Genomic DNA, 70,457 nt, shown 5'->3' on the forward strand with positions numbered 1-70,457 from the left:
GTGAAATGAAACAAAAAATGTGTAAATCACACATAAAACTAGTAAATTGATGGAAAAATGAGTAAATTAATGTTGGAGTTGTAAAATGCAAGAAGAATTTGTAAACAAAACAAAAACTTAGAAAAATGACATACAACTAGTAAATTGACATTAATTGTGAAATGAAACAAAAAATGTGTAAATCACACATAAAACTAGTAAATTAATGGAAAAATTGGTAAATTAATGTTAGAGTTGTAAATTGTAAGAAGAACTTGTAAACAAAACAAAAACTTATAAAAATGACATACAACTAGTAAATTGACATTAATTGTGAAATGAAACAAAAAATGTGTAAATCACACATAAAATTAGTAAATTGATGGAAAAATGAATAAATTAATATTGGAGTTGTAAATTGTAAGAAGAACTTGTAAACAAAACCAAAATTTAGAAAAATTACATAGAACTTGTAAATTGACATTAAGTGTTAAATAAAACAAAAAATTTGTAAACCACACATACAACTAGTAAATTAATGGAAAAATAGGTAAATTAATGTTAGAGTTGTAAATTGTAAGAAGAATTTGTAAACAGAACAAAAACTTGTAAATGTTACATATAACTTGTAAATCAACATTAACTTGTAAAAGTTTCATAAAACTTGTAAATCACACATAAAATTAGTAAATGTAACCTGAAACTTGAACAAAAAAGAGTAATTACCTGCTATTTAGGTAACAGGTTACTTATTTATTTAGAATTAATGGTAGAGATTTTTTATTCAAATCTAACGGTCCACGTCCATTACGACATCAATGCCGTAAATTTAGCTACGGCATTATAGAATGACCCTTATTTTTAATTACCATTTCGATTATGAAAATAAACAAACAATTAATGGATGGTGCAGTATCTTAATTGAAATGCCTTGAAGGTTTCTTGTTGTCCTTTTTTTTTTTGGTTTTTCTCACTCTAAATTGGTAATTACAAGAAGATTGTGAAACCAACACAGCAATTAAACGCTAAATTCTTGATCAACCTCTTCATCCCTAAAAGTGTAATTGATCAGTTTTCGTTTTTCTGGATTCTTTCATAAATCTCTATAACCTTACAGATTCGGTAGAATGCTCCATATGTTATGGGATACCAGATAATAGAAGCCAAATTCATCAATTCATCTAGTTCTATTGCATCCACTCAAATCAATCTGTTGAATATATATATATATATAATGTTAGAGGCTGCACTAAACAAATTTGATTGTTTAGCCTCTGGCCTCTACTACAACTGTGATAATTTTTGTTTGTTAGTTATTTTCATGATGGGGGCCAAATAATAAAGAAGCTGTTCAATAGTTTCTTATTATGATTGATGTCGGGAAATAATGACATTCTAATGAGAATCGGTCAGCAGTAGTGAACACACACAGATGAGTAAGAAGTTTAGCAGATGTACATAATACATACACACACACAATAGCACTGGTGGAATTGCAAAGCCCTCCTCCATTCATGCTAATTAATGAGCTACCTTCAAAAAATTAAAAGGGCTTCGAACGCGGGTCATAACCTCCTTGGTCATTTTGTTGCTCGGCTGGTGAGCTGGGAGACTGCGGAGAGATGGTGAATTCAGCACACACACCATGCATAGCAGATTCTTCTGCTTAATTTCTGGCTTTGCAAAAGACCAACCCTGTATGTTGTTCAGGCACCACGCACAACTTTCAAGTGATATATTGTTGGAGTCATCATGTTCTCTCGCTCCCTGGATTTTTACCATATGAACTGTAGACTTTAGGATCCCCTAAAGGGGATTCCAGAATAGGTATGCACATTTTCTCTTCTTAGTCAAAATTTAAACATACTTGTTTATAATAAAAAATTTATCATCGTTTAATTTATTTCTTCATTGTCTTACAATTATTTTGAATTTTATAAAACAAAAATAATTGTGCCGTAAATTAAGGTTTAAAGAGGGAAGGTTCATAATTAGAAGGAGTGAAGAATTTAATTTAGTTAAATTAGTAATTGCCTTTGAATGTCATTTAATAGCATTGAAACTATAATTAAAAAAATGGTGTTTCTATATAGATTTTATAACGGGTGTGAAAAGCATTACCCAAACTATGGTAAGTTCAAGTTTTTCGAAATAAGGAAACGGATTGAATGCGTGAAGGAGGATTGGACAGGGGCAATTCTAAAAACGAATCCGGGGTACGAAGAAATAAGGGGCAGGTTGAATCGGCAATGGCGCTGCTCTCTGATGGGCTCATAGAAAAGCCCACCATCGATGGCCATTATTGACTTGACAACGGAGGCATAAACGCCTCCACAAGACCACAGCCTAAAAAGCACTAGCAAAAAACCAACGAGGTGTAGGTTCAGCTGGCGCCGGCTGAACCGTTTAAGTGGTTTGATTGAGTTTGTTTCTCAGTTCGAGTTCTTTGAGAGTCGCTCTCGTTGGGAGGGTTTTATTGGCACCCAACCCAAATCTAGAGCAGTCGGAACTCAATGTGATCGCCGGATACTGAATGGTTAAGACAAAAAAAAAAAGCACTAGCAAAAAGATCTTACGCTTATCCTAACACAATTCTCATTTCATTTCAGCCAAGTGCCGTGTGCCCACCTAACAGAGCATGTGCAGTCTCAAATCGGAAACTTTCTTGATGTTTGAATGATGCGGTCCGCTATAAACCCAATCATAAAACGACAAATGGTCATCAGTCATCATAAATATATTTGATGTAACTTAACTAGTTTGAAACTTTGCAGTAGATTTAATGCCACAGCATTGGGCTTCTATGTGGTCCTAAAATTTGTCACCTTGCGCATCAGATAAGCTTGTTATTTTTGCAAAAGAAGATACTTGTAACTTTTTGTTTTTTGTTTTCGGTAAAATTCTCATTTAATCTATTTATTTTTAGGTTAATTAATCTTTAAAAAAAATACTCCGAGACATACCTTTAATAATTATGTTATATTTTTATCTCTATTTTTTATTTTTCTAATAATATTGGGGACATAATAAAAAAATAAAATGTTAATCAAATATTAATAATAAAAAATTACATACATTGTTATTTTACTTTTAGAATTAATTTAGTAAATTAAATTTTTTTATTAATATTTTTAAGGTTATAACAAGGATATTATTGTAAAATTAAATAAAAAATACGACAAAACTATAACATAATTAATAACAAAGATATTTTAAAATATAATTTAAAATATAAAAATTAAATAAAAATTTAAAAAAATATAAAAAGTAAACTAACAACTTTCCTTGGTTTGTGTGTTTGCATGCGCAATTGGGCCAGTCTTGGAACATTAATGCCTTCTGGAAATTTTCTTTTGTCCGTAGCAAAAAGTCACATTGAAGAATTGACATATCATAGTTATGGCGTTATGGTAACGATTAAAATAAAATTGATGTCGGTCAACCAAGGGTTGTTGATAATTGATAATCCATATCAATCGAATGTCCATTTATACGCCTACTAATTAACCAACTAATTGATCTATATTTGGACAATACCGTATCATGCATGCAAGGCTGCACTTTAAATCATTATATTCCTTTGGTTGTGCTTTCAGATTTGGAGCATTGCTTTGGGCTTCATTGGAATTAAGAAACAAATTTTACCAAATATGCTAAATCAAATATCAGTTAATTGTTTAAAAATGGTTTATCTTTTTTTTTTTTTTTTGGTATATGAGAACATATAGTTGATGATGAAAAAGCTTAAAGGTTCAAACTTTTTCAAGTAATCTAATTATGTCGATAAAAAATTTGAATTATTGAACAAAATTTATCCAACAAAATATCTAGCCATTTTGTATTCTTATAGAACATTTGTGTCGTGTCTTCCTTTAATAGAACATTCTGCATCGATGGCCTTTGCTTGTAAAGAATCTAATTTGGGACAATCGAGATAATGCAATTGGACGTCCAATCCCCGGGCACCACATTCTTATACAACTTTAATTTTACTTTATGCAATTTAGTTGGTCCAGATGCCAACTCCATATACTTTCAAAAGGCAAAATATTTGGTTCCTTTCTCATCTTATTGGGTGGGGGTAATACTACACTTATTGCCATTTTTTTTTACATTAATTTATATTTTATCAAAATAAATTAATCAATAATTATTTATGAATAAATTAACCAATAATTATCTTTCTAAAAGAACTAATATTTATTGTGTCTTTGCAATAATCTTGCTAAGTATTATTTTATAAATTAATTAACACCCGCTAGCTTTAAACAATATTTAATACCCTCACAACAATCTTATTAGTATTATTTATAAGCAAATTAATTTATAAAATTAATCCTAAACTTAAAATAATAACAAAAAAATTTGCACTATTTTTTATTTTACTTTTAAGACCGATTTGATAAATCAATTTTTTTTCATTAATATCCTAGAATATTATTGTAAGAGTTTTATTCTAAAAATAAAGAAAAAAACAAGGGAGCAAATGTAACATATTTAAAAGTAATAGCGTTTAAATGTATTTTTAAAAATATACAGATTAAGTGGGTACTTAAGTCAAAATATAAAGACTAATGAGTATTTACTTTATTGGATGCATGTTCATTTTACGATTGTCACATTGTAGCTCAAAAAAATGAAAAATCACATACATATATGAAACAAGAGAAAAAGAACACTAATGGCTCATTCAGTATTCTTTTCAATTTGTATTTTCATAATACAAAAATGAGAATGAGAATAGTATTTTACAGTCGTTATGTTCTGAAGTTGAATACGCATGTGATATTATTTTTTATATCCTCTATTTAAAAAATAAAAATAATTGGTACTATTTTCTATATCCTAGACTTGATAAAAAAAAAAAAAAGTAATACACGTTCAGTAGTCAGTTGAAAATGATAAGCACAGTGAGTTTATGTTTGGTAGTTTTATTTTCAAAATCATTTTTTTACTAAACATAAAAGTTATAACTGTAATTAAAATGGCTATATAAGAAAAAATATAACATAATATTGTTTTGTTTAATCTCTCTAAATAATAAATAAATTTTTAGATAAAAATATATTTACCATAAATAAATTAGCATGAAATTTTAAAATAGGTGGTATATCTTCAATAAATTAGCATTAATAAAAATGTCATAATTTGATTAAAGTTGCCCTATATTAAATATTTTTCAGATTCATTCAAATAACTTAGTATTTGTAGTTGCCTAAATTAATGTTTGCAAGTCATCATTTTCAACTATTCCTGCTGTTTGTAACACAATATGGCTGACATACTTTCAATCACGAATATCCCAAAACCCAAAGCACTCCCTCACGTGCTCTTAAAAAAATAAAACACAAATATTCAAATAATATGCTGGACTCGAGATATAAATCTAATTTTCCCACTTAGGAGAAATTTCAAGAGAATAAAAAATAAAAAATCAATATTTTAGTGTTTATCTATAAATACTAGTTCAAATCTACATGAACAATGATTTCATAATATTTTTTAATAAGAAAAGAAAATACAAATGGTGGGCTGGTCAGAAAAAATAATAAAAAATGAAAAATAGGAAAAAATAAGAAGAAAAAATTATTTGGAAAATGGTGGAATGGAGTGATTTTCTAGATAAGGAAGAATGAAGATAAAAGATAAGAGGCGGGGAAGGATGTCTGCGAGTGAGAGAACCAACTGATAAATGAAGAAGAAAAAGTTGGTGAGAGAAGGAAGAAAGTAGAAACTACAATTGTTAATTGGAAAATATATTTTATAATTTATTTCATAAAATATTTAAAATATGTTTAACTTATTTTTTTAATTAAAAAAATTATCATTGCACCAGCTTTATTTTATCTTATGTTCATTCAACCACTACAAAATTTTAACATGTACTTTACACTATTTTTTTTTCACATTTGTATCAACTAGCCACTTTTCCATTAACACTATTAAATAATTTTAATAAAATGATAATTTTATCCCCAAATAATTTAAAAGACTATTTTATCTTATAAAAATTTTTAAAATTAAAAATTATAATCATAAAAATATCCCTAAATTTAATAAAAAATAAATCCCAAATAGAGGTGCTCAACTGATTTTTACTAAATTTAGATTTTACAAAATTTTAATAATTATTTTTATTAAAAATTATAATTTTATAAAATTTTAATATAAATAAATGAATTTATTTATTAAAAAGTGATAAGTTTGTAAAATTTAATGAAAATAACTGAATTTATTTCTTAAAGGAATAAATCCTAAAATTTTAATAATTTAGGGGATTTTTATTAAATCCCAAAATTTTACAATTATTTTTATAATTATAATTTTATATTAAAATAATTTTTATTAAAAATAAAAATTATAATTTTGGGATTTATTTTTATTAAATTTAGGGATATTTTTATCATTATATTTTATTATTTTTTAAAGTTTTTATAAATAAAATGGTCTTTTAATTTATTTGGGGGTAAAATTATCATTTTATTAAAATTATTTAATATTGTTAATGCAAAAGTGGCTAGTTGATACAAATATGAAAAAAAAAATGTGGTGCAAAGTAAATGTTAAAATTTTATAGTATTTGGATGAACATAAGACAAAATAAATGTGGTGCAATGATAATTTTCCTTTTAATTATAACCGTTAGGTGGGCAATAAAAGCCTTTGGCGGAGAATATTTTTTCATATCTATAAAAGTAATTATGAGGTTTAATTTTATTTTTTAATTTTAAAATAATTGAGTGGAGGTAGTATTTTTTTTTTTACTTCCTTGGATTAGGGATGGCAATGGGCACCGCCCGCAGCGGGTTTGCCATTACCAAACCCAAACCCGCACAAAATTTAAATTACCAAACCCACCCGCAACCCGCAGCGGGTTTTAATTTTTTTAAAAAAACCCACCCGCAGCGGGTTTTAACAATTACCAAACCCGCAATGGTATCCGGCGGATTTTTTGCGGGTTTCCATATTTAAAATCACAAATATTTAATATATAAATTTATAATAATAACCTCAAGTTCCATATAACATATTCAATTTTATATTTAAACAATGTAAATGAAAAATTAAAATTTCCACATTAATTCAACACAAATTCTCAAATTTAAGTATAAATTATACAAATCTATTTAAAAAACACAAACTAATATCTAAAAATAATAATTACATTTCATATTATCATTTAAAACAAGATCAAAGAGAATATATTTATTTTATTCACCACCATAAGCACCCATCTAACACAATGCCTAAAATAATAATTAAGATTAATATTTTCAAATACTAATTCGAAGGGAAATGCCTTTAGTTTTCTTTAGGTTATGACTTTAGAATAAGAGATGAGCCATATACACACATACACAACTTTGAGCCTTTTACTATTTGGTAATTTGATTAATTACATTATTTTCTTTATATATTTTTATATTTAAATTAAATTAAAAATATTTGAAAAAAATTATTACGGGTTTGGTGGATATCCATGCGGGTATCCACCGGATATAAGGTTAATACCAAACCCACCCGCATCCATATGCAGGTTTTAATTTATAATACTAAACCCGCCCGCAACGGATAAAATTACCCGCAACGGGCGGGTTTTGGCGGGTGGGTTTGGGCGGATTTGCGGGTTTGCGGGTACAATTGCCATCCCTACCTTAGATATTAGAGTGCCATATATCCCTCAAATATTAGAGTGTTATACAAGATTTAGTAGATTTAACGTGAATGATTAGTTTTAATAATTATTTGATTGTAAATATCAGTAGTAACATCGTATAATTCAAAAAAAAAAAATAGTTGGACTCTATTTTATATGTTTTACCATGCATATTTTAGAAACTGTCCACCGAACATATATCACATTAGAATTTTGAAAATAAAAATGAAAATAGGTGTTATGAAATAATATCAAACGGGCCTTAAAACTCTAAATTTTACCTACTAATACTCAATGAAATAGAGATATAAATATCATTTTGGTATTATTATCATTACTATTTTTGTTTATTTAGCAGCATTGAATATATCAATGAATCATATTTTTTAGGATATACGCAATGATAAAATAATTTTGAAGAAGTGAATGATTGAAGGTGTTTTATTTATTCATTTCTGTTTGTACTGGTATTACAATCAATTATAGAAAAAACTAAATTTGTATGCCCACTCAAACGTTGCGTTCTACCTGGTGCATCATGTATCATGTTCTATTACTTGTTAATAAAGAAATACGAACTACTTTAAAATTTACTTCACAAAATCAGTTTATTTCATCCCTCACCCCCCCCCCCAACCCAATATTGAGTCAAAAAGATTTATTTTTTCTGTTGGGTGGCTGTAATGCAATCGATTAAATCCAGGGTAGTTTTGATGTTAACGTTCGCAGCTCGGAGGTTTGAAGACTATTCGCAATTGGATATTCGATGAGAGATCTGGAAATGCCATTGGCGTTTCATGTTATATGATGCGCAAGTGAACTTAACATCATTATGTGCACTCGAGAGAATATAATATTAGAAAAATGATTCGAAATGGCAAATGAAGTTAAAAAAATTGGCAGTGTTTGTGGAATGGCCTTTTCGTGGAGAAATTGGAAGGGAATCGAACAATGAACATGGCACAAAGAGACAAAACTTTCAACTCGTTCACTGTGCACAAATAGTCTTTTGTCAATTCAGCATCACATGATGCTCCTTTGCCTTTAAGACCTAGCAAACTTTTTCATGCCAACCCTAACTGTATCTGACTGCTCTAGTGCTGCCCAATTAATTTTTAAGAAATATTTTTTTAAATAATGTTAGAAATTTTAATTTGTATGTTAATTAGAGTATGTAACATTCATTTGTAAAATGATGTAATAGTAATTTTATTGATTAAGAATTTTATCATTCAAAAAATGAATGATACACATAAATGTTGAAATTATTAACATTATTATTATTTTTTTGGTTGTGAATATATTAATGGTGAAAGGAATCTAGAATAATCTCCCACGCAAAAATAAGATTAGATTTATTCAAGAATGTAAAACTAATTATATCTATTAACAATTTCATGGAACATATAATTCTTCTTTTCTAAAAACAAATTTGTATTCTTGTTTTTTTTTTTTTAATTTCAAAAACATTGACGAAAATAAAGTTTTAACAAGAATATAATTAACAAGGCTCCTGCTCAGTGATAACTAGTGGTGCTGATTCGAGTCCTTCATGTGGGAAACTCAACATATTTTTCCTGTCACCCGTTGTGGTTAAAAGTAGATATCTCACTAAATACGCGAGTAGATATCTTGCAAATAGTTTATGTTGATTTTCGATTATGACCTTGGTAAACTTCTACCATAAGCGTATCAATACAAATTTCTAGTGGATCCCAAGTTGTAATATATATCTAGCTTTATAACAATTTAAAAAGAAAAACAAGAACATTGAGAAATGATTAAACGTTGCCCATGCTAAAATAATAAATCATTATGCCACGAATATTTACCCTTTAGGTTAGGTTAGATTAGATTATACTAGATATATAATCTTATATTTTGTTTCATATAGTATCGGATATGACTATGTTAAATTTACTCTAACAAAACTAAAATAACTATTTAAATAATATTATTTTTTAGAATTGCTGAATTTTAATATTCAATATTCGATATGATTGTAAATAAATAATTGAATAATTCCTATGTTTAATATTGCATACTAGTTAAAATAAATTTTTGCATTAAAATTTTGACGTTTAATCTTAAATTTAAAACAAGTTAAAAATAAATTATTGAATAAAATTTTGATAGTAGTAGTAAATTTAGATTAAAATAATTTGTCTTACCTAAAACCGGTGCAAAAATGAGAATTAATAATCCTGTAAACATTGGACCAAAATTTGGACTAATTTATTAGTCTTGACAACCAAATATAACTCTAGATCGGATTAATTTTTTTATCCTTTTAAATTAGTCTAATCCCACCTTTTATCTAACATCCAAACATACCCTAAATTAGTATTTTGGCCACACAAATTTTAATGTCTATTATCATGTTGTTTGGACTGTGTTATACTAGAATCATGAAAGAGAATTCTAATTGCTATCTGATTGTAAATATCAGTAAAATTATAAGTGTAATATATCAATATTTCAAAAAAATAAAAAATAAATACAAGATAAATTCCACATCTACTTGTAAATTTAATAGATTTTTGAGTTGATATTGGATAAACGTTTAGTGAACTATAGACAATGCTATAAATGTACGAATGTATGCTCTTCAACTCCCAATTGTTATGTGATTGTAAAATTTTAAAAATAAAAAAAATTAATTTGTTATTATTGTTTTTAAAGCTACATCTGCACAACGTATCTTTTATATTTGCATTGAATTCGGGGCCACGATAAGATGAAGGGGAGAAGTGTAGAATCAAGAAAAATTTTGGCCACCTAATCTTAAAGATTAGGTTCGAATTTGTTCCCTCAGATGCTATTCATAAAAATATGAATTTCTGCAGTAAATGACAAAGCAATTTTTCTTTTAGGGTCGGTGGACGAGTGATGGAGATTTAATCATAAAAAAATGTGGCGATGAATTGATCTTTTCCTACGTGGCCCAATGAAAATAAACTTTCCATCGTTATCGTGGACGCGACACTTGGACCAGTCGACACCGTTTAGGTATCTCTAATTAAATTATCATTTTTTTTAAATAGAAAAGAAAATTGAAAATCCAAACTTAAAGCGGCCCATATGAAGTGATGTGAGAGAGCAAGCATTGCACTATCTGCTATCTGCAACTCTGACATGCACGGCGCATACATGAAAGCAGTTACAACATTTCTTTTTTTTTTTTTTAATAATATTAAAAAAGTAAGATTACTTGCAGGACATTTATGTCATTACACTCCAATAGTTATCTTCCAATTTAAAAAATTTCAAGAATGTGATATGTTTATGTGACAGTCATCCGAACATCACCGCCACTTCACATAAATTGACTTTCTATGGAAAATACTCTCACTATTCAGCATTGACTAAAAAAGGATTAAAAAAGGGAAAAAGGGAAAACAAGGCCACTAACATGACTTAGTGCTTATCACTGAAATCTGAACAAAGATTGGACTGTAACAAGAAGAAGGATACCCACCCGGTGACGATTACAAAATAAATTAAAAGAAAATAATGAAAATGGAGAGGATAAGTCATAAGTAAAATGTTTTATTGGGCAGTGGACCCACAAGAAACACGCTTAGAGGTTAAGGACAATTTAAAAATAAAATTTGTCGGTGGATTTATGGATTTTTGATAGACAGCCAGTGCCAAAGCCAACCCAAAGACCAAGCTAAGGCTGTAGTCTACGCAAAATCTGCAGCAGGTGCTAGAAGGCTTATCTTTTTTTATCTTACTTGCTCTTGAGGGTTGTCCGCTGTGTGCTCGGTTTACGTATTGGAGATTTCAGAGAGAGCGAGAGGGAGAGAGAGAGAGATTTGTGCGTGTCTCTGTCTGATCAAAATGAACGGTGTTGATGCGTATGGTGTGATGGAGGCGCAGTACATACGGAGGCATCATAGGCACGAGCCCAGAGAGAATCAGTGTACCTCTGCCCTGGTCAAGCACATCAGAGCTCCTGTTCATCTCGTAAATAAACTTTCTGTTTACCTTCCGATCAATTCTTTCAGTTTCTTTTACTGGCTTAACTGACACCGTTTGATTTGGTTGACTTTGTTGCATGGCCTCTTTATTCTGAATTAGAGACAGATCTGAATAATAATTGGAAATTGAATTGTGATTTGGTTCAGTTTACTACATCCGACAAGTCTGCTTCGCTTTTTCTCAATTATGGAATTTCAAATGGTGTATTTGCAGGCTTCTCAAAAAAAAAAAAAAACGGTGTATTGTCAGGGATTTTTTAAATTTTATTTTGAACTTGATAAACTTTCTTCTGATGAAGTTTACTGAAAATTTCACGTATCTTTTTTCCGCTTGGTTACCAAGAAAATGCATGACCGAAAAGCCTTTTTTTTTACTAAAAAATTTTCATCATTTACCAGCATGTTACGAATTAAAAGAATAAACAAAAGTTAAGTCACTTTTTTCTAAGATCGCCTTCTATTTTAAACCTTTGATATTTTGTTCGGTTTTTTTGTTTTTTTATTTTGTTTTTGTGGACTAATAGTGTGGTTAATTGATCAGGTATGGTCTTTGGTAAGGCGATTTGATCAGCCACAGAAGTACAAGCCATTCGTTAGCAGGTGTGTGGTTAATGGGGACCTTGGAATTGGTAGTGTTAGAGAAGTGAATGTCAAATCTGGGCTTCCTGCGACCACCAGCACTGAAAGGCTGGAACTTCTTGACGATGAAGAGCACATCCTCGGAATCAAAATTGTTGGCGGTGATCACAGGCTTAGGGTATAATACTTTTACTCCCAGCTCTTCTCATTTTCTATAGGTTCCGTTGTATCTACTACTTATTTGTGCAAGTGTCTTTGTTAGTTCAATTAAGGCTCAAATAGTCAAATTTAGTGTAGCCGAAGCCTGAATTGTCGTTAAAGGAAAATATTTCTTGTAATTTTGGCTTGGCGGGTTATGAGTATGTACTACTATGTAGACTCTTATGAATTGTGATTATTGTTTATAGAGTAGAAATAACAATAAATTTCCGCTTCTAAGGTTGTTGGAGGGAACTATTTTGTAAAACACACCCTTTAATTGTTGGCAGGTCATGATTTTTTAAAATGTTTCCCTTACTAACGAGCTTTCTTATCGTTTGTTAAATTTACAGAACTACTCTTCGATCATGACTGTCCATCCGGAGATCATCGACGGGAGACCTGGGACGCTGGTAATTGAGTCATTTGTAGTAGATGTTCCAGAAGGAAACACAAAGGATGAGACATGCTACTTTGTTCAGGCCTTGATCAGGTGCAATCTCAAATCTCTGGCTGATGTCTCTGAGAGGATGGCGGTGCAGGACCGAACTGAACCAATCAACCAATTCTGATGGGAGAACTACGGTGTGCATGACATGATGGTTCTAGATTCCCAGAATCTTTTTAGGGATTTTCTTGGCAGAAGTTTTGAACACCATGCTAGCTTGTGCCTTTCCATCTTGTGGGAGACCCTTTACACTTTCTGCCTGCTTTTGCTTCCGTTTGTTTTCTGTTTCAACACTGCCCTTTCCATCCATTTAGTACCAAAATATAGGTTCTTTCGGTAAAGTTTCCATGAATTCCAAGGATCCCAGTGTTTTTGCTTTTACAGTTTTTTTCCCTCTCTTTTCCCCTTTCGGTGCGTGGTGTTATGTTATATATTATACATGTATCTGTAAATATTTTATGTTTATTTAACAAGTAGTTGGTGCCTTGCACCAGTGGCTTGCTTCTTGTAGTTCCAGCTTCTAGGTACAGGAAGGATTCAGCAGAGACCCCAAGGTGGCAGTAGAGCTTTGTTGCTTGTTTTGTACATATTCTTGTCTTTCTCAGTGAATTACTGCTTGCCTTTTGTTTTTCCGTGTGTTCTGCTGCTCTTTCAATTACTTACTTAAACAGCGGTGTTATTTTATCTTTGTATGGAAAATATCGCAGGTTTTTTCGGTGTACCTTTGGTTGACTTTGACTCGTGTGTAATTAATTTAAGGACTATCAGACGGTTGCAATTGTTGCTGATGCAAGATTGTTAAAATTAGCAATTGTTGCAATTTTAGTATGCGACCGTACGATAAATTTGTAAATTAACGGACCCTTGATGGCTCAATGAATAGATTCATCGTAGATTGTGATGAGTAATAAAGCAACGTTATTGATGAGGATATGATGAATTACCCTTTTCCAAAGTGCGGAAGCGGAAGGTTTGTTGGTCATTGTTGGCGTGTGACCCAAGAAGTGGGAGAAAAGGACAAAGAGGTCTGTGACATCGGGTAAAAAGAGAAGACTGAAAATTGAAAATCCTCATTAGGAAGGCCTAGGAAACTGCCCTCCAAGAGGCTGGAGTTGCATGCCGAAGTATTGTCGTTAGATGGTAAATGGAATGATTGAGAGAATACGATGGCGCAATAACTCCTGGGCATTTTATAGAAGCTAACCAAAAGTAGTAACTTGAGAACACGCTATAAAGCAGGGATGGAGTATGAACTTACATCAATACATCACTTCTATTCCAGCCAATACAGTTTGTGGCACATAAATTAGAAGTCAGTGAGTTTTTCGGATCTGATCGGTAACTGTGTTATCTTTCATCCTAGAGTCTATCATCTAAAACGCATACAAACACACAATTATGCTATTTTTCCACTAACGTTTACATCTTTAGCCTAGAATCAGAAAAAAGCCAGTTACACGAACGCCAGTTATTGCCAGCAATCATTGCAGGAGCACTCACCTTCTCTAAAATGATGGAAGCGAGCACCATCACGGAGGAAAATCTCTCGGCCTCGTACCAACGACATGTATTTCGCTGCAGTATGGCAATCAGAGCAAACTCTTGTGTTCTTAATCACCCTGATTGGTGCTCTGCTTTTTGTCTTCATCAGTCCATACACGATAGCTAATTTCTCTGTATGACTCAACAGCACCTTCCCCTTTTCTTCTTCGTCGATGTCTTGATATACACACCTGGTGTCTGGCACATAACCAAGTTTCTTCATTTCAGAAACCAAATGATATAACTCAAAATATATTTCTCCCGTTGCTGGATGTGGCGCTCCTTCGGCAGAGAACACGTGAACTATCTGATCGATTTGAATCCAGCTCCATACGAGTACACTTTTAACTCCTACCTCATCCATCGAATGTCTAAGACGTTCAACATCCTCCCATCTATTTGACATAGCAAGCAAGTTCATCATTAAATTGTAATTAGCAGAATTACATGGCTCTAACTTGAAAAGTCTCCTTGATGCAATTTCTGCATACTCCAAGTGTCCATGGATTCGACAAGATCCCAGAAGGGCACCCCAGATGGTAGCATCTGGCTTGAATGGCATTGTTCTAATGAAGTCCCAAGCTTCATCAAGATAACCAGCTTTTCCAAGAAGATCCACCATGCACGAGTAGTGCTCTATGGTTGGTATTATGTTATAATCTGTGCTCATACTGTCAAAATACTTCCACCCTTCTTCAACTAAACCAGAGTTCTTACAAGCAGCGAGGAGAGCCGTGAAGGTTATAGCATCTGGTTGGAAACCCGTTTCAAGCAATTCATGAAAAAGTAAAATTGCCTCTTTTCCATTGCCATAAATGGCAAACCCCATGATCATGCAATTCCAAGATGCTAATGTTTTGTTTGCACTCTTTCTGAAAACCTCACGAGCACTTTTCAAATTGCCGGATTTACTGTACATGTCAATTAGCCCTGTGGCCACATATGCATCTTCGATGAAACCGTTTTTCAGACAAAGGCAGTGTATCTCTTTACCATTCTGCGGCAAACCTAGGCCTCCACAAGTTCGAAGTAAGCTGGACATAGTTGTAGAGTTGGGCTTGATATCTTCTTGTTGCATTTGGATGAAAAATTTAAGAGATTCCCTATAATTTTCATTTTGCAAACTGCCAGATATTAAAGAGGTCCATGTAACCACATTAGGATAGATTCCTGAATTTTTCATATGATGAATGATGGCCAAAGCTTCCTTACTCTGGCCCCAAATTGAATAACCAGATACCAGACTGTTCCAAGAAACTAAGTCAGGTTTAATTTCTTCCTCCTCCATCTGATTCAACATTTTTTTGGCATTGACTAAAAGGCCCTTGAAACAATAACCTGATATTAGGGAGTTCCAAGCTACAATATTCCTGTTCTTCATATTATCAAAAACTTCCTGAGCATTTTGTAAGCAATCATTCTTTACGTACATATCCATCAATGAAGTTCCAACATATAAATCATAGTCAAGTCCATTTCTTAAAATATAGCCATGACTCTCTCTCCCATATTTCAAGAGCCTCAATTCAGTAACTGCCTGAAGAACAACACTGACAGAACTACCATTTGGCCTGAATCCTAAACTCTGCATTCCACGCAAAAGTGTCAGGACATTTTGGTAAGAGCCATGAGTGAAATGACCTGACAAAAGGCAATTCCAGGTTATTATATCTGGTTGTATTCTGGATGAATTCATTTTATTGAAAAGGGACCAAGCGACATCCACATAACCAAGTCCAGTGTAACTCGAGATCATCGAGTTCCATGAAGATAAATTATGATCCTTCATCGAATCAAAAACTCTCGTTGCCAGTTCAAGTTTGTTGTTTCTAGAGTACATGCTAATCAGGCAATTGCATACCGACAAATTTGATTCCAATGCAGATTTTAAAACATACCCATGAATTTGCTTTCCTTCATGAAAAGCTCCCACTTTTGCACAAGCTTGTAGCATCTTCACAATTGTTCTGCTAATAGCTTTTGCTGACGAAAACTGCATTTCTCGAAACAATTTAATGGCATTTTCCCATTTCTCATTCCTCAAGTTTACCATGATTATCTCGTTCCACAATAGATCATCTTCAAGATCTGACACTTCACTGAATAATTTATTAGCACTTTCTACATCCCGACACTTCCCATAAAAATTCATCAATGCACACTTCAAATGCACATCAAAATCAAAACCTCTCTTGATCAGACTGGCGTGAACTTCCACACCCAGCCAAAATGCCATTAGTTTTGTGCAAAGCTTCAAAATTATAGTAAGAATTCTACTACGAAAAATTACACCCTTACCATGCAACTCTCCCCAAACCTCAAGAAGTTCTTGCACTTCCCCGCCAAAACTCTCATAATCTTCCAAAAAAGAACTCCAATCTGCATAACTCCTCGAAAAATACAGAAAGAAAGCTTTTGCAGCTGACGTAAAATCACCAAATTCCAAGTAATGAAAAATCAAACTTTTAACCATGTCATCAGAATTCCAAATCTTTCCCATTTTTATCATCTGGGCATGCTTAGATTTAACTGAACTCAGACATCTGAACTTATTTGTTTCATTCAAGAAACAAAAACCTGAGGAAATACAAGAGAGTTGAGCTTGTTTGGCAAGGGTATCTGTGGGAGGAAGAGCAAGAGAAGTTGGTGAATTAGTTATGGAATTTGGCTTGTGAGAGTGCCGATTTTGATTGATGGATGTTCTAGTGTTGAAGTGGTGATAAATTGAATGTAATTTGGGCATGACGATGGCGGTATTTTGTCGGGTAAGCTGTGAAGAACCAACACAGCCTATGTAATATAATAACAAGGCGAAGAAGCTCTCACTTCCCACTGACAGTACAGACACCGCTTTGAAATTTGTAACTTCACATTTTCTTTGTTGATTTTGTGGATGAGGTCTATCCTGAGATTTCGTGCCCTGAAACGGCTCGTTTTCGCCTCCCACCTGAAACGCACCGTTTAATCGTTCGAACATTAAACGTGGAATGATTATTATGTTGATGTGTATCGTCATTACATTACGCGCATGGTAACATAATGCGTTTCGTATGATTGATATTCATTAAAATTGGCCAAAAAATAAAAAATAAAAAATCCCCACTTTACGGATTTCAAAAAGTAATCAAATAGTTTAATGGAGATTTGAAAGCAAAAGTACAAATTATCCTTTCGGCTTTCAAGTTTTTGTTTGCGAGGAGGCCATCACCAAGATGGGGATGCAAAGGTAAAGAGCCTGTTTGCTCTTCAAACCTAACAGTGCTGTATAATAATGTAGAGCAGGCAACTCAAAGTTTGTTTCCACCCCAACGAAGGCCCCCAAGCCTAGTTTGCCTACACATTTTGGTGGCATGGCAATTTTGGAAGCCCTTGAGGGGTAGTCAACAACCAGTGACTTGAAGTTGAAGTTGAGGGCCATGCTCATCGGATTGCCTCATTAACTCAGCCTCAGCTTCTTACCATTTATAGCCACCACTAAGAATATGTTGTTGGAGAAATTCTTTTTATCAAATAGTCTCAGAGACAAAATATAAAAAGTAAATATCCGTCAGTCAACATCAACATTCAACAAGAGTGAAGCAGCTACATATTCATTCATAATCTCATTGAGTCCGCGCAAAAACCATTCCAAATATCCATATCCAATGGAGCATTACACAAGTTGGAAGGACTGATCTATTTCTTATCCATTCATCAATTTGTCAATCAAGGTTCTTATGATTGCTCTATTTTCTCTAGCTCTTGAAACATTTTCTTGATTTCATCATGCATCTTACAGAATACCGAGGTCAACCGAAAAAAAAAAAACACCAGAGGCTTATTTAAAACGACTATATTTTATGAACAAATTTAACCGACAGTTAAATGATTACAAATATTCCATGCAAATGATTACAATGAAGCCAGAGACTCTTCTATTCGCACTTTTGTGTTGAAATATTTTTTATTCGTTGGTGACATGGTAAGGGTCAAAAGCACATTCTTGACTCTAGCTCTGAGCTAGCACACTCTTAACTCTAGCCATGACGTAGCCCGCTGTAAGCGTGTTGTGTTTGTTGTATATTTAATTAACACGTGTGGAAGCAAAATAAATAAACAAACACCGCTGCACTTCCCACACCAAGGTATCAAGTAATATCACAATGATGCCACGGAAAAATTGGATCTTGAAAATCATGAATTTACAACACTCATCCAATGAAAATCTATACGCTAATCTCAAATGACAAAAGGCCACAGTTTGGAATAACTTTTCTTCCCAATAAAAATGGCTCTACTTTGTTCTGAAAAAGACATATTCGGAACTGATAATGTGTTCTTCTATCCTCCTGTATCTATATGTTATAACAACCCACTAACTGACAATTGCAATGGTTGCATAATCTGAAAAGGCTATCACAAAATGCAATACACATTACACTAGAATACCCAAAACACAGTGCCCTAAAATAGAAGAGTCAGTTTATCTTTTAAAGTCTATTAGTTTAAGGTCTATTATTACTTCCACAAACATCTTGATTGCATAGGAAGTTTTCTCAAAATACAATGACTCGAAATCATGAGGCTTGTTCAGCCATTTCACCATAAGTTTTTAGATCATGACAAATTTCATATCTATGATAAATCCATTAGCTCTCTCCCAGGAAAAAGTACAGTTCCTAGTCAACCATTTGTAGAACATTCCACTTGCAATAGTCTGTCTAGCTCTGAAAGACAACTAATGTTTTCACTATATTAACAAAAAGCATTAACTATTACACATCAGAAACATAATACATGATTTATCATTCCCCTTTAGCTGGCAGTTTCCCATATTGATTTAGTTGATGATTAGGTTTCAGGCCTTACATTTTTGAAGACCGATGGCAAATACCATTGATACTCTGAAAGCATCAGCCAAGACAAATGATGACAGCTTTTATACCTCTAGTTTGGGACCTTCAGCACATAGAGACAATTTGCACCTTCTTTTACCAGCGTTCTCTTGGCCTACCATCAGGAAACACAGGGGCTAGCACCTTTTCTTTTTTCTTCACAGAGCTATCTACCAGTTTAGCTGATTTGTTTTCTCCAATCTTTACAGTTCCATAATCTTCATCAAAATCTGGAGGCATATCATCATCTTCATCACTCCAATCATCTTCATTGCCATCATCAACATCATCAAACTGACCATCAGTCATATAATCATCAATTGACCAGTCCTCTCCATCCTCACCACTTCCCTCTTCTGGTTCATCAGTCCTGTCAGAGTAGTGATCATCTTTCTGGGGAGCACCTCTCTTTGGAAATCTAGGAACAGAGACAAGCGCGCGGAATTTCTCTTTGATAACCAACAGTCGATCCTTATCTATCAATTGGGAATCACGGTAAGCTTCCCTGAGGAAAACTGAATCTCTATCCCCTTTCAAGGAGACATAGAACATATCAGGGTGCCTTATCAGCATTCCCCTTACTTGCTGAGAGAACCTAAACTCCTCTCTGAAATGAGTAAGGTGATCCACAAGAGTTTTCTTCTCAACAGTGAGGCTCAAAATCTCATGAACAATTCCACAAGCATGCTTTTCTTTCTCTGGTGTTCCTGGCCTTAATCCTGAAAAATCTGAATAAGGGGATATATATGGCATATCTCTAAACTGACAAATTCTTCTCGTTTCACCCTTGGAAAGATTAAGACCCTTTGGAAGCTTCACTCTATTGAACTTAAGTGGTCTATCAATAATCAAATCTTTTTCTTTCAACTCTCTGATTCGATTTTCCTCCGCAGCTAATTCTGCAGCTGATACAGCAAGCTGGGGGTCCCAATGTGTTAATTCTAACGCAGGGCCTCTCTCAGTTGCAACAACACGGAAATATTGGGGGTACCTATGACAAATTGTGTCACGAAACTCAAGCGGTAGCCCAAGATCAGTCTTTAAATGGGCAATTTTCTCCAACAAAATCCGCTTCTCTAGTGACATCATCAACAATTTCCTCAATTTAGTAACCAACAAATCTTCCATTTCATTCCTAACCTTCACCTCTTCTAAGTAGAGCCTTTCAGCTTCTGGTGTCAATTTGAACCGCAATGAATAAACCCCTTCTTCTATGATTTCGAACACAGCAGGGAACTTCCTCAACAAGGCAATAAACCTACGCTTTTTTGTGAGACCCAAATCTCTTCTGAACCTACCCAATTGCTTAAGGGACATAATTCTATCAGGTTGACTTACTAAAATCTTCCTAATCTTTGACACCAATTTGAGCTTCTTGTCCCTTTGAATCACATTATCAAAGGGAAGCTCTTTCCTTCTCTTCACAGAAGCTCTAACTGGAGCAACGGGTATGTGAGGTTTGTTAACATTACCCGGAGAACCGAATCTTTTGTGTAAAACCAAACCTTTACCCCAAAACTGAGACTTTTCAACTTGCGTTGTTGAGGCTGAGAGGTGGGATTTTACATAAAGTTTGGGCTTTTCAAGGAAGGGAGATTTGTAAGAGAGGAATAAGGGAAAGGATGGAGACGGTGTGGCTTTAGCGGAAGAAAGAAACAGTATGGGCTCCATTTTTCAAGTTTACTGTAAATAAGGGTAAATAAAAAGGGCAACTCCAAGCTCATAAACAGAGACAGAGGAATTACCTGCCTTCTTTGGTCTCAGTTTGGAGGCCGAAGCTCGTTCTGTGAAGTGAAATGAATAAATAATTTGATTAGGGTTTATGAACAAAAACCCTTTGCAGTGCAAAGACTGATATTTCTGTTGGCAATGAACGAAGAATTGAGGATATCGTCACTTGTCTTGTCTGCACTTCAATATACTTGTGAAAAATATCAAGGCTATAATTGTCTTTAATGCCAAAAAAGTTACAACAACGGTTCGGTCCTTGTACTCTTGATAATATTTTATAATATTAAGCTTAAATATTCGAGTTTCTCAATAAAGACTTAGTTTTGATTTTTAGTTAATCGATAGACAATAAATAGAGTCCGTATAACTGGTTTTCGTCCGGGCGCTCTATTTTATGGAGCTGGCTAAGTTAAGATTCTGTAACTTACAAATCCAACTGTAGCCAACTCTTATTGCCTGCATTTGCACGGTTTTTCTCTCTCCTCAGGACACGTGTGCTGCTTCCATTGGGTGTGTACGTTACAGATTCTGTAACGTAGATTGGTCCCTATTATATATATATGAGTGCTGCTATGTATCGAGAGGGACGAGAGAAACGGCAGCAGTTGCTGCCGTTTCGCCTCTCGTTCATCTCACTCGTTAAAACATTAAAAAAATAAAAAAAAAATTTTGAATAAAGAAATGGCATGTGAAATCTAGCAGGCTTTCACTTTCCTGAACTTTCACTTTCCTCTCTCACGCAAATCACTATCTTCTCAACTGTTCACGGCCTCCTCCCTCTCCAGCCAGCCTTTCACGAACTGCTCACGACCATTAAAATGAAACATTTAACACAAATAGAAGTGATGACAAGATGTATCGGCTCATTTTTTAAATACGAAAATCAATTGAAAATTAAATGAAGTCTTAATAAATCAACCTAGGGTTACTGATGAGCAAAAAAATATTAGAGTTGGATGATCTGCTTTGTCTATAATTATTGATGAGTAACAACAAAGTTTAAAATTTTTAGATGTCACGTCGCCACACATAACTATAAAAGCCTTCCTTATGAGAGCCTAATAATTCAAGTTCGCCCATTTTACACCCACCTGAAAATCAATCGTAAGCGCTGCCTAGTTACTTATACATTGGGATCATCCATATGGTGGCAGCTTATGACATGCATATCTATTTAATTATCTGCTTCTCTTGTAATTAATGGCTATATATCACCACCTGCTTCCTTTTCAATATTGCTTCTTTAATTCTCTTGTCATTGCGAATCCTTGCCTCTGCAAGTGTTTATAGTTTACAATTCCAATCCTGAAACTGGAAAACCAAATCCTGAAGGCTATGCTTACAGTTCCAAAACGAAAAACAAAACCAACTGATAATGGTCGAGTTTCCAAATCAAAACCTGAGGATGGCACTTCTGGATACCACCTTGATAAATCCAAATCCGAGACTGAAACTACAACTTAGCATATTACATGTGGCCGTTTTAATGAAAAAAAAAAAGGTATGTACTTTAATTTGTTCTACAATCCGAAATATTTTTGCCGGAAGCCGTGAGGGAGAGAGGATGTCGACCAGTTGAGAAGATGGTGATATTTGCGTGAGATAATGATGATTTGCGTGAGGGAGAGAGGAAAGTCAGAGCTGGAGATCAATTGATAAGTTTTCCCTTTGCACGCAATGATAAAACACTCTTTCTTTATTCATTCTTTTATTATTTTAATGTTTTAGGTAGCGAGAGGAACAAGAAGCAAAACAACAACAGAGAATGCCGTTTCTCTCGCATTATCTAGTTCCTCTCGCTCCCTAGCATTTTCCTATATATATATATATATGTGTGTGTGTGTGTATGAATAAATTTAAGACCCCTGGTTGGGCGGTTAGTGTCCTTTGACCCCAAGCGTTTTAATGTCAATAGGTTTTTATTTTTTAACGACCAGTTTAATGCAAATGAGTACTTCCGTCCTTAATTGAGTGATCATATAATATTAGGGATCCGTGTGGGAACCCAAAACCAAAAGAATGAAACGACATGTCGAAGTAATGACAAGTGAAAATCAGACCCGTCGTAAGTATAATCTGTTTACAAACGCTATGAAGGAAGCTCTTTTCCATCCAAATCCCTCTACCTTTTGAATTGGCCGTTAGACAAAACACAGAAATGGCGAAAAGGAGAGACCGCCGAGTTGCACCGAGCCCGGGCCGTCCTAAAAACCGAGTCGAATCGGCTGCTCGATTAGACCAGTTCAGCGACTCAGCTTCCGATCGCAAGCTCATCACCATTTTCGTTATCTTCTTCATCGTGATTCCCACCGTGTCCGTACTCTTATACTGTACCAAATACTCTACACGCGCCAACCGTTCGGCGACTCACATGCATCAGCGAGGACTCGTCAAAACTGATGTGAATTACCAAGAAATCCTCACGGTGAGTACTGCTTGTATTCTACTCTTATGAGTTATGATGTATTCTACTGTTATCTTATTTATAATCTCCTATATGAAACGCTGTGTTAATTGAAATTTTACCGAGTATTTCAGGAGAATTCAAAGGTTTCAGAGAATGCGTCCCATCGGTATTACACGTATCCCGTATTGGCCTATATTACTCCATGGTCAGTTCACTAAACGGCTTCATTTAGATTTTGATGTTTAATTACTGTGGTTTCAAATTGTCTGAGCTTATTGTGTTTGGTTGTTAATATGATGTTCCTTGCAGGAATTCTAAGGGCTATGAACTGGCCAAGATGTTCAATTCTAAATTTACACACTTATCACCTGTTTGGTATGATCTCAAGAGGTATGTCCATCTGATACCTATTATCGACCTGGCACTGACTGTGCTTGTTTTAAGACTATCACTGGATTTTCTGAATGCCTAAGAATTGTGGCTAAATTTCCTTAATTTTAAAAGTATAAACAGAGTTGACAGTATGAGAGGGGGGGGGGGGGGTGCTTCTGCTGTCTCTAGACTTAATTGATGCTGGCATCTCAAACTACAGAAGGGGTTTTTTAATATGTGTGTGCTGTATGTAGTAAAGTTGGGAACATAACAATTCTGTGTTTCATAGACTGTTGTATGACTTTCTGTTGCCAGCCAGGGAACTAGCTTAATCCTGGAAGGAAGACATAATGCAGATGCAGGATGGCTTTTGGAGCTTAGAAAAGGAGATGCCCTGGTAATAGAATTGGCCGAGTGTTCTGTCTTTTTTTTTTTTTTTAACTTTTCCCCTTTGGCAGTTGGAACATATGAAACTTACAGCTAAAGAAGGTACTTAAAATTGGTTGGTTTAATCATGCAATTAGACATCCATTTTTAAACATTCTCATACGAATGTCATTAGATTCATTTATCGTTTATGGGAAACATTGTCTCTCTCTCAATATCTAGATCATGGTTAGGTAGCTATTAATTTTTGACAAACCTGCATGGATTATTTAAATCTTGTGAAGTTCTACTGTTTTGATGTGTTAGGTGTTACCCAGAGTGGTTCTGGAAGCATTTCCAAAGGAGCTTCTCAGAAAGAAGAAACTGAGGGACAAAGCCATTGACCTTATATTAACAGAGTGCAAGTAGGCTGCCAGTTCCTATATTTCTTTTTACTTCCTCTCCAATTTAGGGGTGTGATAGGAAATTGATTTGGTGATTATATTTCTATAATGATACGCCGGGTTCTTAACAATAGATCATTTTTATGTTGTTTAACCTCTCATTCTTATCATTAGAAGTGTTGTTATTCCGTGTGAATTGAGGACTTTGATCCCCTGGTCTCTACAATTATAAATGGACATGATTGGTTTTTGTGCCAGTGGGGTGTCCTCTATCATCAGTGATCTGAGTATTTGCTTTTGATTAGTTTGAGAAAAAAAAACATGTATTTAGTTGTTTATACACTGAGATCTGTGTGGATCCTCCCCTTTTGGAAACAGGGAAATGGAATATGATGGTATAGTGCTAGAGTCTTGGTCCACGTGGACAGCTTATGGCATTTTGCATGATCCAGAATTGCGGAATATGGTAACTGTTTACTAATGTATAAAACTTTTTTTTTCTTTAATATTTGAACAGTTTGGAGATTTCCATAATTAGTTTCTGGACTCTTACTGCTCAACTTTGTAATCCACCCAACCTTGCTCATCTGATCAGTGATATCTGAAAGTGACAAATCCTCTTCTTTTGAAAACTCAGGCACTAGAGTTTATAAAACAACTTGGAAATGCGCTGCACAGTGTGAACTCAGTGAGAAACAGGAAGCAACATTTGCAGTTGGTCTATGTCATAGGTCCACCACATTCAGAGAAGTTCCAACCACATGACTTTGGGCCAGTGGATCTGCAGAGCTTGAGTGATGCCGTAGATGGTTTCTCATTAATGACTTATGACTTCTCAGGTCCCCATAACCCTGGTCCTAATGCTCCACTGAAGTGGATAAGTTTTACCCTGCAGCTGCTCCTTGGTAGCCCTGGCATTGGCACTCGTAGCTTAGCTAGGAAGATATTTCTTGGCATCAATTTCTATGGAAATGATTTTGTCCTTTCAGAAGGTATGCTGTTTTTTTTTTGGCCCCATTTTTTGGAGATTGGTTTCTTTGTAAAGTAGCCATAGAGAGGCTCTCGTTCATATAATGGAATTGCAGCATCAGGTGGTGGAGCCATCACTGGAAGGGAGTACCTCAACTTATTGCAGAAGCACAAGCCTGCACTCCAGTGGGAAAAGAACAGTGGGGAGCACTTCTTCTTCTTCTCTGATGAAAATCAAGTCAAGCATGCTGTGTTTTACCCTTCATTAATATCAATTTCCATGCGACTAGAGGAAGCTAAGTTATGGGGAACTGGCATTGCCATCTGGGAAATTGGGCAAGGTTTGGATTACTTTTTTGATCTACTGTAACACCAACTACTACGGTTCTTCTTCTAACACTGTAAGTATAATTTTAGGTATTCCTTTATATTTTTATCTTTCCAGTAAAAAAGGTAACTAACATTTGAAAGACTCCTTATAAAATCTACATTTAGGCATGGGCTCTGTAAATGCCACCTAGACTATTGGCCAGCTGTAGCATTTTCTTTCCTCTGTCATCGGAGAAATGAGTTCTGAGTTGTAGGCATGTAAAATTAGGCTTTAATTTTAAGGGTAATTATCCGACAACTTTTTATTTTTTTACTTTTTAAAAAATATACATTTTTTTTTAGAGAATCCCACCTAATGTTTACAAAATGTGTCATTATTCTATTGATAAATGTGTCATTATTTTATTGCGATTTAGACTAACAGAACATTGATAAAATGACAGACTATTTTACCTCTTAATGTAAAACTACAATTTCAAAATGACCAAAAAAAAAAAAAGTTAGAAGACTTCGGTTTTTCTTTGCAATTTAGGTGTTAAATAATAAATGAAACAAAATAATCAGTTTTATAATGCAACAAGATAATCAAATTTACAATTCAATTCAATCTTCCAAAATCGAACGAATCACCAGAATCATCAACGACCATCCCTTTTCTGATCAACCACTGCACCCAAAACTCTTCCAATGCATCCTAGAAACAACTTCCCTTTCCTCAACTCTCATTGGGAACGTTCTAGGCCACCTCTTAGCCGCTCACTCGAATGGCTTTAAAGCCCTCAGATTCTTCAAATTCATCCTTCAACAACCCCAGTCCACTCCAACCTCTCGAGCTTTTGAAAAGAACCTTCACATCCTCGCACGTATGCGCCATTTCGATCAAGCTTGGGAGCTAATGACACAAGTGCAACGCACTCACCCTTCGCTGCGCGCACTCAAGTCCATGAGCATCATGCTGTCAATAAATCCGAGATTTCAATCCTATGAAGAAACCCTCGATGCACTTGACAGGATGGAGAGGGAAGTTTTTGTAGGGATAAGGAAATTCCATAGCGAAGAGTTTAATGCACTTCTTCAAGCATATTGCACTCAAAAGGAAATGAAAGAGGCAAGGCCAGTGTTTGTAGAATTGTTCTTGCGCTTTGCTTCCAACAACAAAACTATGAGCATTTTGCTCCCGGGGTTGAAGGAATCTGGGGATGTAACGGCAATGAAGATATTTTACCATGAAATGGTACTTCGAGGATAATCGATTTCCTTCCCTCTTCGCCCAGCTCAAATTTGATGAGCCGGGTGGACGGATGATAGTTATAATCTAAGGTAGTATTTGTTTTTTAACTTAATGACTTAAAGTGATTTAATTTAATTAATTATGTTAATTAGAGTTGTTTGTTTTTATAATTTAATGAGACTTTTTAGATAATTTTGACTTAATAAAATAAGTTAATTTTTTTGACTTTTTACTTAATGGAGAAATCTCAATTAAGTCAATTACTTGCTAATGTCAAAAATATCCTTGCTTTATAATTTATTTTTCATGTCTATCCCAAAACTCACCTATAGACATTTACCCCACATAAAAATATCTATGTTTTTTCTTTCTTATATTATATATGATAAAATTTGAAATTTATGGTATTTTATATATTAAAATTCTAAAATAATTATGTATTCACTTGAATATAGTTTTACTTATAAATGTTAAAATATTATGGTATTTAATATATTATTTATTTGACATTCAAATTTAATAAGGATACAAATATAAAAGTATATATTTTCAACTTTTTAAGTTGAAAAAAACAAACAACTTAATACTTATTTTCTGAGATTCAGATGAAAAAATAAATATATTATTTAGATTCAAATATTCAGATCTATTCAAAATTTAAATTAATTCAAATTTATTCAGATTTCAAACAAAAAAACAAACGCTACTTAAGTAAATTTGGACAAAAGAAAGAAATTGCAGTGGGCTGGGCCCATTCCTATTTTCTATTTTTCATTTATTTCGACAAGCATTCGACGTACTCTTTTTTCTTTTTTCTTTTTTTTTCCGGGTAAGAAATATTTGAAGTAACGTTCTTCTTTGAAGAAGCAATGTATATAAAATAAAATCTTTTTAAAGAGGTGACGGAATTTATTTTAACTTGTACTTATGCGCTGTACATGTACTGCTGAGAAGGAGTTTCTAAAACTTTCTTCGGAAAATTTCTCAGCCACACAATCAGATGAAATCATTTTACCCGAAAAACATGATCGCAAACTTATCATCTTGATTTGCCACGTGTCATTCAGTGGGTGGAAAAGATCTCGTATCTCGTTCCACGTGAGCACTTCTTCGCCACTGTAAGTACGTCGGCCAAATTGGACCAACTGAAGGCTGAAGCTAAAGATTGTGATTCTCTGGCCTTTGCTTGCTCACCTCTCCATCACATCCTGAAAAGAAAACAAATTCTACATAGCATGCTGGCTCAAGCATTTCCATCAATTCTTTGAGAGGCCAAAAGATCATATAAAATTATGCCATGGAGGCCCTCAATCCAGCGGGCTTGATACCTTTATCGGTTCTTTGTGACAGAAGATCAGAACCCAGAAAAATTCAATCACTTTCCACGGCTTCTTTACCCAAACTCGCAACTTCTGCTTCTAATAAAACCACCCAACAAAATTTTCTAGAGTGTTTTGCAAAGAGTGTGCATGGCGGTTTAGTGCTGTTATCTTCAGTTCTTGGTACTGGTTTAGCTCAAGCTTTAACATATGAAGAAGCGCTGCAGCAGTCAGCAGGCTCTTCAGCATCTGATGTTGATGCAAGTGGATTTATTGACAGCGTAATCAGTTTTGGAACAGAGAATCCTTTAGCTATAGCTGGTGGTGTCACCATTTTGGCTGTTCCATTAGTTTTGTCTCAGGTTCTGAACAAGCCTAAGTCATGGGGTGTTGAGTCTGCAAGGAATGCTTATGCAAAGTTGGGTGACGATGCGAGTGCCCAGTTGCTTGATATAAGAGCTCCCGTGGAATTTCGGCAAGTAGGTAGTCCTGATGTCCGGGGTTTGGGGAAGAGGCCGGTTTCGATTGTTTACAAAGGTGACGATAAGCCGGGCTTCTTGAAGAAGCTGTCTTTGAAGTTCAAGGAACCAGAAAATACTACATTGTTCATTCTAGACAAGTAAGCTTCAGAACCCAGTTGTTCTCTTACCAGTGATTAGTTAAAAAGTCAAAGAGGAAGAGAGGGATTAATGGTAGAAAAATATTCACATTATTTATGAAATGTAAATCTTTTTAGAAATAAGTGACTAGAGGGTATACGATAGAGTGTGTTATAATCCATTTGCTGTCAAGATTAGACTTAAAGTTCTGTTTTGTTTTGGAATTCAATGAACCAGCAAGCTTGAAGGTCTGCATAGTTGGGATTATCTGTGTAGTACAAATAGAAATGCTGGATGAGACAATGCTATATTAGTAATTCTAGAGGCTATTACATTTGTTGTCAAGTTGAAATGATTCTTGTAACATAGCCTGCAAATGAAGTCTATAAACTTAAAATAACATCCATTTCGTTGCTTAAATAAGTTGTGCAAAATCTCATGAAACCATTGAGTGCTAGCATGATTGATAAAATAAGGAAACACAAATCCAAATTCCCAGCCACCAAGTGGTTTGAAGCAGACCAAGTTCTACTCACAAACCTCAAAAGTACATTTCAGAAACCGCGAGCCTGTGGTTGTGGTCCTGAAAACTTCCTAATGGATGCACTCCCATTAATGATACAAGTGTCCTCTTATTGAGAGTCCAGCGACAGAGCCACATGGGGACCAATGGGCTGATTATATTTTTTTCTGAAAACCATTTTCAGCTAAAAATTCTATTTGCCCCAGATAAAATTTTTTATTTGTCCCTGCTGGCTTTGAAGAATATCAGAGAAAGGAGGCTCAAAATTTTATTTCATCACCAAGATCACTTATTATGAATGTGTTAAATCCAAAACTAATTTAAGAAACGCATGAGGAAAATCAAATTCTTGAAATAAATTAAATTTGCACGCTCTGGGTTCAAAGTCTGGCTTTGCCGCTGAATGAAATGGTTTGTGTTGATGCATAGCTGTAGCAACTTTATGTGCTATACATTTTCTTTGTCCTTACTTTCTTTGTCATTTTGAAAATTGACATGCAAAGTTAATCCTGCTTATCCTGTGATGAAAGCCAGATTTGATGGGAACTCTGAACTGGTTGCTGAGTTGGTCACCATAAATGGATTCAAAAATGCATACACTATAAAAGATGGAGCAGAAGGACCTCGTGGATGGATGGTATATGCTGTTCCTGCAATCTTATTCTTTTTTCTGTTGAATATCATTTAAAAAGTGAGAGATCTACGGAAATATTGCAGAACAGTGGTCTTCCTTGGATACCGCCAAAGAAAGCATTGGGTCTTGACCTGAGCAATTTGACAGAAACTATCAGTGGTGCAATTGGAGTACGTATTGCATTATTTCTATTTACTACAGCACTTTAGTTTTTAATTTTAATACACCTGATGGGAACTTCCTTTTTCTTTGAATTCGAAAAGCCTATTTATCCTCTAACTTTGAACTGGTATTTTTAACCCATGTAAAGAAAATATGAACAGAATTTAATGTAATTACCATAAATAATTTCTGTTCAAATACCCTCAAGGGTAAAATTGACATATTCGGTTATGAAATTCTTGCGACAGGTTTACTAGCTCATTTTCCTGATTTTGTAATGATGTGGGAACACTTGACTATTAATGTGCAGGAGGGCTCGGAGGGCTTTTCTGTTACCCTTGCAATTGCTGCAGCTGCAGGATTGGGTGTTTTGGCATTTTCAGAGGTTGGTTGAGTCCTTCGCATATTAGTTTTTTCAGGCTCCTTTCGTTCAATATCAGCTTTATGATGTGAAATTTAAGACTCAGAGTTCTGCTATATCTTTGCCAGATAGAAACGATATTGCAAATTCTAGGCTCAGCTGCTCTTGTTCAATTTGCTAGCAAGAAGCTCCTGTTTGCAGAGGTAAATCGCTGACACTTTTCTAGAGTAACAGACTTGATCCCATAACGGCACAATATTACTCAAACCTCATCGTTTTCAGATCCTAAATGGTTTAAGTTCACTCTCCTTCACTGATTTATGTTTCAGGATCGGAAACAAACACTACAACAGGTTGATGAATTCCTGAACACCAAGGTCGCCCCTAAAGAGCTTGCTGATGACATAAAGGTATTTACTATTTAGTGTAACAGTCTTGGTAGTTGTTCCTCTTTTTCGAATTTCATAATTCAGGACAGTGAACTGATACAGAGAAATAAATGTTAATAGAAAGAGGTGAATAGATCCTCGTACAGCTGGAATTGACAATCAATAGAATTCTTTTTAAATTTTTTATATCTAAACTATTACTTATTGTCCATAATTATTTCTTGTTTGCATGCACCTGGGAAACTTAGCAAATTGGAAAGACACTTCTACCATCACCGGCAAATGGCAAGGCTCTCCCTGCCTCCACTGACAGCAAAGTCCAGAAGGCAGATGATTCACCTGAGGCTGTCCCCCAGCCAAAAGTAGAAGCAGCTGCAGACCCCCCTCCCCAAGTAAATTCGGTGCCCAAAACAGAAGTTAAAGCAGACTCACTTCCTAGATTTCAAAGATCTCTTTCACCATACCCTGCTGTAATGCTTACTTCCATTGCACATGAGATCCTTGCAATTAGCCAATTTGTTCTTAAGTCTTGTGAGTTTTGAGTTTTCCACTTAAGAGATGCTAACAAATCATGCATCCTTTCTTGTTTGCAGTATCCAGATTTGAAGCCTCCAACTTCTCCTACCCCATCACAGCCCTAGATTGTTACAGATTTAAGCATCTGCAAGTATGTTTCTATAACAGGCAACTGCTATGGTTGGGAATATGAAAGCTACCTAGTGAGTTGTGCAATCTGCAGTTATTATTGAAACTTTTAGTCCAATGTGTCGCGACGAATTGCTTATATCACGAAATAGTCAGTCGGCCACATTCATCATGTTGTGTTCTTTATGCTGCTTGATTTACTTTTTGCAATGGTCACAGATGTCTTGTAGATTTGCTTCGTATGCCTGCATAAGCCAGAGCCACTTGTGTGTCTATTGAATTGGATCATCCATGGTTTCTTTATTAGATAGAGATATGTAAAGGATGCGTTTGGCACATTATATTGTTAATTATTATATTGTTATATTGTTAAATGTATTGTATTATGGAGCATTGCATAAGGTTATAAGATAATGGTTTGTTTGACGTAGTATGGTCTGTATTTTATATAATATTAATATTAATATTATTTAAAAAAATTTAATATTTAATGTTGTGTTATTTTTTAATTAGTTATTAAATAATTATTTTTCATAAATTAATTTTTATAACAGAAAAATGATTTAATAATAGACTATCATCAAATTATAAAATAATATAATATTATTACATAATATTGTATTATAATATAATTTTTTTTATATTTGTTATTACAATATAGATGATAATATAATATAAATTATATTATATTATGATACAATATAACATTAAATTTTAAAATTAGTTATGAATTCATATTTATTTGGTAATGTCCTTATTTAAATTTATTTTTACATTTAGCATTTTAGTAAATAATAAATGATTAAATAATTAAAATAGTTTTTTATATTTAAAGTAAAATAATTAAAATGATTTTATGTAATAAAAATAAAATAATGTATCAACATTTATTTATTAAATAATTAGATTTAATATATTATTGTTTAAAATATAAATATAAATTAAGATTTAATAAATATAAATTTATTATAAATTATTGAATATTAAATGTGAAATGATAAAATTTAAAATTTGAACAAAGTTTTTAATGCAATACATTTAAACCCCATCTCCCCGTGAGATTATTTTATACTCCTTTCATTGTATTGATCAGTTTTTTAATATATTATAATGTAATTAAAAATTACAGTCAAACATGGGTTACTACAAGAATAATGCTTTAATGTAATAGTGTAATGGCAGTTGCCAACCACGCGCTAAAAGAAAAACTATCAAAATATATGCCTTCCTGTTTGGACCAAGCCTCGCAAAAGAAAATGACTGACAATTGTGTTATGAAACATTGAATTGTAATTAATGCTTAAATTTATGTAAAAGTGAAAACTTGTGACTATTTTTCCATACATACATTAGTCGTGCCAGAAATTATTTTTAGGGGCTAAGTTCACATAGTAATTTAATTCAAGAAAGTAGTCAACAAATAACATATATCAAAATAAAAATTTATTAAAGTATTTAATTCAACAGACTTATAACTGTCCTCGACGAGGTTTCATATGTTGAAAACATTGAAGAATAACCTCATTGTCAAGACTACAAAATACATCATTTTTTTATGAATACAACAAGATTATCATTCAACCATTGATCTCCCATCCGATTTCGTAGAAGATTTTTTTACAAAATTCATAACTGAAAATGTCATTTCCACTGTAGTTTCTATTTATCAAAAGTTACAAATGAGTCATTAGGGCATAGACATGCCACACAAAGAAACAACTCAATATTTGTCTCATTGAAACGATTGCTTAGTTCTTGAAGTTGCATGTCCAAAATTGCATAAAATAATTCAATACGAAAACGATGTAAATTTGTGATCTTTTGAGCCTTGCGTTGTGATCTCCCTTGAGTTCGAAACAGATCATCTATATTCGGAACATCAATATCATGTTTTACACAATAAGGAGAAGTTTCACCAAGTAAAGAGTCTCATTCGTTTTCTCTCATTTTTTGTAAGTTTCTCTTATACACTTCAATTAATTTCATAGCATTCACAATGTCTTAATCCTTTTTTCGTAATGCTTGTGATAACTCATGTGCAAATCCAAGAATATTTTTCATTAATAGCAAGCTAATCACAAAATCAAATGATTGCATTGACTTCATATCTTGAAATTTTTATTCAGAATTTCCCTCATTTGAAGTTATCTCAAATTCACTAAAAAAAGATTAATTTTTTTTTTTTAAAATTCTGAAGCCCCCTAGCTCTCAAGTGGCGCCGCCCCTGCATAAATATATATATGTGTGTGTCTCTATATAGGTATGTATGTACGTATATTATGGAAAACTGGTTGCACACGTTTTCACTTTTACATAAAACTTTTGGTGTGTGTCTATATATATATATATATATATATATATATATATATAAAGAAAAGAGGCTAGCAAGGTTAAAAAAAAATTGAAAAAAAAGCGCGTGATTCAAAATGAAAGATCAAAGGGCTGGCTCAATGAGCTCGATGCGAAATGAAAGCATAAATATTACATTGAAATTTTTATGGCGTCATTTTTACGGGGAATATATAATATATATTAATATGTTGCGTGTTGTTTAAATTGTGGAGCTTTAACACGGACAAAATGGTGCGAGTTGGTGAGGTCACTAGGCGACTACCACTAGCCGTTGTGAACTGTGAGCTGTGACTGTGAGTTTCCAAACGTCAAAATGAAACCGAAGCGGGAAATGAATTTAATTTAATATAATAGCAATAAGTTTATTATTGTAGGTGAAAATTTGATTTGGAGCAAAAACACTGAGCAGCGCATAGACGACAGAGAGAGAATCGTCTGAATTATTATGAATGGCGAGAACCAAACACATGGCCCGCAGAAGTAGTCGACTCCAAGCAGGTCGCGCTCGCACACCTCCTTCTCTTCTTAATCAAAAGCATATAAATTGATTATTTTGTACACAAATTTACACAGACAAAATAAGTAGTTAATGTAATGTAACGTTTGTAAACGGACCTAGGGTTTTGATTTCCCCTCTTTTGCTTTAAACCCTAACTCAACTTCTTCTCTCTTTCTTAATTTGTAGCAGCTGTAAAGGCCACGCCGCCGACTTCGGTACTTCTATTTCTCTCTCCTGCCTCCGATTCGTTTTATGGTTTGCTGAGTAAATGTGGATTGACTTAATTTAATTTTTGCATTCTAAATGATTTTTTTTTTCCTTTTCGTACTTTCTCTCTTTTGATGCCAATTGGTTGTAAAACGCCCGTCTTTTCTCTGGCTAAGAGGGACTGATTATTTAGTTGTAGGAAAATTTAAATTCCTTTCCCTTGTTTTTCTCTTCAATTAATAATTTAGTGGGCAGGATCCAAAATTTTCATGATATTGTCATTTTTAATTTTATTCTTTTTCCTATTACATGTTGCAGTCACCTGGTACAAGTCGGCAGCGAAGGAGTGAAGCGGGAGAAGGAAGTGAGTTACCGTCACTTAATTTCTTTGTTATTGTAAGTTGAGTTGTGGGTGGTATTGCAGATAATGACATGTAGTAGTTTTTGATTGATTACTTTAAAAATAAAAATAAAGCTCCTACTGCACAAAGGAAACGCCAACGCCTCAGGCCAGGAACAAAGGCACTTCGTGAGATTCGCCGGTTTCAGAAATCTGTGGACTTGCTGATCCCCAGAATGAGCTTCATCAGAGAAGTAAGCTATATGTCTGTCTCTGTTGTTTTCTTATATTATGCTTGTTGTGAACTTGCTTACAGAATCTCTGATGCGCTGTTGAATGATGTTGATGCTGGGGTTGTAGGAAATATGCAAGCAGTTATTACAGCTGATATAAAAGATTCAAAAGGGACTCAATCAGACTTTACTGGATAGAGTTGGATGTTATGAATTTCAAATGTCATTTACATAAGAGTTTTTTTGTTTCCTAGGGGAAGGTTGTGTCAATTTAACAACTAATAGAATACTGGTTTGTAGTGCTGGCCCTACTTTGATGCGTATGTGATTTTTTCTCTCTAGTCCTTGTGTCATTTGGTTTTTTGTTAACAAATTGACGAAATCTGTTTCTCCAGTGGTGTTTTCTAAATCCTTTGAATTTGCAATTTATAATTTTGTATCATTTCACAATGTTTCACTGGAAACTATAATTGGCGTTGTAATAGGATCCTAATCATACTCAATGTGATAAGATACACAAGCTCAAATGTTTATTATGTTGTACAGGACAAACCAATAAAACAGTGGAAAAAGAGAAACCAAGCCAGATGACTTTAGGTTGGAAGTTTCCTTGTAACTATCTTCAGGGGGTGGCAAAAAGATTCAAAAGGGAAAAATAAAAAATAAAAAGGCTGCAAAATAGTTTGAAATGACTGGTGACTGAAGATAGTTCTCTTCCCTGTACTCCTACACATTTGCATCTTTTTCCCCCATTCTTATCAGAACTAGCATTTTGGATTTTGTGGTCGTTTTTTGGACTCATTTGCTACCTCCTGAAGATGTTTACCTGGCAATTTTCAGATGCATTCCTAAGTTTGAAATATGTGGGGTTTCTCTATTTGTATGATCGAGATTAGTTTGCTAGTTCAGGAAAGGCGTCATTTTCATGTCAACTGGATCAGTGAACTTTATTTGGAATATCATCAAGACGTGGAAACCAGTTAATACAAACGGATGCAAATTAGTTCACTTGTTAATTTACTGAATTTTATTGTCCATGTCATTACCCTTCAACTTCTTTAGTGTTTCTTCTTTGGAAGAAATGTTGATATGAGTTTCTTGACTTGTAAAACTTTGACTTGTAGATCTTTGCAACTTTAGTGGGAAATGTCTGTTACCATTAAAATTTTAAAAACAGTTGACATAATGTATGGGTTTCTGAAGATTTTAAACGAGCACCACTCTGCTGTAGTGTAGTAGTTTTGATGCAATCATTAATTGAGTGCACCCAAACAAACAAAATTTTCAGCATTCACCCATCAATCATATTTGACTTGCATATAGTGCCAGTGGTTCTTGTTGACTTTACACTGTTCTATCTTCTTTTCTGGCTGTGTTCTTAAGTGAGGTTTGGATCAGATGGTGCTGACAACCCTTGTCATCTGTCTCAGGTGAGAACCATCACTTACCGTGTTGCTCCCCCAGATGTCAATCGATGGACACCAGAAGCTTTAATTGCTCTGCAGGAGGTACCATGACTTGACTAAACTAGTATTCTAAAAGGAAAAAGAATATTTTGCTCAGTCACATTTTTGTAATCATCAATTGTGCTATGAGAAGGCAATTTTAGATATCAGTTTCCATGTTTTTGGTTTTAGTTGGAAGGAAGGGAAGACCCTGGTTGTTTTGGTGACATACTTAGTCAATGGTTTCTTCTATATTTGTAGGCAGCAGAAGATTTTCTTGTTAATTTGTTTGGCGATGCAATGCTCTGTGCAATTCACGCAAAACGAGTTACTCTAAGTAAGTTAGGTTTGAGACAATTGGTGTGCTGTCAGTGCATTTCCTATTATCATTTTCTTGATCTTTTACCTTAAATGATTTGCTAATAAGAATTGTTATAATGATGAAAAATGTTTTTTTTCCCCTATATTTTTATGATTGCTTCTGGACAAGTGGATTTTGCCCACCTCGGTAAACCATTATTAGTTTTCTTTAGATATGTCAAATTATCCATTTGCATGCATATATTGCATAAAACAGCATGCTCTGTTTGTTTTGGTTTGTGAGACTTCCTCTTCACCTTGATGTTGCCATTGCTTTCATGTTGAAATTAATGCATCAGTTTTGTCCAGGGCACTGGCATCCAGTCTCATGAATTTTTATTTAAATTATGGCTTTTGGGTTTAAAATGAGATGTATGCATATCTTATTTATCAAATTTTATTCAAACATTCCATTTGTGAATGCAAGATTTAAATATGCATGCATATACATTGAGTGCAAGAGAGAAATTTAGGAGCTTGTCTCTTAGTCAACGAATCATTTTAATCTTAAAGAGGATACATTAAAATTATATTGGCAATGGAGAACCAAGAAGTGGTATTGTTGAAGAGGGGAAATTTTGGCTTTAAGAATCAATTCCTTCAGCAAAATCATTTCACTTTCTTTGTATCCTGTACTGGATCTGCCAACCATAAATATATCATTCAGCATTTGCAGTATGTTTGCTTTCCAGTATTGTTTTTGAGACTTAGATAGTATACTTGCATCATAACTTACTATCTAGGTTAAGAGATAACTGAGCATGCTATGACGTTGACCAGGACCTGCCTTTGGACTTTTAATTTACTTTTGTGTTAAGAAGAAAGGCATTCCTGTCTAGTTAGTTTGATATTGAAATGGACCTTAAATTATCATTAAAGGCCTGCAGTGAATGGTTAAGGAATGACTGATTTCTGAACACATACTATCTGATTTCTGAACAAGTCGTTAAATGTTTCTAGGCATGAATGACTGATCTTTTAGCTGATATGGATATCTGCATAGATCATGTCATGATGTTTTGAATTGCTTCTTAGGTTTTGTGCATTTCAAGGTCAGTCGTTGCGTATTATGTATGTTCTAGTTATACGTCTATAATAAACTTTCTTTGTTTGATTTTGTTGTTTTAGTGAAAAAGGATTTCGAATTGGCACGCCGACTAGGGGGGAAGGGACAACCTTGGTGAGAGAATTACAGCACCATTGATGATTTTACCTTTCAGAAAATGGAATTCACGCTGTTATTAATTTTTTTGATCAGCAGTTCATATAGAATTGTAAGAAGAATTAGGAATTAGGTAACCATCTCAATTCCCATGGTACTTCTGGTTGCACCATCAAGCTTCTTCTGGTGTTGTAGCCAATCAATATCAGATTTATAGTTTGGAGAGATCTTATTGGTGGGATTGCAGGTTTTATCTGTAAATCGATTATTTTAGGTGACGATAGCAGCAGGAAGCAACATGTTTAGCTCTAACTAGAAGACAAGCTTGGTACAACCAGATTCCTTCCTCGGGTGGTTGTACTGATATTTCTTTTGCCCCTAATCTCTTTATGATATTGAATCTTTTCTCATCATATACTCCTTTGGAATGATGCCTGAAGTAAACATCATAGCAGTACGACCACAGCCTTGTATAGTTGTATGGTTTGTATATTTCCAAAGCAAAATGTAAAATGTTGCACCTATGGACCCCATCCCCACCCCCCAAGGGGATTTTGTAATTTGTTAAACACCCTTGAAGCCAGGTAACCCTGATACAGGGTGGCCACTTATCTATAAGTGCCACTAATGTGTGTGCCAAGGCCAGAAAATTATTGAAAAAAAGGGGTCAATTGTGTTTATGGGGACGAAAATTATGACGGGTATGGCTCTGGCCGTGAGAGTGTTTTTTGTAGTTATTTGGAGGGCGAGGATTTGATCTCTTGGCTTTCTAATTGAGCTGCGAACTGCCAAGTGAACTTCGCACGCAGACACACGTTGGGTTATGCACGCGGCATAATAGAGTATTGGAGAAGGATGCACTCGACAATGACAGATGTTAATGCACTGGAAATTTAACGTTCTAATATTTTATCGATTCTTATGAATATCAAGATAAATGAATGGTTTAAATTCACGTTGATCCAATAAAATATCTTAAATTTAAGGAGTTAAGATTTATTGATTCTACAAAATGTTATGAATTAACTAAACTTAAAAATTTACATAAAGTTTTGAAAATTGAAAATATTATATTAAACTTTAGTCTGCTTATAAAGTCTACAAGAGAAGGTTACTTATATTAGTAGAAATTATCTTAAAAGATAAAGAAAAGGAAAAACAAAGTCATAAACTATTAAGAAAAAGAGCAACAAACCTTAGACAACAAAAAAATTATATAAATTAGATAGAGATTCTTAATATGTATCATTCCCCTCAAAGATAATTCGCCCTTGAATTTGAATCGTCATTAGTAGTATTTCATCATGATCACCTTTGAAAGTAATAAGATGCTTGACATTAAATATTTCTACCGTGCGGATATGATTCAAAAGCTTCAATTTGTAGGCATTATGATTTATCTTCTCTATAACCTCTAAAAATCTAATTTTCCTTGCTAAAAGCTTGTTGTATTCTTTAATTAAGAGCTGGTTTTTGGTTAGGATAACCTAAACAAGATCATCACTATAAATTTTAGAGCTTGACACTTTCTATTTGCCTTAACTTTATAACCTTCAATGGCCTTCAAGAGACTAGTTTGTAACAGAATGAATATTTTGAAGTCGCTATATAAAGTCTTTTCCTTACTGCTCTTGGGAAATAAATTAGAGACTAGTGCTAAGTTGATTGATGCTCGTGAATTATATCCATAATCCACTTGAAAAGGACTTAAACCAATTATAAGCAAATTCGACTAAGTATAACTTTTGATCTCACATCTTCAAGTTATCTCCAATTATATTACATAGTTGATTTCCTAAAGAGCACTTGACAACTTTTGCTTGGCCATTTGTCTGTGGGTGATCAATGCTTCTAAAATTCAAATGAACGCGATTCAACTTCCATAACATTCTCCAAAAATGGCTAAAAAATCATGTATCTCAAGTAAATACAATAGAACTCGGTAAGCCATGCAAGCGATAGACGTCTTTAAAAAATAGATGGGCAACAATCATGGCATCTATAGTCTTCTTGAAAGCAATAAAGTGAGCCTTCTTTGAGAATCGATCGACAATGACAAATATTGAATCCATACTCCTATGAGCATAGGGGAACCTCAAAATAAAGTCTATGCTAATGTTAGCCCAAGATTGTGTTGGAATCGGCAACGACATATATAATCTTGCATTAACTGCAATACCCTTAAAAACTTAACAAATGTGACAAGTCTCGACATAATGATAGACATCATACTCATAGTCGGCCAAAAATAATTGTTTGTTATCAAAGCTAGACAAATACCTTTCATTATGTAGCTTTGCAATGATCTTTTGTCTCAAACTTGAGTCAGAAAGACATGATCAATTACCTTTGAAAAAAAAAAAAAACTCATCATGAAAATGATTGTCTAAGCAAAACCCTTCAACAATATCTTATAACAAAAGAATAAAGAAAGAGTCAATAACATATAACTCTCGACTCGAAATGTGTCAAATCCAAGGATTTAATTATGCATTCATATCTACAAGGAAGATCGTCGACTAAGTGCATCTGCTACCTTATTGGTTTTGCCGAATGTATGCTTTACTACAAAAGCAAACTATTAAAGGAACGTTGCCCAAATAGCGTGCCAATAAGAAAGCTTATTTTGACTATTGTGATGTTTCAACACGGCATGATCATTGTATTAAAAAAAAAGTCTCTATGAATAAGATAATTTATAAAATTTGAGACAAGCGGTGGCAGTTTATGTTGGTTTTGATCCCCGCAGGTGGTGGTGAGTATTTCGAAAGATTGTGCTAGTGGGAGGAGTTGATCGATTGTGTGGTGGAGGTGCTAGACAATAGGCGGTAGAAACTGATGAATAAAAGTGGCGAAGATCATAGATTTGATGGCTGTTTTTTAGCAATTTTGTGGCTAATTGATGGTGGTTCTTGCTTGGGGTTTGATGACCGGCTTTCTCTAATCCTAATGGTATTCTTAATCGATGGAAGAGGTAATTGATTGGTGGCAACACAACCGTGCTTGGTGGCAGATGCAATGGATAGGGTGATTTTTTTTTTAATTAAAGCTATATGGGAAAAAGTGAAAAAATAGGAAGGGCAAGTGATAAAGACAATTTAAGAACCTACCTTTAAGCTCTAATACCAAATTGAAGTAGCAAAGATTTAACGTTCTAATATTTCGTTAATTCTTGAGAATATCATAATAAAGGAAGGGCTAAATTCATGTTGACTCGAAAGAATACCATAAACATATGAGATTAACACTCGTTGATTTTGTAGAATACTGGTAATTAATTAAATCAATACAAAGCTTTGAAACTGAAAATATTATTGAACTTAAGTCTGCCTTCAAAGTTTACAAGAGAGGGCTACATATACTACTAGTAATTATTATAAACCTAAAAAAAAAACCATAAACCATTAAGAAAAAGAACAATAAAACTTAGACAATAAGAAAACTAATCTAAATATAATAGATATTTCTAATTTGTATCAAGTATGGTCTTTTAACAGTATTGAAAGTAGTTTTTGGGTCAATTCTAGACTAAGATATATGTGCTAGTGTTAGTTTAGACTCTCACTACATAGAGAATGTCTTTGATGCTCTTGAAGTACTGTTCCTTAACCATTTATCTTGCCATGAATGTTTGTAAATTATTATGATTGGTTGAAACATATATATGACAAGTAATTAATGAAAAACCGAGAGCACCCAAGACTTTTCTCACTATGTATATTTGCAACCATTTTTAGCCAATATTGTCAAATTTAAAGTAAACAAAAAGTTTAAACAATTGATCAATTGTACATTTTTCCTTTATATAAGTTTGGTGATCACTAATATTGTTTTAAACAATTAGTAAAGATTTAATTGGTTAACTGTTCAAGTTTCTTCTTTATTTTGAAATTGTTAAAATTTATATGAATTTCTTATAATTATATTTCTGACGTGGGATGGTTTTAGGGGTTGGCCAAAATATAACAATTACATTTAAGAGGCTAAATATCAATGATACCTATGATCTCCTTTGAAATTGTTTTCCGGGTTAGGCGCAGCCAGCCAGACTAGATGGAAATGCCATGAGGCAAAAGATCGACAAAAAGACATGCAAATTATGCTACCCGCAACAAGAAGCCAAATTCAAAAGCTGTTTTTTTTTTAAGCACAGAAAGGCTCGAAAAGGTGATTGATATCTCTGCTAAAGCTTTACCCAAATGCATTATTGAAATCGAAGCCTCTTGAACCAACTGAACTATGCGATTTGTCCGTTCAACCAAAACATATTAAATAACTAATTTGACATGTGCATTTTCTGACTGTATCATTCTACCAACCATTCAATCCATCATTTACCTTATTTTGACTTAAAATACAATATTAATAAAGTTGATCTACTGTAAGTTTTTTTTTTTTTTTTTTTTTTTTTAAGATCATAACGTCAGTAAAGCTGCTTTATTATTTGTATTTTTATTCTTTTTGAAACTAACAAAGCCGCTTTATTGATGATACAGCCAAAAATGGAGGCACTGAGAATTTTTTATGGTAACTTGATTATCCTTCTGTTTGGCTTTGCCTTCCGAAAAGGTAAAAGAAAATTTATCTAATAACTAAAAGATTATGTAAAAGGATTCTAAATATAAAGTGGTTATTTTCATTTTTTTTCTTCTACTATTATCTTTTGTTTTTCATTTATACTACTACCAGTCCTTGCTACGCTGCAATCTGGGTCGTCAAAGAATGGCTGCATGCCTAAAATCTTAATTAAAATTCTCGATTGCAACCAATACACACGTTCTTCTCGTTTTTCTGCTCATTAAAATGTACAGAAATATTAATTCAAAAAAAAAAAAAAAACAGTCGACAAATATTTTGTATGTTTGACCTCAATTAGGCTAAATAACAACTCTTGCAGTCAAAACCACACAATCATTTTGCTGTACAGTTTGAGCACCAAAGTTTGTACATGGATGCACCAAAAAAATATATGTACCTTCAATTCAATTCAATGTAACAACAACTGCAGCTTATCTTGTCGCTACATTAATTTGTGGTCGATGCTTGAATCAGAGTCACATCATGCTTTGCCATGCTTGATGCCCTTGATGTCATAATTGTTACTTAATTTATGTTGCTTGAGTTGCTTCTCATGCATGGGTGCTGCTTAGAGAAGCGATGACAGTGAGTAATCGAAGTGGCCTCTCTATGCTGATTTTCTTCCCCCCTTTTTGGGGAGAAGCCCTCTAGACTCTAGTCTCTTTGCTGATTCTAAGCAAGTTTAGCATTAGAAAACACTTGGCCAGATGAAGTCCTTGGGCTCATGTGCTGAATATGAATCACATAAGCTCGTCAATTGTATCCCCTACACGTCTATTACTAAATTCCTCCTGCCTCCAAACCAACAATCTGTTTGTCCCTCTAAAATTGTAGATTATCCAGCTAAAAATCGTTATATTTAATTAATGATTTGACTTGGACAGACGATTGTTGATGAAAATTAATCATTGAAGCATATTGTGATTGTCAATTGTTATCTTGGAAAAAAAAAAAGGACAAAATCTGCTCCACATTATTTTTGTCTAAAATTGGATAGAGACGATGCTATTGTACGTTTGTCATTTCTTTTTCTTTTTTTTTTTCTAACAAAAATTGATGGTGGGTAGTCATAAATTTAAACTAAGATGGCATATCATATAGAGGTGGGTTTCGAGTTCAATTTTACTTGGGTTGGATGCCGAGCACCAGTAAGTGCAAAGGACTGCCAGCCGACAAAATCAAATAGTACCAGAGAATAGAATTCCAGTGTTGGGTTTTTCTTCAGAATAATCTCCAGATAAATAATAATAAACAATCGTTGTCCCTCTTTGAAACTCACGTCCATCCCTTTTACCTTAAATTTCGATAATTTTTTTTCATCATTTTTGGTGAGACAATTTTATTTGTTTCGGAGGTTCCTCTGCTTTCTCCATCTTGCAATAGATGGTGGCCGGCAAAAATGAGATGCAGCATTCCATGCCAGCTTCAGTGCTTCACCATTTAATTTAAATTTTAAAATATAAAAAAAAAAGTTTTCAGGTGTGTGCTTATTTATATATTTATTGAATTCTTGTCGCCTACGTCTTACCATCCATGGGTTATGTTACTTTTAGATGCTGAAGCAACAAAAATTGTACAATTGAGATGAGATGTGAGATGTGAGACGTGACTTCTCTCACGCATGATGAAACATGATAAGCTAATTAAATAGAAGATCAATAGTCCAGTAAATTACAGCATTTGATGCACTCCTGCTGCCCTAATTAACCCTAAATAAAAGAGTTTTGACCATTAGGCAGGAACAACTACAAGTCAACGAATTTTGATTTGTATGTTTGGTTGGTAGGATCTGTCGTTCCCATTACACTTGTCCTGCCTACCATCACTGTGCCCGCAGGACAGGCACAGCACTGAACTTTGGAGTCCATTGGTAAAATATTAAAAGTTATAGGGATTTACAATTTCCAAATTCCATTTTCAGAAAAAGAAAAACAACTAATAATTGCCAAAATCTTTCTACTTTTAAAACAGTCACTCATCTCTCATTCTCTCCTTTTTCTCTCTTAACAAACTTTGCTTTCTTTTTCAATAAACTCTTTAAGAATGGATAAGCGTCGCAGGAAGCAAGCCAAGACCACTACTACTACTTTTTACTCTGAAGGTAACTTCACTCCCTCGCTCTCTGATTAATTGATCAGTTTATTCATTTGATTGTGAAACAAATTACTTTATTTCTGGGTTCTTTCTTTATTTGCTGCCTAAAATTGAATGTTCTATTCAGAGGTGAGCAGTATTGAATGGGAATTCATTAACATGTCGGAGCAGGAAGAGGATCTCATTTACAGAATGTATAAACTCGTTGGAGACAGGTGAAATGGGTGGTTTTCTTTACTTCATAACAATCAAGTAAAAAATGAAAGTACAGATTTTTATTTTTTTTTCATTTTTGGGTTCACAAATTAGTGACAATTAAAGTAATGGCTATTTGTTTCAAGGAATTCCTTATTCTTTATTTTTTTATGATTACTATTTTAGCCTAATTTTAATTCAATTGCCTTTCATGGCTTTAAAGATCAATAATCAATTATTATTATTATTATGACTTGATGACCGTATATATATAACCAGAGGACAGCCGGAAGCTGTATATATTGGCATAACTGTTACTTACTGATTTGTTGATCAGAATCTTGTTGCTTAATTAATTACTTAATTAATTGGGTGACAATAGAAGGTGATTCCGTTCAGGTGGGCTCTGATTGCCGGGCGGATTCCGGGTCGAAAAGCAGAGGAAATAGAGAGGTTTTGGATAATGAGACATGGACAAGCGTTCGCAGACAGACGAAGAGAGCTTCGGATTTATAATTCCAAGTCCTAATCCAATCCTCTTCTGGCTACTTATTTTTAATTCTGTTGATTGGGGGATTTATTTTAATATTTTCTCTCTAATCTTCATTAATTTGTAACTTGTACGACTTTAATTTTCTTGGCGGTGTTGAGATGAAAGTGGTTGCATCGCAAGATTGTCATTTCCCTTTGTACCTCTGGTTCTCTATCACTTACATGCAATAATGCGCCAGACGCGATGACGCTACTAAGTACTAACGATAATAAGGGCAAATGCATTCAAAATTCATTAACAAAAAAGAAAATAAGGAAAAAAAAATCTGCTTATGTATTGTACTTGCTGGTCATTTAGGCTTCTTAATTATTGAATAATATTGATCGGTCTCTATCTCCTCAGCTTCAATGTCAGATTCTCGGGACTTGGGTGGAAGAAATCCTCAAGATAATTTATTTTCATTAATCTTACTTATTCTAGACCCATTAAAATATGATATATTTGCTATTCAGGCATAAAGACTCTTTGCTCCGATACAGAACTTTTGATCAAGAGTGTCTACAGCTAGAATTTCAAACTGCGTTAAAATTGTGGCATTATATGAATTCAGATTTTGGGTGCCCTAAAAGAACTGTTGGAACTTTGATGCGTGGTGTTGGCACATGTGGATGTGGTTCACCGCAGAAGCTGACATGGTAGCTGCGAGAGAAACATATATGGGATAGGTTGAGATAAGTCTGCTTCTCTATTGAGGACCTGTCATTTGATAGGTATAATGGGTTTCGTGATAGGACTCACAAGTATTTTATTTTAAATGATATAATTCTGCATTATTTAATTTGTGAGCCTGCCTAGTGTTAAGGTGATGCACTTGATTCACTCTTTATGGTTAACAAATTTTCGAAACAAAACACAAAGAAGAATATGAATGATTTACTTACAAGCATTTCTCAGAATATCTTGAATAACATTAAAAATCTCTATTTTATTTTAGGCAAATGCTATTTATCCCTGGTCAACTCCTGAAACTAATTCAAGCAACGTCGTTTCATCTTCTTTTCTTTTCTTTTTTTTCATTCACCTAAAAACGATGTTGTTTTGTTTAGTTAACATCAGCCCCAATTGCTCTCTCTTCATCTCCGTTTCAGCGACAAAACCAATTTGGCTTAGACAAAACCGATTTCAAGAACATCAGCGACAAAAATTGATTTGGCAAAACCCTTAAGCTTTTATTTTCCTTCTAGGTGATTTGGATTTAGCTTAGATAAGGCAAAAAGGAAAGCTTGAACGAGGCAGCTACCAGGCGTGATGGCTGTCGGTGGTGGTGGTGCCGATGGCTGGGTATGTGTGATGGTGGCTGCCAGTTGTGGATCGCGAACGGCTGTGAAACGAAGGGGAAGAGAAAGCAGTTGCTTTACAGAGACATAGAAGGCAAATGGCTGTGAGACAAAGAGGAAGAGAAAGCAATTTGGGGCTGCCATTGTTGTTGCCTTAACTAAACCAAAACAGCGTTGTTTTAGGGGGAACGAAAAAAAAGAAGAAGATGAAACAGCATCGTTTGTATTAATTTCAGGATTTGAATCGGGGTAAATAGCAGCACTGTTTATTTTATATTCTGTTAATTGGAATACTTCGATAGTTTTATCGTTTCAAGATGTATATATACTTATTCAGAAAGAAATTAAATTGTTGTATGTTGATAATTGAAGTGCTTCAAATTGTCAGGTATTGACCGCTGTTGAATCATAATGGCTTTGGTTGTTCCCGCATACTTTCCTAGAAAATTTACACCCCTGGATGTGGACCAACCATTTGAGAAAATCAAAGCCCTGGCTCATTTGGCTATTCCACTTTTCAGTTTTTTTTCCTTTTTTTTTTTTTTGCCTTTTTTCCTTGTTGCTCAAAGGAAAATGGAAATAACTAATTAATAAAAGCATCGTGCCATCGTCTCTTTATATGATGTTATCTTGGATGTGAGTTGTAAGTCCCCAATTAATTAAACTGAAAATTACATTGATTCATGTCACATGTGCAAGCCGTCACTTTTAAGATGTGTTTGAAATTGAGGTGTTGTATCTTTTAAGTTACAGCTGTTGTGAAAAAAAACCTGTAACTATGAAATAAAAGTTAGTAATATATAGTAAATGTAAATTTGAAATAATAATTTTGATAAAATTATTAAACATATAATAATTTTTTTATTATATAAGTGAAAAATCATAATAACATAGCTTGCAAGCTACATCAACTAGTGTTTATCAAATATTTTAATACTGTAACTTTTAAAATCCAACTGCTCAACCTCAATTTCAAATGCACCATTAATATTGTACAAAAGCGAAAATTTATTGAGTGTTGCGAAAGTTGTCTGGATTGATTTGCTTCACCAGCAAATCAATTTATAAGGCACACCGATTTTGCATACCGCTTCAGTTGTTACTGTCGCAAAGTTGTTGAATTTTCATTGGTTGACATTGTCAATAAAATTTGTAATCATTACAATTCTAAGTCTAAGCTCACGGAAATTTTTTTTAAACTTTAATTATGTGCTTTTTTCTCTGGCCTTATATCATATTGCCCCTACCTTTCCAGCAGCATCCACAATGTTTATGTAAGTTATTAAATACTTCCTACCTTTACCATCAATATTATAAGATATCAACCGTCTGAAAATATATAATTAATGCTTGTCTGAATGTTTACAATGTTAGTGAACATTTGGAAATGACATGATGGTATTTAGAAACTCCCACCAAGGCACCAGTACGATTGATGAAGAAGAAGAAAAAAAAAAATTCCCCAAAACATCAAAACCTCCCTAGGCCATGCAAAGTGGGCAAAGTAAAAGCAGCTTAGGCCCGCATTGAAAGCCCATCCTTATCGATTATTTTATTTTTGTTGGAAGAATACACCATCTTTTATTCTTGAATCTTCTGGACAATGGCATGCATGCACTAGACTAGACTCACCTTAAGCTTCGCTAAATAAATAAATCAAGCTAGCGAGCAGATGGAGTTGTCTGCCCCTCCAAAGCATTCAGATATGTTTCCTGCTCAGGACCAAAATGTCCCCAACATCCCTATGCTCTGATCAACCGATGACCGAAGAGAATGACAATGAAATCTCATCTACCCAAGACAATACGAAGAATTATAGTGTATGTAAGTATCTCCTATCCTACAATTTTAAAGAGGGAAAAATGTGTAACTTGGCTCCAAAACTTTTTTTTTTTTTTAACTTAAGTATGAATAAACTCGAATATTACCAAAATTTGAATTGATTTAAATCAATATGTTTGAATGATATTGTTATATCCATATTTTTAATTAACCCAACCGTGACATAAATGAGTTGTCTCGAACCCGAGGACCTGCATCTAATAACATATCTTAATTTAAAAAGAATAAACCAATACAAGTCTAATTCTTTGTCAAACTCAAATCCTACGGAATAAAAGATAAGTTTTTCTAATTTAATTGTACTTTTTACTATTTCTCTTATAGCCACTACTCAAAAGTGTAAAAAGAGGAAATGTACATTAGATGAGAAAGTACAATATCCTCTAAGTTTTACTCCCAATCTCTTTTATCTTTCATATTATTTATTTGTTATATTGTGCCACTCTCTATCTCTGACTTAAACATAAGAAGGTTTGCACTAGTAATACCCTCGCGAACCCCTGATGGATTGACTTAAGCATTAGAGGGTCTACATTGATAACCCCCCTGGGACCCATGATGCCATGATGGGTTATTGTTTTATATAGGATTTTGATCACCAAACTCTTCACTCTCAACAATGGCAATCCCAAGAATACTAATCTTCCTCACAATCTATTCCTCAAGTAAAACAACTTTTTCTCAAGTCTTTCTATATGGTCAAATTTTTGGTTTTCTCTTCTGAATGTTTGATTATAAATGCTAAATTGTTTGTTTTTAGATCTAAAAACATCTTAAAACTAGTATTTTGACATATATACCATTTCAATTTATTTTTGTACAATTTTCTTTCTTCCAATTTATTATCTCATACGATTTACAATTAGTCTGAACTTTTGTCATAATAATTTTACATTTTATAAAGGTTGACACGAGTTAATTAAGATGATTGACATGAATTAATTAAGATTAACTAATTGAATAAATAAATTTTAGTAAATTTAAGAAAATATAAAATCAAGATAATGAAGAGAAATTTAGAAGGACTCGCCCAAACATTCAGGCATAATTGGAAAAAAAAAATTGAACGGCAGAATTGTTTACAATAAAGCACAAAAATCAAGAGAATAGATATTATTTTTTAAGAGAGTAATAATGATTATCATTAACATATTTAGTTTATTTTATTAAGATATAAATCAGTAAATTTAAATTTTCTATTGAGATTTAAATGTATTAAATTCATACGTAAGTTGTAAAAAAGAAACAACTTAAAATTTATAAATATCTTCAAATAGATTAAATTCAGACTTAGATATAAGTTGGGACTGTAAAAATTATTATATAATAAAACTTATTAGTTATCGTATATTATTTAACAAAGGTTATACTATAGATTTGTAATTAAAAACTCCGAATCAGAGGATATGGTTTGTGAAGCCATTAACCGATGGATTAATTCAAGGTACTACCGAAGTTGAAGAAGAAACATTGTGATTAATGTATGAACCAACCGAGGGGTTGCTCTGGATCATGTAACTGTCAGTCTTGGACCCACGCGGCCTCTCTTTCCTTTTCCGTTACGTCGTTGTTTGTGCACGCGGTGTTCGTTTAACAATTACTAGGTCAATGCATGTGCATTGTTCATGTAAATTAAGATTCCCGAGTAGTCTTTGACACTCTTTGTCTCTTTAATACTTTCTTAATATTTTAAATTTAGTAGAAAAAAATTAGTTTAATTATATATAAAGTGAAACAAGTTGATTTGATTGTTGGGTGATACATTTAAGACTTAATTTTAATAATTTATTAAATTAAAAGATGTTAGAAGAGAAAAAAAAAAAAACAGAGCAATGATCCTTATAACCTCAATCTTTTGAATACCAAACACATGCATGCTTTTTTTAAAATTCTATTATACATAAATTATTATTAATATTACATCAGATATTACAATTGATATTTACAATCAGATTATACAACTCGGACCCCTCATGGCGTGTACATTGATCTACTGAAACACGGTCCAGATTTTTTAAATCTTTTCTAATATTCGAAGGGTACCTACATCACTCATATTTCGTAAGGAATAAACTATTTCCACTAAATTATTTGATGATTGAGAGAGAACTGAAAGCAATTTAAAGGTAAGTGTAAGGGTTCTCCCACTGAACCAAATGTCAATTGGTACATGCATGCTTATTTAAAGATAAATAATTGAAATATTAATGAAATATATTTTTAACTTTATAATAAAAGAAAATCAAAACTCTCAATCCTTTTTTTCTAGAAAGCAATTTAGAAATGGTTTAATCTCTTACAAAGAAATCTTTTCTAATTCGTTGTCATATAAAAGTCTCTTGCTCCATTTAACTTAAAAGTGCGAATGCAAAGTCTAAGATTTTATGCTTTCCGCTTTTCTGGATTGTGATTTGATCAAATATTTTCCTTGAATCTTCCGCTTACAATGATTGATTGATGCGTAGCGCATCATCATCACCACAATATATGAGATAATTTGACTTACCATTGATCTGTTCTTCATTGAAATCAAAATCAAATAGTTTGAATCCATATCCATCCTCATTGTCTCTCTCGATCGTGTAGACCCCAAAGGCCACAATGCCGTGACCAAGTGGAAACGTTGCGTTGCATTCAGACGACGTGGCTGTTGATTTTGCCTCTTTCTCACTGAACATCTATCACCGAGAAAGCACGACCTTTGACTTGCCAACGCAAATAAAAATGGGCCAGGGCCCACACGTTTTCCCGACTGACTGGGACCCCCCCTTCTCCATTTGCTTTTTGTAATCGTTGGGTGTGTTACCAAATTTCTTGATCATAACTTGGTAATTTCCTCGAAGTAGAAAGCTCTTCTCCCCGGTTTTGATTTCGGATTTTGATAACGACAGCAAATAATGTATTTTTTGAAAGTGAGAGCGGTGCTATCATGACATTTGAATTGAATTTTGTTTTTTTGACATCCGATCATAAACTGTTATGCCGTTTTCCGTGCAGGGGAAAACTGCATGCCTCAAATTGTTCCCTGAAAAGCAGGCTGTGTGTTCAAATTAATGATCATTATTTTCTTTTCTTTTCTTTTTAAGAAAAAATTAACACACAAAATTCAGACAATATATTAATTGTTATACGACTAAAGTGGTGATCAAGATGAACACACAAAAATCTTGCACATTAAGTTTCTATCAGATATTTGCCATTAGTGAGATCAAGTCTCATGTGAGCAAATGGATGCGGGGTTGGTTTTCCCTTAATTTTACAGCAAAAACGATAAATAAAAGTTTTTTTTTTTAAAAAAAAGGGCCTCGGCTAATATAATAATACTAGATTAACTGTAGTTGATTAAACAAATGCATTTCTACTCCACTTCTCCATGTTCTACAACTAAAATCTTCATTATTAATTGCATCCAACGCAACAATGTTTTTTATTTTTGTTTTTGTTTTTAATTAACACAAAACTATTGACTGTCTTCCTATATTTTTATGAAATGTGACTCCTTTCCACGAGGATCATTGCTGTCTCTTATGTGTGATAATGTCAATTTATTTGTTCTTCGGCAAAGAAAAACATAAATAAAGTACTCCAGAAAAATGATCAATAATTAGAGCTAATTCAACTTATCTTGAAGTTATCTGTAAAAATAATAGAAATAACTATTAAAATGAAAATTAGAAAAGATTGCATGAAACCGTGTTTTAGGCATGGGTGGTCAGCAAAGCATTTTAAACCCAAAGGCTATATTTAGCACGCATGATTGGATTGAACTAACTATTAGGATTGAAATAAATTAGAATAGATTATATTAAAATGGTTTATACATAGTGTTGACTTATATTTGGTACGGTATCGGATTGGATTATGTTAAATTACATTTATATGAAATTAAATAGTATTTACATTAATATTTGAATTTAAATATATTTATAGATATTTAAATTATAGGTTATTTCAAATGAAATATATCATTTCATTAAATAAAATAAATAAAAATTTTCAAATAATAAATTAGTTAATAATTTTTAAGTAAATCATGAAAAATAAATAAATAACTTAATTAAAACAATAAATAAATAATTTTTAAGTTATAAAAAAAATAGTGTAATAAATTATGGAAGATATTATAAATGGACAAATATTATTCTTGACATTACCTAGTCCTAACTAAAGCCACATGAAAATTAGGATTAGCAATCCCCTGAATTTAGGATTAAAATTTGAATTTAGTCCATTAATCGAATTCGAGTGAGCATGCCAAACATGGTATTAATATTTTGTCCCAATAATTAGTCCAATCCTTTACTTAATCTTAACTCCCAAAGATAGCCAAAAATAATTATATTCTTTGGCTTATATTCTATCAACGAACCATTTTAAACCAAAATCAATAGCTTGAACCCAAAAGGAATTATATTCTATCAGCAAACCATTTTAAACCCAAAACTAAAATTATGTTCTCATGAGATGCTAGCAACAGTGAACAGTGTTTCATTAGCACTAGCGAAAAAAAAAGGGGGGCCTTAATCCCATTTGATTAATTTTTTTCCCATTTGATTAAAAAATGAAAAAGTTTATTTATCAAAATTTGTCTGTCAGTGGGCTAATTAAGCTGACGTGGCCGGTTCAACTGTTCAAGGGTCAAGGTGGATAAAAATTGTAGATCATTTATAAACAACCACCACCCCAAAAGGACAAGACGATGTCGATAAAAATTAAGGCATATATTCTCTAATCATGTGTACAAAATAAAAGATTAATTAGTTGAACTAATTTTTGTAATTACATGAGATTAATGTTCAAATTATGATTCATATTGTATGAGATTATAATTGATATTAACAATCAAATAATTATTGGAACTAGTTTACAATATATAACACTGTCTAGATTTTACTCTTTTTAATATTCAATGAGTGTTTATTCTACTCATATTTTAAAATGAAGAAAATTATCTTTACTTAATTATATATCATAATTAAGAAAGAAAATAATTATGTGCATGTGTCGCGGGAAGGCAAGGTTCTTACCACTGGAGCAAAGGCTAAGCGATTTTTTTTAATTTAACTCATTTGTAGAATATAATATTAATATAAAAATGAGTTAGTGTTACACGTGTGAAAAAATATTGGTGCATCGCGAGTCACATGGAGCGATCTATCAACATCGACGCAAGCAAGGGCCTGCACTCGACGCCATCAGCCTTCGTCATCCTAATCTTGATCCACGGCGAAACAAAACCAAGGGAAGCGAGCGAGAGACAACGCGGAACAAGCTTTGAAGATTCTTATTTCTTGGTTCCAACTTCCACGTCACTCACTTTCTTTTCGCTAAATAATTTTATATTTTCTTTTCTTTTCACTTTTCTTCGTTGTTATGTTCTTCAACTTCGATCAGTGATTCATACACTAAACTAAAGAATAAAAAGGGGAGAGAGAAGGGGTTGAATCGGTCACCATTAGACATTTGGACCTTCTCTCGCTCACTACTGTTCAGTTTTATTAAATACTTAAAGGTGCATCTCTCTCTCTCTCTCCATAGACATGTATAAAACAACCCCACTCCCATGACCGGAAAGAACGTAGTTCATTTCAGGAAATCAAAAAACACGACTCAGTCAAAAGTTGATCTCTCTTCCTTCTTATTTCTGTCCAATATCCTCTACTCTTTCGCCTCAGCTTCAACTCTTGTTCACTACGAAAGCACTTTTCTTCTTTTCTTAATCTTCTTCCTTCAAGTAATCAATTCGCATGATCTTGATTACTAGAGCACTTGTGTAACCGAATAAAACAAAATTCAAGATTTAGAGTGGTTTTGGTCACATCCTAGCTCACATTTTGGTTCCTTTGCTCGTATGAATTGGACTTGCTAGTGATCTCTCTGCTCAGACTCGTACGGATTCCGGTACTTAGTGTTTCGTCAATTGGTTGCTAGGGAATTGTTCAGATATGAAAAGGTCGACGATGGATAGGGATCAAAATATTCTTATTACTGAGCTAGCACAAGGGAAAGAGCTAGCTAAGCGGCTTAGGAATCATCTGAATCCATCTTCCTCTCCAGAAACTCGCGAATTCTTAGTACAAGAGATTCTTTCTTCTTATGAGAAAGCACTTTCAATGCTAAATTATAGTCATTCTCTCCAGTCCAATAAGCTCGACATCACCATGGTTGAATCACCACGTTCTTTTCCCAACACTGCTACTAGCCCAAGAAGCGATGCTTCTGATCAAGACTATTGTAAAGATGTCGTATCCAAGAAGAGGTAATAATTAAATTTTCCTGCAAATTACTTTAATCTTTCTAACCTTATTATCTTTATGTGCACATAATTAAGTAATTAAAATACTTGCATTTAATTCCATCTAATTGGCTTGTTTGGTTCTTGTGTATTAATTAATTGTAGAAAGACAATGCCTCAATGGACTGAACAAGTAAAGGTTACCTCGGGGACAGCATTGGAAGGGACTCTTGATGATGGTTATTGCTGGAGAAAATATGGCCAGAAAGATATTCTTGGTCGTAATTTTCCAAGGTAACTTCACCTCACCACTTTTATTACCATTTCTTTAACTATAATAATTTAAATCCTCTTGCTGGCTTTTGTCTGTAATCTGGCATGATTGAAATGAATACATTATATGTACCTACGTGAGCTTATGATAGAAATTAAGCTCCACCTTTAAATCACTCAAAATCTTTCTTTCTTATCTAAAAAGCAAAAAGGCCTTTTTGCTTGTGCCACTGCCACACAACACCTATCTATTTGTTTATCTGAGATGACATATCATATCATCCGGAGAAGTGAAGAAGCTTACAAATCGAAAGAGGACGAAACCCCTTTGCTTTTCAGTTTTCACCTTCCCTTTTCTTTACAAATAAAATAAAATTAATTACAGCGCGAGAGCTATTTTACATGTATATATTAATTATTATTATTGGGTAGAGTGGATATTTACAGAGTAAATAATTATATCCATTCAAATTAGAAAAGGTAAAATTTGAAGTTGTGTCACAGTGGTATTGATCTAGGTTAGTCTCAGTAAATTTTTAATTATAATATATAGTTTCTAAAAAGAAATACGTATATTTATTCACACGGTACTTGAACTTATCCAAAGCACCTAATTACAGCTTCGTTTCTATCAAGTTCTGACAAAGCATTCAAGTTAGGTTTTGGTTTTATGGCTGCTATCTTTAATGGGGTTCATGCATCTGTCGATTTTGATCAACATGCTCGGCAATTCATATCGTCCTTTTGTTCCTTTTCTATGTAGGCCATTCCTTTCATTTCATACCCCTTTATGTGGACAACTCTTAGCTACTGGTCTAACACCAAGTATCAAATCTTGGGCCTGTGCCCTGGGGTCCCCCAAACTAGTTCTTAAATTTTATGTTAAGGGCACTCAACTGGCTTAGATTCAATTATTATTTTCCGCGTTTCTGATGCTGCAACAATTTTACCTTTCTGTGGACTTTTGTGTTCTGTTTCTCGCACAAATTCTCCTCGTGTTTCTATGGATAATCTCTATTTAACTTTCAAAACTTTATTGGTTATATATGTTGACACTTTCTCTAAAAACAAAATCCCGAAATCTGCAGAGGGTATTACAGGTGCACGCATCGTCATGCCCGAGGTTGTTTAGCAACTAAACAAGTTCAAAGATCCGACGATGACCCTTCAATGTTTGAAGTGACATATCGAGGGAGACATAAGTGTAGCCAAAACTCTCATTTAGCATTGGCTTCGACTTCATCAACAAAGCAAGTGTCCATTGATCAGAAGAATCCTTGTTGCAATCAACAAAAAGAGAGTGAAGAAAAGCCGAAAGAAGCAAATGGGGTAATGCTCAACTTTGGAGCAGAGCTTAGAGTTAAGAGTGAGGACTTGGACGCCGCAGAGAGCATCTTTTCTCCATTTTCTTTTCCACATGAATCAATTGGACAAGAAAATATTAATGTTGAAGACAACTTGTTTTTGGATGGTATGATAGACAACAATTTCATGGGTGGTTTTTCGCCAACGTTTATTTCACCGGCAACATCAGAATCCAACTACTTCTCAATGTCACCGTGCCGCATGACCAACTTTGGACTTGGCTACGATGTGCAAACTCCGGAGTCTGATCTCAAAGCTGAGATAATTTCAACTCCAACTTCAGTCATCAACTCACCATTTGGGGACTTTGATTTCTCGCTTACAAAGGAAGATTTGGACCCAAATTTTCAGTTTGACGACTTGGATTGCTTCTAGGTTATTAAATAAATATGGGATAGATGTTGCACTTGGAGACCCTAGCCAGCGTATACTCAAATTAATTGTACAATAAGATAAGAAAGTCTCCATTTATATGGAGCTGGCCAAGAGAGTTTTCTTGATTTGGCAGTTGATTTTGGAAATTATATAAATTGTAACTTTTTTTTCTTTTTTCTTCTCTTCTCTTCTCTTCTCTCCATTGTTGTTTGAATCTAGGCAATAAATTATTTGTCTCGTGTAAAATTTTCTGACTAATAAGCTACATCACTGCTACATATTTCTTACGCTTGAAAAGGAAAAATGATTTTAAGATTTAAAATGATCCAATTACAAAGTTCATATATTCACACACAATACAAATCTACGGTATTGTTTGCAGCTGAAATATTGAAACCCACAAATAGCAGCAATGATTCATTTGTTTAATTCAGTTCAAAACCGCACCAAACCGGAAAGCCAAACAATTTGGAGAGAAAAATTAAAATTAAAAGTAGATTTTATCTTAATTAATACAAGTGATAATGCAGATATTTTGGATGTGAATGTGGATGTGTGCAAATAACTTGGTGTGGAGTTCTAATATTATCTAAAAATGTGTTGAAGAATTAAGAAGTGGTGAATGTTGATGCCAAATTGGCAATGGAACTCCTTTCATATGTGTTTTTTTTTTATATTATTTCTTTCTTTTTTTATTTATTACTGTAAATTTGTAATTCACACCGGATTTCTAGACTATGTAAATTATTTTGTGTTGGACTTTATTATACTGATTTATTAGACTTTATTATATTGTTAATTCACACAGGAACTCCTTTCATATGTGTTGGACTTTTTTTTTGTTAAGAAATTATGTACAAATTAAGAAAAATGCTAGAGATGAAACTTTCTATAATCAAACCAAGTTAAGACATGTCATACTTGTCTAATTAGTATCTTTGCTTGAAATTTGGGCGAATCCTAATATTTAGCAGCAAATAAAAGAAACATTAATTAGCTATAAATTATTTAAAAATTTTATAATTTTTTTAAAGTAAGAGCACATAAATTTTGAAAATAAAAATTAAAAAATAAACATACACCCTCATTCTCTCGCTTGTCCTCTCCCAAGCCTCATCAGCTATCATCAAGCTTCACTCTTCTTTCAGGTTAACCTTAGCTCGAAAGATTGAGCCTTTCAATTTTCAGGTAAGTTGTCTCATCGGCTTTATTTGTACCGTGGCCGTAAAACTAAAACTGAATCGTTTGAATCTTTCATTTTTAGAACCCATCCTTTTCTATTTCTACTACTACAAGGAGTTCCTTGACTTTCTATTATTTATCTTTCTTACATTAGTTTAGGATTCTCTATTCTACTTCTCTATAATTTAGGATTTTCTTTCCCTTTTCAAATACAGTTTAAGACTAGTATAAATTCTCATTCCGTTAAGACTAGCTATCAATAAAAATTTCAGCCTTTGGCAAAATTGAAGGCCGATCCCCTCGAAGTGATCAATTTAGTTTCTAATTACATATCAATTTTCAGTTAAATCCCTAAGGTCATAACAGTGCGGTGCTATTTAATCTTTATATTTTAAAAAGTATTTCAAGATACTCATATTATTAAGTATGTTATAGTTTTATCCTTACTTTTTTTTTTTTACAATAATACCCATACAATGATATCTTTTACATTAACTTTTTTATCTATAAAAAATTAATTAGTAAATTAACAATAATTACTTATTTACTTATTAGCAAATTGAGAAATAAATATCAGTATAATACAACTGATATTTTTCATATCTTTTCAACAATCTTACTAATTATTAGTTATAAATAAATTAATACTAGCCAATTTAAAGTAATGTTTAATACCCTTGTAGTAATTTTTCCATTAATTTTTATAAAAAAATTAATTCTCTTTAGGCTAATTTAATAAATTCATTTTTTTATTATTATCTGCAAGAATATTGTTGTAAGAGTATTATTATTATAAAAGTTTAAAAAAAAAGGTAAGAGTAGGACCAACAAGTATCTTGAAATATAAAACACATGGATTAAACAAATATTTAACTAAAATATATTAACTAAACAAACGTTTGCCCAAATATATTAGCAAATTTCAGCAAACAACTATTGCATTGCAACGTCAAAGTTGCTTTGAACGATTGGTCAGATCAACAACTAAGAGCATCACCAAAATGCTCTTCAAATAAGATTTTATTATTTATTTGAAGAGCCGCATCAATATTTAAAGCTCTAAAAGACACTCTAATTAAGATTCTTTAAATAAAAATTGATTATCTCTTTTCAAATTTGGAGAGATAATTTTCTCTCTTCAATTTATATTTTATTATTTTTTATTGAAGAAAAAGAGAGAAGTGTTTTAGGTAGCGTTTACTTTTTGGATTAGAGTGGGAATCCTATGATTGAGAGTGTGGAGTCGGAGTGAGAGTAGGTTGTTTACTTACACTGGAATGGAAGTATGGAATGAAGATTAGAATCCAATTTATGTGTTTACTTTGTCTTGGATTGGGAGTAAATAGTTTCAAATTACAATTTTATCTTTATGTAAAAAATTATGGTTTTTAATTACAAAGTTAATAAAAAATATATTTAATGAATAAACATTTATTTTATTCTATTTGTAAATTTATAATAATTATTAATATTCTTAATTATGAACATCACAATTTTTTTATAATTTTAATTATATAAATTAAAAATTGTTGATAAGGGCAATATAAATGAAATATTTTTACTATTAACATAGTATAAAATTAATATTTTCTTAGAATATACTATTTATTAGTATTAATTATTAATATTAAATAAATATAATACTATTATTTTTAAATAAATATAATAATATTATATTTTCAAATAAAGATTGCATATAGTAATATTATTAATTCTCTATTAATATAATAATATTATTTTTAAGTAAATTAAACTTAGAATCAAACCCAATTATTATTTAGTTAAATATAATAATATTATTTAAATATTTATTAAATATAGTTATAGTAAATTTAATAAAAGAAGGGTAAATATAAAATGAAACGTTATTTTATTTTATATAATTATATTAAATTTATTAATATAATATTATTTAGTACAAAATTAATATTTTCTTAGAATAAACTGTTTATTATTATTAATTATTAATATTAAATAAATATAGTACTATTATTTTTAAAATAAATATAATAATATTATATTATTAAATAAAGATAGAATATATTTATTAATTCTCTATTAATATAATATTATTATTTTTAAGTAATTTTAACTTATAATCAATGTAAATTATTATTTAGTTAAATATAATAATATTATTTAAATAAATATATTTATAAATTATTTTATTTTATTAAATTAAATTAAAAACAAATGGTAGAAAAGGGAGAGGTGGGAGTGGATTTCCACTCCCTACTCCAAAAATGGATGGATCCCATGGAGTGGGATTTCCAATTCCTCTCTATTTTGTTGAAGTAAACACTGGAGTGGGAGAAATCCACACTTCTCACTCCCACTCCAGAAAGTAAACATTGCCTTAATTGTTATTGACTTTTATTTTAAAAAAACTAATTATATGATTAAAATAATATTAACTTATTTTTATTTGAAGAGTTTTTTGGAGAATATCATATTTTTTTACCTTTTTTTATTTGTCATATAGGTAAGTAAATAGGTATTTAAATAGTAAAATTTATAAAGTCTAATAGGAACCTTTATATGAAGGATTACAAACTGACATTCGGGCGCGAGATTGAAGCGTACAAGCCTCAAACCATGACAGTAGCTATTTCCTGTGCTAGGATGTTAGAAGACAAGATCAACTAGGAGACACCTCGTACAACTAGGGCTACAACTAAAGATCCCGACCCGCCAGAACAGTTGTTCGAAACAATTCAAAGCGACTTACAGACCAAGAACTCAAAGAGTGCACGGCAAAGGGTTTGTGTTGGTATTGTGATGAAAAGTGGAATTGCAAGCAAAAGCGACTTCTGATGATTGAACCTGTTAAAAATTATGACAACATCAGCAGTTCAAGTGAATTCACAGAAGTTGAGGAAACAAAAGAAACTAATTTTAACAGAGACCAGTTTTCCATTTCTTATTATGCTTTGTCAAGGAAGCTCATAATACATGGAAGGATGCAGCACACGTGTGAGATGAATACAGTCAGCTGAATCAATTGAAGATTGAAGTGCCAGCTCAGGTGAAGTTAGTTAGACACGTTAAGATCAAGTTTTTAGTTAGTTCTTCATTTTCTGTTAAGCTGTAAAACAGCTGAGTATAAATCCAAGCATATTGTAATCATTTTGTGATTTAAGCAAAAAAATGAAATAAAGCATTTAATTCCAGAAGTTCTTTTACAATTTTCTTAGCACTTTCTCAGTAACCAAACAGTCTGTTCATTCAAGCTTTTAAGCTTTCAAACATGGTATCAGAGCTTCATACTCATCTACCATGGCTTGATGACAATTCTGACTGCTAAGAGCTTCTTGAACTGTACTAGGTTCTTTGTTGGCTAAGGTGACTGTATAGACCTTTGGTTTGAAGATTCCAGATTTTGATCTGGTAATCATTGGATGAGAAGATGGTTGGGAATGATTTCTGGTTTGAATACACATTACGAAGGCTTGACTGTTGATTACTGGAACTAGCTCTGTTGATTACTCAACACCTCAAACTACGCGAGTTCAAGGCTACATTAAAAGCCAGCTGCCAGCCAGTAGTGTGAGCCTTGATACAGCAGTACCATTGGAGGTTTGAAAATTTATTTCGAATACTTAATTAAACACAGTAGTGTCATATCCTTAATTCTAATAATGTTATATTATATATTTTAGATGAGTACCCAAACTTTCTTTTACTAGTCATGGAAAGACAAGGTGGTACTTTATGTTTTGAAAGAGAATATTTATTGGTACATAAAGTTGTTGTAGCTGAGTACATCTAATGTCATCTTGAAATCATATTTTTGTGCTCAAAATTACCCTGTTCCATAATCTTGGTTGCGTCCCCCTTAATTTCTCTCTTCGACACGTCCTAATCCCTGAAACCCAATTAAAATTAAATTATGGGTAATTCTGTTGGTAGTAATGGGCAATTGCTGCAGTTGTGAAAAACATAGACCGATGCTTTTGTTGATATGCAACTGTACCTCTAAGGTATATTGGTATCTCCAGCTACAAGGCCAAGCTTTCTCAATATTTCTCTTTCTTCTAGCAGTAGGACTTTAGACTCTGCATATACATCTCTGAGGTGAGGACAGAGTGCTCAATTTAATTGAATTGGTCTCTGCTTAATTTATGGATTTAAGCGGACAACAAGAAACTTATGTTTAGATACCATTAGAAAATCATTGGAGTAAGCAGTTGGATGATGATGATCAAGAGGTGAGGTATCTCATAAAACCACTACTGCCTGAGTGCTAGGTGTATATCACAGTTCCTGATCTAACACAGAAGTCTGCAATGCCCTCAGCAGCTCCAATGCTGGCGTCAGTTATATGTGTTATTGAACTGTTCAATATCTAAGTATTGGTGTAATTGGAAGGTAATGAATTGAAGAGACAATATTGCTCGTCGAAAAACAAAATGACATCCTTGGATTGGATACTGAAACTTATCTGGATCATAAATCTCATCAGGAAAGCTCTTTAGAAAGTCAACTTCCGACTTATCATCTGCAGTGTTGAAATTCAAACATGTAATTAGAATTTGTGTCCTAATATTGAACATGCAATTGGTCTCATCTCATAATGTACGTAAGAGGGAGAGAATCAAAATTTCTCAAAGTTTCATGTTGGACGGTATATGCATATCCTTGCCTTTCTTGGTGTAAAAGGTTATTGACATGCCAAGAGCCGATAAGACCTTCACCTCCAGTAACACAAACCTTGCAGTTGCTCTTGCTCTTCTCCATTGAAAATCTATTTGTCTGCAATATCACTTCCACTTATTAAGAGCTCAAATCAGTCCTAATCTTAATTTACTCCAATTGATGCAATTATGACCCATTCAGAAATTCAAAGCAATGTCTCGTCTCGTCCTCGCCCACATACAAATGATGATAATAATAATCCTATGATTAATCGGGCACAATTGGACTATGACAAATCACTTGATAGAACTAAAAGCCCATACAATACAACACACTGCTCGACATAGATAGGAGGTGTTAGCAGTCGTTCAATTGGGTGTATTTAGTAATGGAACTTATTAACTTAATTTCTGTCTGCAGGTTTTCTTTTTGTCCTATCTGATTAACGAGAAGAGCATACTTTTCCAGTGTTATTGGTGAACTGGGCTTGTTTGTATCATTATGGAGGGAGTATATGGAACTTGGTTTTGCAGGATGATGATGTGGAGGCAAAGCATCTTCAACTTCTTGTTTAATTACGAATACGAATGGCGTCCCAATCCATCTTTCCTGGAAAAACAACGCCTAAAATTATATTTATTTTTACATCAGTTCTGGACCTTTAGATTTAACTCTTTTCAATGATTGAGATTTGTTAAAATTAAATGATTAATCAATTGATTAATGGAGAACCATTAATTTTTAATAGTCTAGACCCTTGTATTTATCTATTATTATCACGGTTGCTTCATTTTATCTAGATTTCTTTATTTCCAAACCCAAAAAAAAAAAAATTGAATTTTTTTTGTCCTTGAAGAACTGCAATTCCAGAGAGTTACAGAAACCAGACAAAATCTAATCCCTAAGGCAAGGTAGTCGTGGCCACAGAGTTATGTACAAAGAACCAAAAAACTTTTCGGCCTTATGATCCAAAAATCACCTTTGAGTGGACAAGAAAGACGGGCTCTTTACTTTTGGACTCTTAGCATTAATTTTATGTGAATGAAATTGTTGTCCCTAAGACTCATTAATTATATGATTAATTTTCTATGTTATTGAAATGACATTTTTTTTAGTACAAACAAATAAAATATGTGGGCAAAAGATAATGAATTTTTTTTTTTAATTTTCGGTTTAAAATACTATTTTAAAGAAAATTGGGCTGTGGTGCAGAACTGTCAACGTATCTGTGGTATATTTATCGTCACCAGCTTGAACTAGGGTAACGTCATCGGAGAAAACCTCAAAAAAAATTTGGATACGGAGTTGGGTTTTATTTGGGAAATTTGTAACCTATCCCCAAATAAATTGACATTTTGCACCACGTCCCCAATAAATTTGACTTGTTGCACTGCGCACCCAAAAAAATTGACATTTTTGCAACACGCCCCCAATTCCGTTATTTTCTTAGTTAAGTTTAATGGCTCCGTTTAACTTTTGATTGAATGACAAAAATGCCCCTCTATGTAAAAAAACAAAATTTTTAGCTCATTTAATTTTTTAAGGTTTTTTTTTCAATTGCAATAAAAAAAACAATTCTTCTTACATGTTCATTGTCACCACTATTATTTTTTCTTTAATTTTTTAAAGATTTTTTTTTCAATTTTAATAAAAAAAATTCTTGTTACATGTACATTTGTCACCACTATTATTTTCCTTTAATTTTTTTAAAGATCTTTATTTCAATTGCAATAAAAAAAATTTCTTGTTACACGTACATTGTCACCACTATTATTTTCCTTTAATTTTTTTAAAGATCTTTATTTCAATTGCAATAAAAAAAATTTCTTGTTACACGTACATTGTCACCACTATTATTTTTTCTTTAATTTTTTAAAGATTTTTATTTCAATTTTAATAAAAAAAATTCTTGTTACATGTACATTTATCACCACTATTATTTTCCTTTAATGTTTTAAAGATTTTTATTTTAATTGTAATAAAAAAATTTCTTGTTACATGTACATTGTCACCACTATTATTTTTTCTTTAATTTTTTAAAAATTTTTATTTTAATTACAATAAAGAGAATTCCCATTAAAATTAATTTAAGGAATAAACTTCCAATTTTACCCCTCCACCGTTAAACTTAACTGAGAAAATAACGGAATTGGGGGCGTGGTGCAAAAATGTCAATTTTTTTGGGTGCGCAGTGCAACAAGTCAAATTTGTTGGGGACGCGGTGCAAAATATCAATTTATTTGGGGGTAGGTTACAAATTTCCCGTTTTATTTTTCAATTTTATTTCTCTTTGACAAGGTGGTGGGAGTCAGTTTCAATAGTCTATGCATGTTAATATAATGGCCACCGCACTGTATAATAAACTAAAGAGGATTAGATGACCAACTTCAAGAAAAAAACATAGTTCAACATTATCATATAATTAGATAAGACCAAATGGAAACCATGAGTTGGAAATTAGATTAAAAAAAACGCAAAGCTAGCTAAGCTGGATAAGTGGGAGATACGGGAGATTTTTTGATAAGGAATTGGAATTTGGGAAGGCCGCATTACAATTATTCGCAACTTTTGACCCTTGTGAGTTGTGAAATTATATCGTGTTGATTACGTAGCAAAGGGAAATATTTGAACCAACTAACTAATTTAAAGCAGAAAAATAAAATATTAAAAAAGTTGAATGTCTTCTTCTAGATGGAATGATGACATGATTTGACTTCTCTGGCGTCGATGATGGGTGATGCTCTCTTTGACGGCTCCTCAAAGAATCATTAGTTCAAGTAACTTTTTCTCATTTGCTAGTGTTTCTTTGCACAGATACAGAAAGGTGAGAGGATAATTGCTGTCATCCTCATCCACGCCATGGCTATGCACGAAGATGAGATTATTGATAACAAAAAAATTAAAATTGACTTGGCCTTCATGAGATCATGAGAACAAAAAGCCTATCTAGATGCAGCTGATAATTTACTAATCAAATAACTTACGTGTTAACCACTCGGCCTTAATTGAGTGGATAGAGTCATTTTCTAAAAAATGTGAGGACAATAGTTCGAACTCTACAAAAGTATTATGAAAGTTTAATTTTTTTGAAGAAGATTGACGTTCTTCGAATATTAGAGAGTGTTAAAATTTAGATAGCGCTATATAAGATTTGATTGTAAATATTTATTATAGTATCATGTAATATGTTATAATCTGAGCAATAGTCTTATATATAAAAAAAAAAACTTAAAGTGTTAATTGATAGTTAATAAAAATAAATAAATCTTATTCATACACTATTATTTAAAAATAAATTATTAAAAATTTACTTAAATTAGGACATGATCTTATCCTTCTTCCCCCCCCCCCTTCTATAGAACTATAAAAGTCACTAGCAGACAAATTGACTGGGGGAATTAATGGATTAGTTGAGGTTTTGTTGAATAATCCAGGTGGGCTGGAAGACATGATAATTAATAAGAGTAGGTAATCAGTCGCAGGATTGAAGATGCTGTGTCAAGTGAATGTAATAGAGCCTTGCTCGGTTCCAATTTGCATTTAATACACGTGAACATGCATCGGTGTTGTGGGAGCGTATATAAGCCAGTCAGTTCTTTTCAATCAAATCCAATGGACAAGAGAGAGTGTACGCACATACATGGATTCGAACGTGCACTTGACCTTTGCAGATAATTAATTAAAGTAAATTATTGCCTTTGAGGTATTTATTAATTTATATATATGTATCTTTGTCATCTTAAAAGTGCAAAACAAAAATAACACATGTGATACTTGATACCCTACGTATAAAGGTGTTAGTGACGCAATGATGAGGTGATCATTTCGTGGAAGGAACATTTGTCAACGAAATCAATAAGAGCCCTCGCCCATAGTGGTGGTGGTGCTGGTGGTGTTGTTGTTATATTGCCATCTAGCTTTTCCGGATCTGCTGACCACACCACACCACACGCCTTATTCGGGCAACAATATTTATCGCATTATCATCAAGTAATTATTGGAAAGTGATAGGCTTATCCGTGACATTTTTTTTTTTAATTTATCTTAATTTGTTGGTTATAAAATAATCCGGAGTTACTTTATGATGGGAAAAAGTTCACAAATTGAAGCACTTCAATCATCAACATTCAACAATTAAATTTCTTTCTGAAAGAAATTTAATAAATATATATATATATATACATCTTGAAATGATAAAACTATCGAAGTATTCTAATTAACATAATATAAAATAAAACAGAGGTTTTAACATTAGTTCAAGATATTCTGAGAAAATACTTGTAAGTAAATCATTCGTATTCTTCTTTGTGTTTTGTTTCGAAAATTTGTTAACCACAATAATACTTTCATGTTTTCACAATCCCCCAATTGATCAGTTTTATATAGTTTGTCTAGATGAAAAAAATTCCTTTTTTAGTGTCCAAGTCTCTGTTAAAAATTTCTTGGTACTATTTGGTCACACTTTGAATAGAATTTTTGAATTTTAAAAATATTATTTTTAGTTTTTTTCCTCTACTACTAGAAGCTTAAACAGTCTAATGATTTAAAAAAGTGTTTTTTTCAATTGACAATTGTCAAAATCTCCATTTTTAGAAAGCTCTGCTCCTAAAAGTGGTAGATAACCAATTTTTCCTCTAATGAAATTACTAGCTACAATTTACCTCATACTATTTGCCTCATAAAACTCTATTACCTCGGTGACATTATGATTTTACATTGTTACCCTTGTTTCTAAATACACTTTTATTGATACATACTAATTAGGTCAATCAAATAATTTAATAAAATGAAACACAAATTAAAATTAAAAAAAAATTATTTTCTATTTATTCTAATATGCATATTATTTAAAAACTAAAATGATTTTGCATAGTCAGAAAAATTAAAAAGTATTTGAACCTTAGATCCATATTTGCTTCTCAAATAAATTGCTACAAGTACCTAACGTATAAAAACTACCACTACCAATCACTGCAGTGCAAATAAAAAATAAATAAAAAAAAAGAAGTGCATCATTAGAATTGAAATTTTTAAAACATATAAGTAATTTTTTTTTTAACTTGTGTTGTCTTTTTCTTATAAAAAAGTAATTTTTAGTAAATGTATGTTTCGTATGTACAAGATAAATTTTTAAGTTAAATGATCCATTTGCTCCGTTTTTTCCTTGAATTTTTTAGTGTCAATAGGATAATGGAGTATTATGAAGACAATATTAGATAAAGTGGTTCTTGACAATTTTATTGGGTGGAAACTAACCACTTTTCCCCAAAATATCTGTTGAAGAAGATGTGCCTTTAATCTTCTCATGATTTCGATTTAAACTTTCAACTTGAAACTTTAAAACAAAACCTCATTCATTTAATTAAAAAAAATGATAATCTAGAAGAATAGATAGGTTGTTTTAATACTTGCTATTGAATGAGAAATTATATTAAATTAATGTAATCTGACTTTTTTTTTTTTTGGGCAAATGTTATGTTACATTCAACACCGATATTCACACCACATTAAGCACCGAACGGTGCGTTTTGAGCACACTATAAAAGGTCACTGTTGAACGCATGGCAAACAACACGCGTAGTTGAGACAACACACAGCAGCTCACAACACACGATTCTCCTTCTCACTCACACCAAATCTACACCTCAAGCCACAAACCTGACCAGCCAATTCTCCCACACCACTCTCTGTTTCGATCTTCGACTCTCCCTCACGGTGCCTCTGATCTTCGATTCTCCCTCACGGTGTCTCATTCCCTCGGCTGTGTGAGAAATAATTAATTCTTTGCCACTGATTTACCCAATCAAGCATTTGAATACACTGAAGCTTTGGCAGTTGACACACACTTCAGCTCAATTTCCCCATAAATGTATGTGGTCCATGTGTGGTCTTGTAATTTCACTTTCAATGAAATAAATCAATTTATAAAACTAATATTAATTATGTATGTCATCTTTCTGCTGCTTCATAACAATATTGAAATAAATCAATATACAACACATGGGCAGTAAAAAAAGGAGCAAGATGAGATGCGCGAGCGACAAGAGGCGAGAGAGAGAGAGAGAGAGACGACGAAGAAAGCACAAAGCGGTGAGATTTGCGTGAGAGTTGTGTGAGTTGCGCACGTTGTGTGAGATGTGGGCCACGGTGCGAGAATTTATTGTTAGTTGAAAACGCACCATTTGATGCTATGTGTGGTGTTTAAATGTGGTGTGAATCTCATTTTCATGTTACATTTCATGTAACATACACACTTCACAACATCCACACAAATTATGTGGGCTCATAATTTATGTGGTTGTTGTGGGATGTGTATGTTACATGAAATGTACCATAGGGCTCTTTTTTTTATAAAAAAAAAAAAATTCTGCATAGATTTTACATTGCACGAAAAGAGAGAGAGAGACGACGAAGAAAGTACAAAGCGGTGAGATTTGCGTGAGAGTTGTGTGAGTTGCGCACGTTGTGTGAGATGTGGGCCACGGTGCGAGAATTTATTGTTAGTTGAAAACGCACCATTCGATGCTATGTGTGGTGTTTAAATGTGGTGTGAATCTCATTTTCATGTTACATTTCATGTAACATACACACTTCACAACATCCACACAAATTATGTGGGCTCATAATTTATGTGGTTGTTGTGGGATGCGTATGTTACATGAAATGTACCATAGGGCTCTTTTTTTTAAAAAAAAAAAAAAATTCTGCATAGATTTCACATTGCACGAAAAGATTCTTGTTTAGTGGTCTTGACTTCGCTTGATGTCCACCTCCTGTTTTATTTCAGGCCAAGTGCTGCTCATCGGCCATGATTTTCATCTGGTACAATATTTCTTAGCCACTGCCACTGGGTCCACTATCTTTTTTTTTCATTTTGGCCTCACCCCTCACGCCTATTCGCTATTCCACCTACTTCAATTAATTAATAGTATTAAGCTGAGCAATGCGATTATATTTTCCACAATCCACATCAAGTGAATGCTGCATTATTATTTATTGAATTTATATATACATTGAAACGGCAATGTATCAGAGAAAGGAAACACACACGACCTACTGCTAGAGGCTAGAGCGTACAACCGGAAGGGAAATTAGATTAAACAAATTAAAAAAAAAACTCTGAGATTAAAAATTTTAAATTCTATGTAGAAAATTATAATATTGAATTTAAATCTGCAAACTGCATGGTTTCCCTTCGTTGTTGTTCCACTTGGAAGCCAACTGAGAGAGGGCTTTGGTAGAAGATCCATTTTCACTCAGCACCGCGGCGGCCGCATCTTTTAAGTCTTTCATTTTATTACGAACTTCTTTACCCTGTTCACCTTCCATTAGAGCTTTGACAACTTTAGCAATTTCATCTCTTCCCACGATCCCATTTTCATTAGCTTTTGGTCTCAAAGCCAATTTCACGTCCTCGGTGAGTATCACGGCATTCATCTTTTGCTCAGCATAAAGTGGCCAGGCTATCAGCGGCACCCCATTGACTACACTTTCGAGTACAGAGTTCCACCCACAGTGACATAGGAACCCTCCGGTGGAGCCATGGCTCAGCA

The 70,457-nt window shown here is 33.2% G+C and overlaps 9 protein-coding genes across 12 annotated transcripts in view; 6 read left to right on the top strand and 3 right to left on the bottom strand.

The window, feature by feature from the left end:
* The first annotated feature begins 11,266 nt into the window (after positions 1-11,266).
* LOC127901081 (abscisic acid receptor PYL9-like) lies at positions 11,267-13,565 on the top strand. Its single transcript, XM_052437119.1, has 3 exons — positions 11,267-11,605; positions 12,161-12,376; positions 12,750-13,565. Exons 1-3 carry the CDS (start codon positions 11,480-11,482, stop codon positions 12,966-12,968), a joined length of 561 nt encoding a protein of 186 aa, XP_052293079.1. The 5' UTR covers positions 11,267-11,479; the 3' UTR covers positions 12,969-13,565.
* Positions 13,566-14,088: 523 nt separating this feature from the next.
* On the bottom strand, positions 14,089-18,030 carry LOC102616072 (pentatricopeptide repeat-containing protein At4g01030, mitochondrial). Its single transcript, XM_052437117.1, has one exon. It carries the CDS (start codon positions 17,400-17,402, stop codon positions 14,313-14,315), a length of 3,090 nt encoding a protein of 1,029 aa, XP_052293077.1. The 5' UTR covers positions 17,403-18,030; the 3' UTR covers positions 14,089-14,312.
* Positions 18,031-18,992: 962 nt separating this feature from the next.
* LOC102615771 (protein WHAT'S THIS FACTOR 1 homolog, chloroplastic) lies at positions 18,993-21,171 on the bottom strand. Its single transcript, XM_006491190.4, has one exon. The coding sequence runs from the start codon at positions 20,929-20,931 to the stop codon at positions 19,357-19,359; it is 1,575 nt and encodes a 524-aa protein (XP_006491253.2). The 5' UTR covers positions 20,932-21,171; the 3' UTR covers positions 18,993-19,356.
* Positions 21,172-22,880: 1,709 nt separating this feature from the next.
* LOC127901103 (uncharacterized) lies at positions 22,881-26,137 on the top strand. 2 transcript variants are annotated; one of them, XM_052437264.1, is made up of 8 exons: positions 22,881-23,416; positions 23,530-23,603; positions 23,708-23,788; positions 24,086-24,167; positions 24,464-24,561; positions 24,919-25,006; positions 25,178-25,532; positions 25,632-26,137. In XM_052437264.1, the coding sequence occupies exons 1-8, from the start codon at positions 23,150-23,152 to the stop codon at positions 25,877-25,879; spliced, it is 1,293 nt and encodes a 430-aa protein (XP_052293224.1). In that variant the 5' UTR covers positions 22,881-23,149; the 3' UTR covers positions 25,880-26,137. The 2 variants fall into 2 exon arrangements, with proteins under 2 accessions (XP_052293224.1, XP_052293222.1); XM_052437262.1 differs by having other exon boundaries at positions 22,886-23,416; positions 25,626-26,137.
* A 2,032-nt stretch (positions 26,138-28,169) lies between these two features.
* On the top strand, positions 28,170-32,076 carry LOC102615288 (rhodanese-like domain-containing protein 4, chloroplastic). Its single transcript, XM_006491189.4, has 8 exons — positions 28,170-29,008; positions 30,046-30,148; positions 30,229-30,315; positions 30,618-30,692; positions 30,797-30,871; positions 30,998-31,078; positions 31,306-31,527; positions 31,651-32,076. The coding sequence occupies exons 1-8, from the start codon at positions 28,368-28,370 to the stop codon at positions 31,696-31,698; spliced, it is 1,332 nt and encodes a 443-aa protein (XP_006491252.1). The 5' UTR covers positions 28,170-28,367; the 3' UTR covers positions 31,699-32,076.
* Positions 32,077-34,193: 2,117 nt separating this feature from the next.
* Positions 34,194-38,731, top strand: LOC127900875 (histone H3-like centromeric protein CENH3). Of its 3 annotated transcripts, none has more exons than XM_052436149.1 (8): positions 34,195-34,347; positions 34,429-34,552; positions 34,740-34,768; positions 35,079-35,124; positions 35,236-35,354; positions 36,764-36,841; positions 37,040-37,115; positions 38,267-38,731. In XM_052436149.1, exons 2-8 carry the CDS (start codon positions 34,504-34,506, stop codon positions 38,320-38,322), a joined length of 453 nt encoding a protein of 150 aa, XP_052292109.1. In that variant the 5' UTR covers positions 34,195-34,347; positions 34,429-34,503; the 3' UTR covers positions 38,323-38,731. The 3 variants fall into 3 exon arrangements, with proteins under 3 accessions (XP_052292111.1, XP_052292109.1, XP_052292110.1); XM_052436150.1 differs by having other exon boundaries at positions 34,196-34,347; positions 34,743-34,768; XM_052436151.1 differs by lacking the exon at positions 37,040-37,115 and having other exon boundaries at positions 34,194-34,347; positions 38,267-38,399.
* Positions 38,732-44,771: 6,040 nt separating this feature from the next.
* LOC127900933 (transcription factor CPC-like) lies at positions 44,772-45,859 on the top strand. Its single transcript, XM_052436410.1, has 3 exons — positions 44,772-44,979; positions 45,100-45,187; positions 45,567-45,859. The coding sequence occupies exons 1-3, from the start codon at positions 44,922-44,924 to the stop codon at positions 45,694-45,696; spliced, it is 276 nt and encodes a 91-aa protein (XP_052292370.1). The 5' UTR covers positions 44,772-44,921; the 3' UTR covers positions 45,697-45,859.
* Positions 45,860-54,192: 8,333 nt separating this feature from the next.
* LOC127901394 (probable WRKY transcription factor 46) lies at positions 54,193-57,258 on the top strand. Its single transcript, XM_052438587.1, has 3 exons — positions 54,193-55,098; positions 55,240-55,368; positions 56,436-57,258. Exons 1-3 carry the CDS (start codon positions 54,785-54,787, stop codon positions 57,085-57,087), a joined length of 1,095 nt encoding a protein of 364 aa, XP_052294547.1. The 5' UTR covers positions 54,193-54,784; the 3' UTR covers positions 57,088-57,258.
* A 12,616-nt stretch (positions 57,259-69,874) lies between these two features.
* Positions 69,875-70,457, bottom strand: part of LOC102613236 (hydroquinone glucosyltransferase) — a 1,825-nt gene continuing 1,242 nt past the window's right edge. The window contains exon 1 of the mRNA XM_006491180.4: positions 69,875-70,457. This exon is cut by the window's right edge and continues 1,242 nt beyond it. Coding sequence (XP_006491243.2) covers positions 70,072-70,457 — 386 coding nt within the window. The 3' untranslated portion in view covers positions 69,875-70,071.

This window comes from Citrus sinensis, chromosome 3 (assembly GCF_022201045.2).
Source record: "Citrus sinensis cultivar Valencia sweet orange chromosome 3, DVS_A1.0, whole genome shotgun sequence".
Taxonomy (NCBI): domain Eukaryota; kingdom Viridiplantae; phylum Streptophyta; class Magnoliopsida; order Sapindales; family Rutaceae; genus Citrus; species Citrus sinensis.

Excerpts from the sequence above, each read along its gene's own strand:
- LOC127901081 (XM_052437119.1), top strand. The coding sequence starts at position 11,480 with ATGAACGGTGTTGATGCGTATGGTGTGATGGAGGCGCAGTACATACGG. Across the intron at positions 11,606-12,160 it reads TCAGAGCTCCTGTTCATCTC|GTATGGTCTTTGGTAAGGCG; the intron begins GTAAATAAACTT and ends TTAATTGATCAG. Across the intron at positions 12,377-12,749 it reads GCGGTGATCACAGGCTTAGG|AACTACTCTTCGATCATGAC; the intron begins GTATAATACTTT and ends TTAAATTTACAG.
- LOC102616072 (XM_052437117.1), bottom strand. The coding sequence starts at position 17,402 with ATGACGATACACATCAACATAATAATCATTCCACGTTTAATGTTCGAA.
- LOC102615771 (XM_006491190.4), bottom strand. The coding sequence starts at position 20,931 with ATGGAGCCCATACTGTTTCTTTCTTCCGCTAAAGCCACACCGTCTCCA.
- LOC127901103 (XM_052437262.1), top strand. The coding sequence starts at position 23,150 with ATGGCGAAAAGGAGAGACCGCCGAGTTGCACCGAGCCCGGGCCGTCCT. Across the intron at positions 23,604-23,707 it reads TTGGCCTATATTACTCCATG|GAATTCTAAGGGCTATGAAC; the intron begins GTCAGTTCACTA and ends TGTTCCTTGCAG. Across the intron at positions 24,168-24,463 it reads TTAGAAAAGGAGATGCCCTG|GTGTTACCCAGAGTGGTTCT; the intron begins GTAATAGAATTG and ends TTGATGTGTTAG.
- LOC102615288 (XM_006491189.4), top strand. The coding sequence starts at position 28,368 with ATGGAGGCCCTCAATCCAGCGGGCTTGATACCTTTATCGGTTCTTTGT. Across the intron at positions 30,872-30,997 it reads AGAAGCTCCTGTTTGCAGAG|GATCGGAAACAAACACTACA; the intron begins GTAAATCGCTGA and ends TTTATGTTTCAG. Across the intron at positions 31,079-31,305 it reads AGCTTGCTGATGACATAAAG|CAAATTGGAAAGACACTTCT; the intron begins GTATTTACTATT and ends TGGGAAACTTAG.
- LOC127900875 (XM_052436149.1), top strand. The coding sequence starts at position 34,504 with ATGGCGAGAACCAAACACATGGCCCGCAGAAGTAGTCGACTCCAAGCA. Across the intron at positions 35,355-36,763 it reads GAATGAGCTTCATCAGAGAA|GTGAGAACCATCACTTACCG; the intron begins GTAAGCTATATG and ends CATCTGTCTCAG. Across the intron at positions 36,842-37,039 it reads CTTTAATTGCTCTGCAGGAG|GCAGCAGAAGATTTTCTTGT; the intron begins GTACCATGACTT and ends CTATATTTGTAG.
- LOC127900933 (XM_052436410.1), top strand. The coding sequence starts at position 44,922 with ATGGATAAGCGTCGCAGGAAGCAAGCCAAGACCACTACTACTACTTTT. Across the intron at positions 44,980-45,099 it reads TACTACTTTTTACTCTGAAG|AGGTGAGCAGTATTGAATGG; the intron begins GTAACTTCACTC and ends TGTTCTATTCAG. Across the intron at positions 45,188-45,566 it reads TATAAACTCGTTGGAGACAG|GTGGGCTCTGATTGCCGGGC; the intron begins GTGAAATGGGTG and ends GATTCCGTTCAG.
- LOC127901394 (XM_052438587.1), top strand. The coding sequence starts at position 54,785 with ATGAAAAGGTCGACGATGGATAGGGATCAAAATATTCTTATTACTGAG. Across the intron at positions 55,099-55,239 it reads GATGTCGTATCCAAGAAGAG|AAAGACAATGCCTCAATGGA; the intron begins GTAATAATTAAA and ends AATTAATTGTAG. Across the intron at positions 55,369-56,435 it reads CTTGGTCGTAATTTTCCAAG|AGGGTATTACAGGTGCACGC; the intron begins GTAACTTCACCT and ends CGAAATCTGCAG.